Here is a 72,089-nt window from a genome sequence, read left to right on the forward strand (position 1 = left end):
CTGGAGCTCAGCTTCCCCAGAGACCCACCCTACTAGGGAAAGAGAGAGGCAGACTGGGAGTATGGACCGACCAGTCAACGCCCATGTTCAGTGGGGAAGCAATTACAGAAGCCAGACCTTCTACCTTCTGCAACCCACAATGACCCTGGGTCCATGCTCCCAGAGGGACAGAGAATGGGAAAGCTATCAGGGGCGTGGGTGGGATATGGAGATTGGGTAGTGGGAATTTTGTGGAGTTGTACCCCTCCTACCCTATGGTTTTGTTAATTAATCCTTTCTTAAATAAACAAATAAAATAAAATAAAAAAGAAAATGAGAAGTATTAATGAATTTAAGTTTAGAGATTGATATGAAAATTAAGTGAAATAATATGAATTAGACATTTAAGAAAATTCTTGCAGAGCCATCAGTGATGAATGTGACAAAACACTCTTCATTATACACAAATATTTCACATCAGAAAAATTGTATTAATATCAAGAGACTTGTTACACTGAAAAATTAAATGTATTCTACAGAGTCGTGCAGTAGTGCAGCAGGTTATGTGTACATGGGGTGAAGCGCAAGGACTGGCATAAGGATCCTGGCTCCAGCCCCTGGATCCCCACCTGCAGGGGAGTCGCTTCACAGGCAGTGAAGCAGGTCTGCAGATGTCTATCTTTTTCTCCCCCTCTGTCTTCCCCTCCTCTCTCGATTTCTCTCTGTCCTATCCAACAACAATAACATCAATAACAACAATAATAACTACAATAAAAAAACAAGGGCAACAAAAGGGAATAAATAAGTAACTATTAAAAAATATATGTATTCTATTGTTTTTAAAGTGATAGATAGTTTCTAGTTTGTATCTTTCAAGAACTGTAAATGCTCATATTTTCTTATATACAAAATATATAACAATAACAATTAAAGTAGAGTATAGTAAATACACACATAATCAAAATATGAATGACAAAATAAATTCTAGCCATTTGGGATAGGTGCTGGAATCAGAAAGCAATGAAAAATTTTAAAAGTAGCATGGGAGGAAGGGTCAGGTGGTGGAGTGCACACATTATCATGTTAGAGGGTCAAAGTTCAAGCCCCTAGAGTCCACCTGCAGGGGGAAGCTTCACAAACAGTAGAGCAGTGTCGCAGGTATCTCTAGCTCTCCCTCTCCATTTTTTCTCTCTCTTCCATTTTTTCCATATTTCTCTCTTTCTGTAAGAAAAAGAAAAAAAAATTCCTCTGAAATCAGTGGAGTCACTGTGTAGCAGCCCCTGCAATAGCCCTCCTGACAAAGATATAAAAACAATAAAATGGAAAAAATTGGATTTGGCTATTTTTCATGGTACTGTCTCTGTCTCTATCATAAAACTGTTAGATAACAATAGGTAACCAGTTTTGTCTAATTTGAAGTTCATATATTACATATATATTATTATATATTAATATAGAAACATATCATATAGTATGTATTATATATACTTATATAGCTATACATTTATATAAGTATAAAAGGCTATCATGTATATGTCATCTTATATATGCTGATTATGTATACTGATTATGTACATCAATTTTCAAGTATTTTTAATAATCATCATAGCTTAAGCACAAATAAACAGCTTACATTCAATTTGTGATAAATGTGAATTTCTTAATACCTAGTTTTTATTTCACTTCCTTGCTTGTATTTCTTCTAAACTTGGATGGATTACTTAAAAGGGGTACAGTGCTCAAGAGGCATAGAGGCATGGCACCATGAGTGACAGAAAAGAAGGAGTGAATGAAAGAAGAGAAGGAAGGAGGGAGGAATAAAATAAGGAAGTAATAATAATCCTAACTGGCAGATCAAGGGAAATTCTCTGGACCAGCAGCATCACCTCAGAGTTTACTAGAAGTATAATGCCCAGGCCCCATAATGGGTTAGTACATCAGAAGTTCCAGAGGTAGGGCTGGCAATCCATGGTTTTAAAAGTCCCCCAGGTCACCTTCATGCATGCTTAACCCTTAGACTATTTATTTTTGTTTGTTTAAAGTATTTCAAGATCATGTTTTTAAAACACATGCAATGCAATTAATCCTACATTTTATCAAGGTTCATAAATACACTATAATCTAATATAAAGCCAGAAATTGCACAGCTGTTACATATGGGGTATATGTGATACTCTAAACCCCCACATATTCTATTTCTGTCTAGGAAGTCATGATATCATTTTAGATTACAAAGAAACAGAAATCAACTGAGCTTAAAGGAATAGATGTCGTTGTGGGTAGAAGGATGTGAGATCATCTTAATAACAGTTTGAGGTACTTAATTCAATATATAGATAAAAGGTGGCAAGGAAGACAACTTATCATTGTGACTAGCTGTCTATCATATATATGGATGTATCTTAAAACTCAAAATACTCATATCTCTCTCTCTTTCTCATGTTGTTGCTGTTCTTTCATTACTTCTCAAACAGAGAGAGAGAGAGACTGAGAAAGAGAGGAAGAAATAACACTGCACCAAAGTTTTCTCCAGTGTCATGGGGGCAGGACTTGAACTTGGGTCACACACATAGCAAAGTAAGCACCTTCCCAAATGAACTGTATTCCCAGCCTGCATAGCTCTATACAGGGTCTTATTTTGATGAATATGTTCAGCATCAAACCCATTCCAGTATTTTTTAATAATTTTGGATCCAAGGCAAAGTTCATATATTTTATATCCTAACTAAATTATGAAACGGAATGTAATAACATTATGAAAGAAACAATAGTGACTAAGAGATGAATCTCTATCCATATATAGTATATTATCTAACACACACACACACACACACACACACACACACACACACACACACACACACACGAACATGCAATGAAATCACAAGAAGTAGAATGTAAGTAATGGATAGGAGACAACACCTACTTCTCCTCCTAGCTCAAATCTCATTGAAATCAGGATAAGTCATATATCATACTAACTTCATGGCATCAGTGGGTGAATTGTTCTTATCAGTAGATAAGAAATATGACAAAAGATCTCAAAATTAAAAGCATACAGAATTAACAAATAAAGGAACAGAAGAAGTAGTGAGGGAGATTTACAATAACTAATTAGTAAAAAATCTTCCCTAAAGAGACTTTTGATAGCGTTCTATGAGAAACACTTCACATTCAAAGGCAGCCAATAAACAGAGTAAAGAAGCGATAACCAGAGTAATTATGAAAAGACCATGGTGTGAACAGCTGGGGTAGTTTGCTGCCTTCTCCTTTGTCCTTGTTTTTTCTTTGACTGGCAGCCACAGCATTCATCACTAGAATAAAGTCCTGAAACCCACTTTCTAAATAAAGTTAACCATCTGCCTCTGGAAGGCTCCCAGCCAGACTATATAGAGAGGCACCATGGAGCCTAAAATATTCAGAAACTCCCCAAAGACAAGGAAAATATAAAAAATAAAATAAAAAGGCTTACCTGACAGGCATTCACAGTATAGTCCTTTGATTAAACTCACTTCTACAACAAAAATGTATTCTGCACCCACTAACTGACAAGATTCTACATGCATGGGGGATACCCTACTAAAGAAGTCTGGGGTCCTGGTGATGGGACAATCAGTATAGCAGTAGAGTGCACATGCTACCTAGTAAAGAAGAAAAGTCCTTACTCTTTCTTTATCTTCTATTCTGTTGAAGAAAAATAAACAACCCTAAACAGCTGACAGCAGGTAATGTTCTATGTTGCAGGAGGGAGGGTGGGGAAAGTAGATCAAAGGTGACAGTGGATGATAATTAGATGTGAAGTGCCTATCTTCTAAGGAGTTATATTTGGTGTGAGATCAAATTAAAGTTATACCTAAAGAGACAGGGAGAGAGCTAGCCCAGGTTTAAAAGTACATATGGGCTCATTGTTCTTAATAGCTGCATAGTATTCCATTGTGTATATGTACCACAGCTTTCTCAGCCACTCATCTGCTGTTGGGCACCTGGGTTCCTTCCAGGTTTTAGCTATTATGAATTGTGCTGCTATGAACATAGATGTACACACCCTGCTAGGGAAAGAGAGTGGCAGACTGGGAGTATGGATCGCCCAGTCAATGCCCATGTTCAGCGGGGAAGCAATTACAGAAGCCAGACCTTCCACCCTCTGCAACCCTGGATCCATACTCCTAGAGAGATAGAGAATGGGAAGGCTATCAGGGGAGGGGATGGGATATGGAGATCGGGGTATGGGAATTGTGCAGAATTGTACCCCTCTTATTCTATGGTTTTGTTAATGTCTCCTTTCTTAAATGAAAAAAAAAAAAGAAAAAGAAAAAAAAGTACATGTGTGTGGACACAGATTTGAACCCCTGGCACCATGTAGGAACATCAAGGATGGCACTAAAAGGAAGTTCCATGAATGGTGGAGAGGTACTGTGGGGTCTCTCCTCTTGCTTCCTCTTTGGTTGTATCTTAAGTTTAAAAATATATTCTTTTCTTTCCTCTTCTTAAGTTTAAAAAGAAGAGGAAAGAAAAGAAGTTCACTAGAAGCAGTGGAATTGCAGAGGCACAAAGATCCAGCAGCAATAAAATATTAAATAAATATATTTTTAAAAAATTGATACCTAGAGGAAGAGTCTGAAAGTGAAGAAAAAGAAAACACACAGATTTGTGGTGGGGACATGCTTCTCAAAAGAGCACAAGGAGGGCTGGGAGGTGTTGCTGTGAGAAAGATGCCCAACTTGGAAGCATGAAATTCCAAGTTCCATTCCAGCATTCTAAATGCTAGACTGGTGCTCTAGTTGATATTCTCTCTCTCTCTCTCTCTCTCCCTCCCTCCCTCTCACTCTCCCTCCCTCCCTCTCTCTCTCTTTCATAATAAAATATTTGAGAGAGAGAGAGAGAGAAAAGGGTGATATGACTGGAAATGGAACAATCATAGAACTAAGGGAAAATAATGTCAACAATTATAACAAGAGTTTGAAAAACTGAGGGCATTTTAAAAAATTTTTTTTATTAATTTTATTTTTGAGAGAGATGCAGAGAGAGACACAGAGAGAGAGAGAGAGAAACACCAGAGCACTGCTCAGCTCAGGCTTATGGTGGTGAGGGGGATTGAATCTGGGACTTAGAAGCCTCAGGCATGAGAGTCTGTCTGCATAACCATTATGCTGTCTCCCCCGCCCAACTGAGGGCATTCTAATCAGGTTAAACACTTTACATTTTGTTGTCAGTGTACTGGTAAGTAATTAGAAAGTTCTGAGTTTCTTTTTTTTTACTGAAGCAACATTATACTATATATTGTTAAAGTTTCAGTTATACAACATTAAAAAATCAGTAAGTTCATAAGTTTACCACTTAAAGACCTATTTTATCCTTTTAATTTATCACTATAACCAAGCAACAAAAAATAAGAAGTCTCAACCACAACTTAGTCAGCACACTCTGAAATTGGCATCTCTATACCAAACCTTCACACCTGAATAACATTGGCAAGAATGTTCATGGGACATGGAGGGCTACAGACTAGAGGTAGCCAGAACAAGCAAGCAGGAAAAAAAAGAAGGAGGGGGAGGAGGTAATAGGGACACTGGGGAGAGGGACCTTGTAAGGCAATATGGTGTTTGCCCCTCCACATGGTACTATACTTGTAAGTTTAATAAACCAGCTCTCCTTAACACAAATGAATTTTTTCCCTTTTGTTGCCCTTGTCTATTGTTGTTATTGCTGTCGTTGCTGTTTGATAGGACAGAGAAAAATCAAAAGAGGAGTGTTAGACAGAGAGGGGGAAAAAGATTGACACCGGCAGACCTGCTAGACACCTGCAGACCTGTTTCACCACTTGTGAAGTGACCGCCCTGCAGGTGGGGAGGCGGAGGCTCAAATAGGAATCCTTATGCCCTGCCCATTTTGCATTTCGCGCCTTGTGCGCTTAACCCGCTGCACTACCGCCTGGTCCCCCACAGACGAGATCTTAAACTTTTGTTAATGGCAGACAAATGAACCAGAAATACCTATTTAGTTGATATATTATTACCCCTCCCCTTCCACACAGAGAACAAGACCTTAGGGGTTCATTCACATGCAGTAGAGAAAACAAACAAAAAAAAAAAAGGAAAGAAACTTTTGAACTTATTAGTAATATAACATAATAATAATATATATAATATATAATAAAAGAGCTTTTTTCTTTACATGGGTGAGATGACTGATTTACATTCTTTTTACAAAAATTTTAGTGATTTAATATTGATTTACAAGATTGTAAGATAATAGGGATATAATTCCATACAATTCCCACCACCAGAGTGCTGTGTCTCATCCCCTCCACTTGAAACATCCCTATTGTTTATCCCTCTGGGACGATCGACCAAAATTATATATATATATATATATATATATACACAAACACACACATTCTAAAGTATTTTCCTAGTAATGACAGATCATTAGCATAGGGTACGTAATAGAAAAATGTGATTTGAAGTAGGAATATATTCTGGGAGTCCTAAGGTATGATCAGATATGGCATTTGCCTGAATGTAGAGCAGAAGCTGCAGAGCTTGCTAATGCATTGAAGGTATAATGTAAGACAAAGAAAGATGCAAGGTAAATCTGAGGTTTGATTGAGCATCAAATTGACATGGGAACACTAGCAAATCAAACTTGCCCTGTTCAGGATTATTAACTATTTTAGTTGCAACTAAGAGGCCTCTAAGACATCTGAATTGAAGTTTGGACTCTGAGATTACAGTTAAAGGCAGAAATATAGTACCAACTCCAGAAAATTACAGAAAACAATTCTATAATTACCAAGTCCAGAAGGCATGTTTTCTCTATTATTCTGCTTAATCCACTACTCTTTTTCAACTTTAAAAGGCATATTTGTTAAGTAAGAGCCTTGCTAAAATAAAAGCAAGTTGCAATTTAGAACTTGAGGACAAATACTGACAATATTATGATGTGTTTTCTATGCAAAAATGCATCATGGCTTTTTCAACAGCCCAAGATAAAGACACATATGTACACAACTAAATATCAGTAAACGCAGGAGGGATAATAACAGAATGAATATCAAGCAAGCCCATCGATCAGAACAGGCTGAATGGTGAAATACATAACATGAATCTTAATAGCTTACTGTATTTTTTCAGGTACATCCGTTCATTGTGGGTTGATACAGATGAGACAAAAAGGGAGATTTTGTCAATAGTTGACAATCCAGTTTCCTACATCTAGCAGCTCTCCCACCATCTATGATTTAGTCTTTCACTGGATTCTTAGTATCCTGCCAGACATGCATAAACATGAAGAGCACACTGATTCTTTCCTCTTTCTTGGAGAGTATTTCAGACACAAGATCTGGAAATTCAGTATAGGGATCAGTTCACTACATAGAAGGCAGAAATATAAAAATGAAATGGCTTCATGATATATGACTTGCCTCTGCCACTCCAGTTTATCCAATAGAGAAATTAGCTATAAATAATAATAACAGAAATAAACAGAAGTTCAAAGATGTAATAATAAACTATTTTAGCATATTTGGTAAGATCTCACATACAGATGGGGCCAGACAATGGTACACCCCGGAAGCAAGCACGGGTTACAATGCTCAAGGACCAAGTTCAAGGTCCTAGTCTCTTCTTGCAGTGAGAAAGCTTAAAAAGCAGTGAGGCAGTGCTACAGGTATCATCCTCCTCCTCCGCCTCCTCCTCCTCCTCCTCTTCCTCCTCCTCCTCCTCCTCCTCCTCCTCCTCCTTCCTCTTCCTCTCCCTCTCCCTCTCCCTCTCCCCCTTTCTCTTTTTCTCGGCCTTCCAACTCAGTCTATTTCTATTCAAAGTAAATAAATACATATAAAATTTTAAAAAGCTCACACAGGAAAAGTATGTATTATAATAAAAAACACTATTCTTAAAAGCATAATTTCCATACTATTAGATTATTTGTACCATACCGCCTTGTGAATGGCATTGCTCCTTAAAATTTTAACTATTTTATTATTATTATTATCCTACTTCTGTAGACATGTATTGACTTTTTTCCCCAACAAATTTATTGCTGGGTTCAGTACCTGCACTATGAATCCACCACTTCCAACCACCATTATTTCCCCCTTTTATTTCTTTCTGTTTTATTCGACAGGACAGAAAAAAATTGAGAGAGGAAGAGGAGATAGAGTGAAAGAGTGAAACAGAGACACCTGCAGACTTGCTTCACCATTCATGAAGCGTCTCCCATGCAGGTACTCCCTGCATCGAGCAGAGGTCAAACTCAGGTCCTTGCACATTGTAATATATGTGCTTTACCAGGTACACCACTGTCCATCCCTAAAATGCATTGAATTTTCATAGTAATTTTGATGACTATACATTTGTTCATTTAAAAGGTATTCATATACTATTCTAAAAATTATTACTGCACTGTGAGCTAAGAGCTAAAAGTTGATTTGAAGCTATGACAGACTATAAGACAAATGGTGGGACCATAAGGAGGTTCACCAGTTACTGCCTATCTCACACGTGTGAAGCTCTGTTTTAATTGTCTGTGCCCCACACAAGCAGTAAAAGCAACTCCAAGGATGGTGGACTTTCTTACATACACTCCTGCTCCTTCATTCTAAAAAATTACAGGGGCACTGTGCTTGGGGATTTGTTAGAGGTAATGTATTACATTAACAATAAAAGAGAAATGGCTGAAGAGATAGAGAAGAGGAAAGAAATGTTCAGATGTTGAGACTAGGGGTTGGTAACAGGAATTTCAACATTTATCCATCAATATATTAAAAAGTACAATTGGATTGGATGAGAGAAAAACAACCCAATAAGAGAACAGGAATGAGTTTACTTTCAAGTTAAGGAAAAGTCATGCATCTTTAGATTTAAATTTTCTGCTAGGTATATAAAACTAAGAAATATGTGCTGCACTTAAGTATACTTTTATTAAGTTTTAGAGCTCCAAAAGTACAGACCAAATCTCAGAATATTTTACAAAGTGAAAAATAGATATGAATTTTACTGCTATGTAAAAGAAGAGATATTTGAATATAAAAAAAGGGGAAAATGGGAGTCGGGCGGTAGGGCAGCGGGTTAAGCACACTTGGCGCAAAGCACAAGGACTGGCTTAAGGATGCTGGTTCAACCCCCCGGCTCCCCACCTGGAGGGGAGTTGCTTCACGGGCAGTGAAGCAGGTCTACAGGTGTCTATCTTTCTCTCCTCCTCTGTATTCCTCTCCTTTTTCCATTTTTCTCTGTCCTATCCAACAACGACGACATCAATAACAACAACAGTAATAACTACAACAATAAAACAACAAGGGCAACAAAAGGGAATAAATAAATATTTAAAAAAAGAAAAAATAGGGAAAAATGAGTCAAAATATTCCCTTGACCCAATTCAGTAGTGTGGAAGCTTGCCTTGACCTCTGTTGTATTGTTTATAAAATGAGTCTTAAATTCTCAGATATCCATTCAAGTTTTCATGCAAATTCTTTCTCCACTATCAGCAAGAAAAATGAGTTAATTTATCTTCAAACTGAAAAGAAGAGAACCATAACCATTTTGGGATCTTACAAATAAGAACATCAAGTGGCCAAGGAGATTATGCAATCAATGGGTATAGTACCAGACTTGCAGGCATGAGGTCCCAAATTCAATCCCTGCCATTGCATTGCCAGAATAAAGCTTTGGCTTTTGCACTCCCAATTTAAAAAATTAATTATGAATATGGAGGAATTATTTCTCTTACTCCCTCTGCTATTCTCCTTCCATCCTCCCCTTCCATAAATACTTACTGAGCACTTACTATGAACCTGGTATTGTGATAGCTTGAGAATATAAAACAATTATGGTCAAGCAGTAGATTCATCCTTCATTTAACTTTTCATATATGAAGGAGTAAAGATAAATTAAAATTAAATACAGTTTAAATTCAATAGTCATTACTACAACTGGAAAATATAACATCTATTATTCATTCATTAAATCTCAACAAATCCTCATAGCCTAAGAGTGTAACTAAGATAAGTTAACAAATTAATTCTAATTATTTGTTGTGTTGGGAGAAAATTAAGAAATACCTAATAATCCTTGCAGGGTCCCTGATCTCCAGCTTCCTTGAAGAAAACAAAGGTAATGTCACCATTCAACATCAGATTGGCATTAAGGCAAATGAACTGTGATAATAAGTAAGCTTGACAAAGTATTTCCCTTTAACTGTGGCAGTTTTCCCTTAGAAATATAAAAAATATATTGTGTTCCATAACTTCTGTAGATGGAATTTTATAAAACCATTGCCAACACTTGTATACATCTCTACAAGAGATTAAGCTGTTTTTTTGAAAAACAAAAAACTCAGTGTATATTAAGTTCTGACAGCTGTTAAATTGGATATAAAATCATTATTAAAGATTTATTTATTTTATTTGATAATACAGTGAAATCAAGAAGGAAGGTACAGATAGGAATGAAGAGCAAGAGTGAGAGAGAGAAAGACACTTGCAGCAGTGTTTCGCCTCTCATTAAGCTTCTCTCCTGAGTTGGAAGACTGGGTGCTTGAACCTAGATTTTTGTGCATAATAGTTTGTGCACTCATGCAAGTACACTTCTGCTCCTGTCAGTCATCTTTATATGTGCATTAATGGGTTTGTCTTATCAGAAAGCAAAATTACAGCTATAGTCTCCATTTTACCACTTAGTTTACTGTATTAAGTTCATATAAATCTCCTTATTAATGTGTCACCGACAATAAAGATGAGCTATTACTACATCTTAACATATGATTAATGGCCAATTTATATTTTGATTAAAATTAAAGTGGTTTAATTTCCCCAGGAATTATCAAAGATGAGAAGATACTAAATTGGGTATTTTTAAATTGATGAAATAAATGTAGATATATAAATAAATTACAGTGTCTTATTAAATGCTAGAAAATCTATATCCTCTGAAGCAGAAGTAATTGTTGAACAACTTTTGAATTTTATACTCATGAATAGATTCCATGTTGATAGCAATATGAACAGACTGTGGAACATGAATATATTTGTAGCATAATTAATTTTTAAATGATATTACAGGTAAGTATATTAACTTGTAAATGGACACTATATACCAATAATTTACTTAGATTACCAGTGGTTTTCATTTAAAACCCAATTATTCAACATTCATGTAAATCATTATCATTTGCTGTAGAAACCTTATTTATAATTAAACAACAAGCACATTAAGTATACTTTGTAATTAACAATTTTCCATTTGATAGGATATATACAAACTCTAAATGATTATCATGAATCTCTCCATTTTTAAACTACTTTAACCAAGATTTGGTAATTTACTGAACATAAATGACTTATAGTTAATAATCATATGTGATTTTTCTCCAGCTATACTTTCTAAAGTTATCTTTCATCCTCATGTATTTTTTTTAACTCTGGTAATATGGTTATATGCCTTCTTAAGAAGACACTGGGGAGTCAGGTGGTAGTGCAGCAGGTTAAGTGCACGTGGCACAAAGTGCAAGGACCTGCATAAGTATCCCGATTCAAGCCCCAGCTCCCCACCTGCAGGGGAGTTGCTTCACAGGTGGTGAAACAGGTTTGCAGTTGTCTTTCTCTCACCCTCTTTGTCTTCCCTATTTCTCTCTGTCCAATTTAACAACGACAACATCAATAACACCAACAATAATAACTACAACAATAAAAAAAAAGAAAACAAGTGCAACAAAAGACACTGAAGTCAGTGATTGGCAGACATTTTCACATGCAAAGCAAGTATATGTGTTTCATTTAATTGTTTCCAGTCAGTTTTTTTTAAGATTTTTTTTTTTTTTTAGCAATCTTGTGTAAAAATACTATTAGGAGTGGAGGGGGTCAAATGGTGGCACAACCAGAAGAGTGTACATGATACCATGTGCAAGGACAAAATTCAAACCCCTATCCCCACATTTAGGATGGGAAACTTTATAAGTGGTGAAAACAGTGTTGCAAGTTTCTCTGTCTCTCTGTTTCCCTCTGACTCTATTTCTTTTTCATTTTTATTAGTGATTTAATAAAGACTGACAAGAATGTGTAATAATAGGGGTACAATTCCCACCACCAGAGTTCCATATCCCATCCCCTCCATTGGAAGTTTCCCTATTCTTTAATCCCTCTGGGAGCATGGATCAAAGATCTTTATGGGGAGCAAAACGTGGAAAATCTGTTCTGGTTATCACATTTAGAATTTAAGTAAAATGGGATGCATTATAAGTAGCTTTGCTGTTTCGAGCTTATTGTAGAAGCCAAGTCATGGGAGAGTTCCCCTGGCTTAGCTAATAATTCTGGTATTACATACCTCCTATATGCTAAGATGACAGTATTTATGAGGACTGTAAATGATTCAGAATGATAAACTGTACTCTGACCTTTTATATAAATCTAGTTTGTATCACTATGAGAATAATGGTTCAAAAATAGAGGGTCAGAGACAGTAAACCTAGTTTTTTTCTACATGTTCAGATACTTAAAATGTTTTCACTCAGAGTGCTAGTAGGTAAAGCCTTTCCACAGATTGCTGAGATGTCATGGATAAGTAATTCATCTTAGTCACTTCTCACTTCATAGGTGAGAAAACTGAACTCGAAAGTGTAGAATGATTGCCCAAAGCGACAAAGATGGAAAACTGGAAATAGAGCCCCTAGTCTTCTCTTTCCTCAGTTCTGCTGGAAACTTTTCTTATCCTAATTTATGTAAATAAGCTTAGACATCAAATTGGGTAGCTTTTTGATTTGCCAAACCCATTTGTGTGCCACATTATTCTTGTATCAGTCCAAGTCAATGCCATGTACACTGATGACTAGAATCCTATACTATGAATACTAAAATCCTATATCATGAATACCAATTAAAATAGTCTCCTAATTAAACTCTCTGCTTCTATAATTTGCTGTTACTCATCCCATGAGCAACAGAAGAGGCAAAATGATCTTTTTAAAAAGGTACTAATCGAGTTACGGGTTCCTTCAATTTAAACTATTAAAATGACTTCCATTGCACTAGTGATCACTGTGCACTTAGCCCTTTTTCCATCTTTACCCTCCAAAGTGAAGGCAAATTTGCTCCTTAGCATATTGGCATTTGCTATTCTTCTAGCCTGAAATTCCCACTATGCACTTTCTTTAGAGAAGTTTCCCAGCCTTGCCTCCATCCTCCATAACCCTTCCATTATGCTATTTTGTTTCTCTATAGGACTACTATTAACTCATTATTAAATTGTCTTTCTCCAGCTAGATTGCAAGCTCTGTAAGAGTAGAGGTCTTTAAGTCCTATTTATAGTAAGGGCTCTGCACATACTAAGCAATTGTTGAATGAATAAAATTTCACTTCTAAGTGAAGGAACTTTTCAATGAAAACTATAAGACATTGTTAAAAAAAAATAGAGGATGACACAAAGAAATGAATGAACATCCCCTGTTCATGGGTTGGAAGAATAAATGCTATTAAAATGGCAATCCTGCCAAAATCAATCTATAGATTCAATGCAATCCCTATTAAAATTCCAATGACATATTTCAAGAACATTCATTTAAGCAACTTATCCAAAAAATTGTATGGAATTATAAAAAAAAAAAAACACAAATAGCAAAAGCCCTCCTCAGGAAAAAGAAGGAAAATGGAGGCATATTTGGAGACTCCACCCTATGGGCAAGGAAAACAAAAACAGAAATTAGTAAATTGGATTATATCAAATTAAAAATATTTTATACATCAAAAGAAAGTTCCATAAGGATAAACAGGAAAACCCAGCAAATGGGAAAAGATATATGCACACAACACTTCAGACAAGCAGTTGATATCAAACATAATAAAGAACTAATACAGCTCAACAAAAAGAAAAATAATAACCCAATTAAAAAGTGGGCAGAAGATAATGAATAGACAGCTTTCTAAAAGAAGAATACAAAGGGCCCACAGACTTATTCGGAAATGTTCTAACTCACTTACTATCAGAGAAATACGGATTAAAACAACATGGAGATTCTACTTCGCACCTGTGAGAAATGGCTCCATTAATAAAACAGGAAAAGATAAGTGTTAGAGAGGATGTGGAGAGAGAGGAACTCTACTACACTGCTGGTAGGAATATAAACCAGTACAACTACTATGGAGAACAGTGTGGAGAATCCAAAAGCATTAGTCTCAAGCATGAGGTCCTGAGGTTGATCCTCAGCAGCACATGTACCAAAGTGATGTCTGGTTCTTTCTCTCTGTCCTCATACCTTTCAAATAAATAAATAAATAATCTGAAAGAAAGAAAGAAATTATCTTAAGACCCAGCAATCCCACAACTAAGCATATACCCAAAAGATGTAATAACACTCATTCAAAGGAATATATGTACCTCCATGTTTATAGCGGCTTTAGTCACAACAGCAAAATCTTAGAAAGAACCAAAGTGCCCTTCAATAGATGACTGGATAAAAATGTTATGGGACAGATACTCAATAAAGTATTATGCAGCAATAGGAAGGAATGATATTGTGTCCTTTAGGATAAAGTGGATGAAATTGGGGAAGATTATACTCAGTGAAGAAAGTAAGAAGGTGAAGGACAACTGAATGGTTTCAGTCATATGTGAACATATTTGAGCATAAAAATGTAAAAAAAAAAGTTAACCAATTTTTAAGACTGGGAAAACTATAGTGGTTATCTATGGGTGTGGGGGTGGGGACATAGACCTTTGGTGATGGCAGTGGTGAAATAAATAAAAATTTTAAATATATTTAAAAAATAAAAAATTACAAAGAAATACCAAACCAAAAAGAAAAATGCAGGTAATTTGCCTGTATCATTATCTATAAAGACAGGCTTAGCTCAAAAATTTTTCTCAGAAAGGAAATAACATATAGTATGTAACTAAAAGCGAGAATACTATAAACATTTGGAAAATATTGAGGGACTCTAATATGCTATGTATTTGGAGAATGAATTGTTGTAGGCCTTTAGACTCTCAACAGGTTAAATAAAAATAATGGAAACTAATTAGTACAGATCATTAATTTTTATGTGAGATCCTTCCTGGAAGTTAGTTTTGTAGATAATAGATCATGGGATGGGTTCATTAGGTCAGGAGAGCCCACAGGTCTGTCAGCTGAAAGCAACATCTGTAGCTTTCCCAATAGCAAATCAAATTTGGTATGGAAGTTAAACCTCAGTACAGACAAAATGAAACTTTTAATGTGACAGTGGCAGCATTACTACATGGATTAACAATGTTAAAACAATTGACAACCTTCTTTCATCGAGTGCAAAGCATATTAGAAAATTTTTGACTGTCTCATAAATTTATTTTAGAATAGTGATTAAGATAATCTATAAAAATACTACTAAAGTTTGTGAAATACACATGAATACTCAAAGTTAAACCTGATCAAATTATTCTAGAAGTCTATTGTTTCAATTTTCTAGTCATAGAATCCTATACTATTCCCTGACAGCTTGTCAGAAAAAAAATATAATTAAATAAAAGTTTTGCATTTTAAAGTAAGGAATTAAATGTTGGATGAATTAGGAAAACAAATGACTTGATATTGCAAAGGAAAATAACAGAAATTGCTCAATATTTATTATGCGATAAAACTATGAACAGAGAGTTCACTATAAAATAGAAGAGGTAAGCAGCCTATAAACAAGAAAAATGCCAACCTCAATTAAAAAAAACTTTAAAAATCAAGCAAATTGAAGCCAGATATGTTTTTGTAAAAGAAGTTCTCTTCATAAAAATAGTTACTAAATACTCATGAGAGGGAGAGTGCAGACAATCATGCAGACATATTTAATGTTGGAAATAAACTAGGACTATCACAAATGCAAAGCTTACACTCCACCTGGTGAAACACTTGTCCAACCACAAGATATGTTATATCAAACTGGTTAAAATTATCTGAGATAACTTTTTTAACTATTTGATAAAACAATGGGTTCTAATATGCACATTATTTTCCCAGTCTTGTTAATACATAATTGAACAAAAGTTTAAATAGAAAAATGAATGAAGAAATTTAAGTCAGGCTGGGGTGACAGCATAATGGTTATGCAAAAAGACTTTCAAGCCTGAGGCTCTATGGTCCCAGGTTCAATACCCAGAAAAACCACAAATCAGAGCTAAAAAATATTCTGGTCTTTCTCTCTGTATCTCATTCATGAAAAAAAAAAGCTAACATGCAGGTGGAATAAAAATATTGTCTGGGAATATGGTGTAAGAGTTGAGAATAGGGCTAGAAAGCTGGATTAGGGCAGAGAGTAGCTCCCAAACTTGAAAAAAAAAAAATATATATATATACCACTGATTGTTTACCCTACTGATCTGACCCAGGACATATATATATTATATATATATAATATATATAATATTTAGTTATTTATTGCATAGAATCATCCAGAAATTGAGAGGGCAGGGGGTGACAGAAAGGAAGAGAGACCCCCGCAGCACTGCTTCACCACTCGCAAAGCTTTCTTCCTGCAAATGGAGATCAGGGTCCTTGCTCACTGTAACATGTGCACTCAACCAGGTGCACCACCACTAAGCCTCCCAGGGATCATATATATTCACACTTAGCACAAGATCCTGTGTAACCTCCAAGTCCCTCTCAGACTGAACTCTCAGGTCATGATTACAGCTAGGAGCCTTCTAAGCTGCACTAATTTCAGGGCCTGTCTTCCTTGAGTGGTAGAGTAGGATGACTCAGCCTCTCTTCAAAGAGTGGAGCAGTCTTACTATTGGACCTTTATAGTGAGGGCAAGGTCCTGGAGAGGCTGACAAGAGGGCTTATAATGATTTTACAAATGAAAGAGACCAATCAAAAATTACTAACGTGGGGACGGGTGGTGGTACCCCTCGTTAGCGTACATATTATCAAGCCCAAGGACCCAAATTCAAGCCCCCCTCCCCAGCTACAGGGGATCTGCTTCAGAGAAGCAGGTCTACAGGTGCCTATCAGGCTCTCCCTCTATCTCCCTGTCCTCTATCAATTTCTCTCTATCCTATCTAATAAAAATCAGAAAGAAAATAAAAGGAAAAAACTTACTAATGCCATGGGCCCCTAGAAGCATACCTAAAATAAGACTTTCTAGCTTCTTTCTGCCCTAAGATCCCTATTCCAATCTGCTCTATTCCAAGTTTTTGGTTCCTGATTATTGAACATTTTGTCCTTTATATCTTACTGCCTTTCAGACATCAAGTTGCAGATGCTACTATGATTCCATCCTGATTTCCCTGGGCAGATGACCTTACCAATGTGTCCCAGAAACTCATCTCTCCAGAGCCATGCCCCAATAGGGAAAAATAGAAACAGGCTTGGGATATAGATAGACCTGCTAATGCCCATGTCCAGTGGAGAAGCAACTACAGAAACCAGATCTCCACCTTCTGAACCCTATAAAGAATTTTGGTCCATGATCTCAGAGAGGAGTAAGTGTTAGAGGAAGATGACCAGAAGTCTCTAAAACTCCATCAAGACCTAAAGAGAAAAAAGGAAAAAAAAGGACATTAGGAAGTAGCAATAGTTGTAAGTATGATTTAGATAGAAAGAGAAATCAGGGCCATATGGACAAAAGACAAATATATATATATGAAATATAGATAGTCACAGAAATAATAGTCAACTATCTCTGTGACCTTAGGAGAACTTCTGTAGTTTCCAATGGAGAAAATGGGGACACAGAACTCCGGTGGTGAGAACAGTGTGAAATTAGACCCCCGTTATCTTATAATTTTATAAATCAATATTAAATCACTAATAACAAATTAAATAAATAAAATATTAAACAAAGAAGTTTAGGTCGAAATGTTATACCTAACTTCAATTTAATAGTGTTAATTCATTAAAGGATAGTATTTTTTATAGGTTCTCTCATTTTTCAAGGTTACCTAGAATAAGTAATTTTATAGTAACAAAAGTCATTATAAACAGATTTAATAAAAAGAAGCTATGGGTCAGAGAAATAGATTACTTGGATAGTGTGCTGCTCTGTCATGTGCACGATCTAGGTTCCAGACTGGCCCCACCACACTGAAGAAAGTTTCATTGCTATCATGGTCTCTTTCAGTCCCTTTCTCTCTGTCTCTTGTTTTAAAAATAATAAGAACAATGTAAGGCTGGGAAGTGGCTTGCCCAGTAGGGCACACACATTACCATTGTATGAGGATCCAGGTTGAAGTCCCCCATGCATGGGGGAATACTTCATGACCAGTGAAACAGTGCTGCAGCTACCCTCCCTCTCCACTCCTCTCCCTTGGTTTTCTCTGTCTCTATTAGGAAAAGAAAATGAAAAAATAAAATCAAAGCCAGCAGAAACAGTGGAGTCACTACGCAGGCACCAAGCCTCAATGATAAGATTGATGGGGGAAAAATGGCCCATTTTGCTATTTTAATTTGTCAATATTTTTAGGAGCTAGTAAGTGGCTCACCCAGTAGAACACACACTATACCACACCCAATGTCCCAGGTTCTACCCTGTGACAACATATAGGAGCACAAGAGAAGCTTCAAAAAGCATGGAGCAGTGCTCTGGCATCTCTCTTTTCTCTCCCTCTCTACTTCTACCTGTGACAGGAAGAAGAAAATGTCCAGTGAGAACAGTGCACATAGTCCAGCGAAACCCAGTAACAAAAACAATAAGTAAATAATTTAAGTGTTGCAGTGCTCCTAGACATACTTGTTTAATAGTATAAATAAAGCACGTTTAAATAAGTGAAGAGACATGACTTCCAAGCATGTAATTGCTATTTGAATCTTTATCTCACTAGGTGAAGGTCATCTAATAGAAGTCCTCTCAAATTTATAGAGAAAATTTGGTAGAAGTATTTGTTCACTAAAAGGCAAATTTTAATAATATTAAGGCATCTAAAAATAACTGCTTCAGAGGGAGTTGGGCAGTAGCGCAGCGGGTTAAGTGCAGGTGGCGCAAAGCCTAAGGATCCCAGTTCGAGCCCCCGGCTCCCCACCTGCAGGGGAATCACTTCACAAGTGGTGAAGTAGGTCTGCAGGTGTCTATCTTTCTCTCCTCCTCTCTGTCTTCCCTTCTTCTCTCCATTTCTCTCTGTCCTATCCAACAATAACTACAACAATAATAATTACAACAATAAAGCAACAAGGGCAAAAAAAGGGAACAAATAAATTAATAATAATAATAACTGCTTCAGTTCAGTATAGTTCCAAAGACAGTCAAAACTTGGGGATTTGATGATTTCATGGTATTATGTACACGGAAGAAATCATTTTTAATCATTTACTCGGGAGAAAATTATTTTTAATATTTTCCTTCTTATTTCTATATCAGCTATAATTTTTTCTGTCATTCTTATCACTTCTACATTTTAAAAAATTATATACTTACTCACCAATTTATCAATTATGAGAGAGAGATGATGATAGAGGCAGGAGAGAATGACAGAACCAGAGAACTGTTCAACCCTAGTATAAGGTACCATTAGATATACTGCTGCTAGGGAAGCAAATTGGTCCAAACACAGTGGAAAATTGGAGAAATCTCAAAATACTAGAAATGGACCTAACGCATGATCCAGAAATTAATTTCTTGAAGATATAGCCAAAGGAAGCAAAGACACTCATCAAAAAAGGCCTATGTACACCTATATTTATAGCTGCACAAGTAGTAACAGCCCAAACTCCATAATAGCAACACAGACGTCCAACAATAGGTGACTGGTTAAGAAAGTTGTGGTATATAAGCATAATGGGATACTACTCAGATGTTAAAAATGATGAATCATCTCCTTTGTTTCACCTTGGCTAGAACTTTAAAGAATCATGTTAAATGAGATAAACCAAGAGAAGAAGGGTGAATAACAGATGATCCCACTCATCCATAAAACTGAAGATACAAGGGCAGAAAGAAAAAAACACTAAATAAAACTTTGGATGTGAATCAAAGCAAAGAACTTTGGGGAAGAAGGAAAAGAAGAGGGCCTCAGTGCCCCAGTGCATGATGGGACAAAGAACCTAAATTGAATGTGAGAATATTTTGCAGAAACCAGTCACAGGAAGATAAGAAATTCCACCCATATGTCAATAGCTGTACTATAAGTCATTAACCATTTCCACCAAATAAAATTATCTGGAAAAAAGTAAAAATGCCTAGTAACACAGGTTGTGTCTCACCAGAAATCACATAATGCAAAATAAGACTATCTTAATATGTCAAGTAGAAACACAAATTATTTATAAGATTACATGATTTCTTCTTAATTAATGTGATGTGTGCTTGCTTGTCACAAACAGAATGAAACAAACCAACATGTGAACAGGTTGTGATTACAGAAATCATAGATATCCTTTTTTTATTATTTATAGGTTAACCCATGGTATATATATGTGTGTGTGTGTGTGTGTGTGTGTGTGTCTCATACTATTTATGTAACCAGAATCTTCTTTGAATTTCTGAAAATCAGTAATAGACATGTGCTAGTATATAATGCCAGCATAGTCTAATCCAGAAATAACACAAGGTTAGTAAGCATCATCTTATAAAACAAATCATCAATATATAGGCCATCTAGATTTCAGGAGACAGTTTAATAGTACAACACCCACTTTACATAAATGAAATTCTTTGTTTGATAGCCAGCATATCTCTCTCTGTCATGCACACACATCATCTTAATTCGTTTTTAAAGTGACTGAAATGTATTGAGTAACCATCTTTGGGGAACAAATGCCTGTCAGAAGTTCAAGAACAAACAAAACCATTACATAAAAACTCTCTTGAGGGGTTTGGGCAGCAGCGCAACGGGTTAAGCGCACATAGCACAAAGTGCAAGGACTGATGCAAGGACCGGTGTAAGGATCCCAGTTCGAGCCTGCGGATCCCCACCGGCAGAGGGGTCACTTCACAGGTGACGAAGCAGGTCTGCAAGTGTCTATCTTTCTCTCTTCCTCTCTGTCTTGCCCTCCCTTCTCCATTTCTCTCTGTCCTATTTGACAACAACAACATCAATAACAACAATAATTATAACCACAACAACCCTAAACAACAAGGGCAACAAAAGGGGAAAAAAATAGCCTCTGGGAGCAGTGGATTCGTCCTACACCGAATCCCAGAAATAACCCTGGAGGCAAAAAAAAAAATATCTTGAATATTTTTAGTATCTGTTATAATAAATAAGATACTTATATATAAATCATACATACAAATGATCTCCATAAGAACTAAGCTTACAGAATGTGATAATACACATATTTCAAAAAATAAATTCGGCATTTTTTGGAAATTCATTTATTTGAAGAACTTGACAAAGCCATACTCATTTTTATTAATCTTTATTTCCATAAAAAATCAAAATATCACATGTTTCTTCAATTAATATTTTATGTAGTATGACATGGCAATTTTTGTATGAAGTAAAAGAATATTAAACTAAGCAGCAAAAGAGTGATTAAAAATACTCATTAATGTGTCTGGCAGTAGCACATCTAGTAGAGTAAACATGGTGTCATGCCCAAGGACCCAAGTTTCAATCTCTGGTCCTCACATTTGACGAATAAGGGGGAGTTTCAGGAGCAATGAAGTTCTGTTGCAGGTGTCTCACTTCTCTCTCCCTATCTCTTAGTTCCCTGTCAATTATCTGTCATATGAAATAAAAGAAACAAAAATAAAGAAAAGAAAAAAAACAGGTCACTAGGAGTAGCAGATTCATTGTGCAGACACTGAGTACCAGAAACAACCCTGTTGGTAACTGAACAAAAGAAGGAGGAGAAGGAGAAGGAGGATAGAGGAAGTGGGGTGAGGAAAGAGGAGAGAAGATAGAGGAGAAGGGATAGGAAAAGGAGGAAAAGGATAAGAGGAGGAGGAGGAGGAGAAAGAGAAGGGGTTGGGGAAGGGGAAGAAGAAAGAAAGTTACTCAGTATCAAGGAATAGTTCATCCAGTAGGGTGTGTGCCTTGCCAAGAATAGTAGTTGCAGCCTGGTACCACACAGAGGTGCCAGGGCACTGAAGGAAGCTTAGGAGTTGTGGTGTTTCTCTCTCTCATGTACATACTACATTAAGTTTACCTCTCAGAGCTCAATGCAGTACTTCTTTGTACATTTATTCCCTTTGTCCCAATTTATCTACTCTTTTCTTTCTAGTAACCACTAAATGGAGTTACAGTCCAAAGGCTTATTTTTGTTTAATTTAGTTTATCTGCTTGCTTGTTTTTGCCCACATAATACATATGAGTGAAATCATAGTGTTTGTCTTTCTCAATCTCAGATAGATATTTTATATTCTAGTCAGGTTTTCACTGTCTCCAACATTTACAAAGAAAAATGTTGCATTCACACCAGGTTAGGAACAGAAGGTCTATCTTTACAAACCCCATATAATCACTGATCTTGAGAATACTAGGAACACTGTTGATTCTGTAGCTGTTACATGAATTTACTCACTGATTAGGTCAAGGTTGTCACTTCAAATCACACTTACTGGAAGAAATCTACATTTTTATGGAGGTGACGACTAATTTTTTTTTGCCAGATTCTTATAAATAGGCATTATGAGAAAAAAAAAAAAGTTGTTACCACCGATCAAAGACCTTTTATTTTTCTTTCTCTCTCTCTCTCTCTTTAATAAATGGGCATAAGCAGGTGGTGATAAGTGTATCTGAGTACAAAACAGACTAGCTTGGACAGAATGAAAGATAGATAAGATAAAATATGACTATGAAGTTCTGGCTCAGAAGCTTCTGTTTCCTATCATCCTAGTTTTCTAGTGTGACTTTAACACACACACACACACGCACGCACGCACACACACACGCATGCACGCACGCACAAATAAATTTCCCAGAAATGCATACAGTACAACCTTAAGACTAAATGTATATTTAATCTAGAATACTTATAATAGCCTTGTTATCATATAGAGGTTTTTTTTTTTAACCAAAACTTTTATCTCTAGACTGAAAAGAGATAGATTCCTATAATAAACAGTTCCCGACTATGCAATAATACATTTGATCTTTCATTAAATAAAAATTCTTGAGTATCTATATCTACCTGTGGGCTATCCAATATAGTGTAAACAATCAGTCACTGAATCAGAAACCAGGTTATTCAAACAGCACCTGAAAATTTGAAAGCCTAATTTACCTTGGTGAAAAAATAAGTTTTTTTTAACCCAAAACCACCAAAAGAACAATAGTTAGTATTCATAATAATGCATCTGAGTAAGATCTTTTAAAATAACTCACTGAAATGAATAAAACATATTACCAACCCAGGCATATGTTTCAGCAGGTAGAGTTCATATGCTCCTACGTGAAGGCCTAGGTTTGATGTCTGAGACCACATGAGAGCAATAAAGACTGAAGTGAGTAAAGTTCCATGAACTATGGTGCAATTATTTAATGACTGTCCTTTCCCTTCTCGTTTTTCTTCTTCTTTAACCCCTCTCCTATTTTTTTCTCAAAAAATAGAAAATATATAGTACTCCCATTTTAAGAAAGGTATTATATATACAGCTATCAAGAACATTGAACACACCTTCTCTGACCCATCTTGGACAGAGCTAGAAGGAATTATGTTAAGTGAGCTAAGTCAGAAAGATAAAGATGAGTATGGGATGATCCCACTCATCAACAGAAGTTGAGAAAGAAGATCTGAAAGGGAAACTAAAAGCAGGATCTGACTAAATTGAAAGTAGGGCACCAAAGTAAAAACCAACCCTGTGGTGAGGGGGAGGGTGGACATGCAGCTTCCTGGGCCGGTGGGGGGTGGGGGTGCATGGGTGGGATGGGACAGTGTCTTTTGGTGGTGGGAATGGTGTTTATGTACACTCCTACTAAAATATAGTCATATAAATCACTAGTTAATTAATATGAGAGTGTAAAATTAATTGTATGTCTCAAAATTTTTTAAAACACAGAGTCTTTTTAATATATAGGCTGTGTATTTGATATGCAGACTCTAAAAAAAACCTAGACCAAGTAGATGAGAAACAACCAGTGCACCGTTATATAAGATACTGGGTACTGTACAGCAAACCCTAACAAAAGGACTTTTCAGAGCTAACCCAATTACCAAATAATGTGATGATAACATTAACTATCCATTGTATTTTTGAACCCTAAGACAGCAGGAACCTCACATCTCCTCTATAGAGCCTATAATTCCCCCAGTCCTGGAACCTTAGGATAGGGCCCACTTTCCCACATGCCTCTCCCAACCCATATCAAATAATATTGCATCTGCCAATTGCAACCTAATCAACACGATTGGCACTTCAACATGCTACAGCTCAGACTGTGTCCAGAGACTTCACATGTGGAATGACAACCCTTCAGTTTCATTACTCAGGTGAGACCTTTCCTTTCATAGTATTCTCTAATTCCATCCCAGGGACTTTCTAACAAAGTCCCAAATCCTAGATATAGACCAGGTTCTGTGAGAGACAGCATATGTTCACACATATCCATAAACTAGTGCAAAATATACATCTGAAAGCAGAAGTACATTAGAGTTTGCAGTGAGTACCCCCCCAACACTTCCTCTCCACTATTCCAAGTTTTGGGTCCATGATTGCTCAACAATTTGTTTGGCTTTGTATGTTAACTCTCTTTTCAGCCACCAGGTTCCAGATGCCATCAGAATGCCAGCCATGCTTCCCTGGACTGAAGACCCCATCAATGTATCCTGGAGCTCTGCTTCCCCAGAGACCCACCCTACTAGGGAAAAGAGAGAGGCAGACTGGGAGTATGGACCGACCAGTTAACGCCCATGTTCAGCGGGGAAGCAATCACAGAAGCCAGACCTTCCACCTTCTGCAACCCACAAGGACCCTGGGTCCATGCTCCCAGAGGGATAGAGAATGGGAAAGCTATCAGGGGAGGGGATGGGATATGGAGATTCAGTGGTGGGAATTGTGTGGAGTTGTACCCCTCCTACCCTATGGTTTTGTTAATTTATCCTTTCTTAAATAAAAAATAAATTTAAAAAAGAAAGGTATTATAGAACCATGTTACCTCCAATAAACATTTACATAAGTGAAACAACCTACATGAGTGTGACTACAAATAAATAATAAAGAAGATGGGGCTGTGGAACACCGGGGTTAAGCACACATAGTATAAATCACAAGGAACCTCACAAAGAACCTGGTTGGAGCCCCTGGCTCACCTTCAGGGGTGTTGCATTACAAGTGGTGAAGCAGATCTGTAGGTATCTATCTTATTCTCCTTTTTTCTTCCTCTCTATCTTCCCCTCCCCTTTCACCTTTTCTCTGTCTTTTCAAAAAAAGAAAAGGAACAAACAAAGAAAAGAAAAAATAAATGGCCACAGGAGCAATGGATTCATAGTGCAGCAGGGACCAAGCCCCATTGATAAGCCTGGAGGCAAAATGATATTAATAATGTAACAAGATTACCAAAATAAAAAGGTAGTATGTTGTCTAAAACCTACAGACCAGGGGTAAACCACCTAGTTAAGTGCTCACATTATAGCATAAAAGGATCCACATTCAAGCCCCTGGTCCCCACCTGCAGAGGAGAAGCTTCATTAGTGGTGAAGTAGGACTACAGGTGTCTCTCTGTCTGTCTCCTGCTCTCAATTTCTCTCTGTCTCTATCCAATAATAAGTAAATGAAAATATATTTTTAAAAAACTACAAAGCTAAAATAAAGTGGGTCCATGCTCCCAGAGGGATAGAGAATGGGAAAGCTATCAGGGGAGGGGGTGGGTTATGGGGATTGGGTGTTGGGAATTGTGTGGAGTTGTACCCCTCCTACCTTATGCTTTTGTTCACTAATCCTTTCTTAAATAAAAAATAATAATAATAAAAAAATAAAGTGCTAAAACTATAATTAAATATATTCATGTCTACTATTCTATTTATTTTGTTTGCTTACCAAACTTCTAAATTTGTATTTCTATACTACAGCATTAATCTTAGGGTTGCACATCTTTTTGCATAGTTTACCCATACCAGATTCCAAATTTCTTGACAGGAGAGAGTTTTCATTAATTATTTTTCCACTATTTACAATAGCCAACAGTATTCTGGACATAGTGAGTGTCCAATAATTGTGCACTGAATTCAGCTGAATTGAAGTAGTTCATCTCTGGTTTATGAAATTTCTGCTCTCAGAGCAGTATGAATGGAGTCTATTCTGGTACATAATCATGTTACGGTACAGGAAAAAAGGAAACGTTGCTGTTTTTGATAGCAAACCTAGATTTAGAACATTTCAAAATATTTACCCCATAAAGAAAATAACAGAAAAAAAATAATACAAACTGCACCTCTCTGATGCTAAATCACAGATTCTCTCTGTATTTTATTTTTAAATCTCCAAAAACTGTCTAATGAGTATTCAGGGAAATATAAAAAATAATGACTGAAAGGTCAAAACCAGAGATTTCCTTTGAAAAAAAGAAAAAAGGCAGGGACAAAAAATAAAGAGAGAAAGATGGAGAGGGATGGCGTGAAGACAAATAAATGAACAAAGAAAGAAGATACTATAAAAAGGTAATTGTGGAGAATAATAAAATGTATATACTATTAAATAAAATTTAAAAGCAGCATTGTACAAAAATCATACCAATAGATAATAAATGTACTCCTTTTAAAATTTCTTTTTAAAAGTATTTTATTTATTTATTTATTTTGGTAGAGTGAAAGAAATTTGAGAAGGAAGTGGGGAAACAGAGGGAGAGAGATAGAGAAACACCTGCAGCCCTGCTTCACCACTTGTGAAGCTTTCTCCCTGCAAGTGGAGGCTGGGGGGTTTGAATCAAATCCATGTGCACTGTAGCACATATGTTCAACCAGGTGCACCACCACCTGGCCCCAATAAATGTACTCTTATCTACCCATGGAATGTATTACACAGAAAAGAAGTATAAATTTGTCTTCATAGATTAATTATTGGGTAAATGTTTTCATGAGATGCTTTGATAGTTTACTTAGACTACTAACAATATATTTTCAACTTAATCTCAACAATTGCTAAAGTTTTACAAGGAAAATTAATATTATTAGTTTTACCAAATTCACAAGTGCTGTTAATTATACTCTTAATAATCTTTATTTTAGATGGAAATTATGCAAGTTTTAAAACAGTTATTAAGCATCTGGGGTACTCATTTTAGAAAATTATTAGAATTAGGCCCACTTTTCAATTCAGCAGTTTCCTGTTTCACTGAGAATCAATTCCATCTGATGCTTCTATCCATTAATTTAAAAAGTCATCCCACAAGACCTGCAATCTTATTTAAGTACTAAAACTGTATGGTAGACAAATATCCATAAAAGTGACTGCTAGTGAATTCACTTAATTTCTCTTTCACCTGCAAAGAAAAGTTTTTGTTTTACTTTTCTACTTCAGGGACACCTAATCCTTATGTTTTAAAACAAAAAGGAGTTGGGTAATTTTGTTGCCAAAAAACTCAGTACAGTTGTAAAATTCCCCCTGTGAATACTAGTTACTGCTTTTGCTTGTTAACACATGGTTTTCTTACTTGAATATGATCATAATATATTCACTGAATATTTAAATCTAAGATATGTTATTGCTTAACTACTTGGGAACAGAATCTTGTATGTTAGAGGAGGTATGAGAATCTTAAGTATTAGCAGAACTGTTTACAGATACAATTTTATTACTTTACATTAAGCATCATTCTTGACTTGTAACACCTGTTTCCTGTGCACTAAAAATTAGTGTGAAGGTGGTTTCCAAGTCTAGGTTTTAGTGTGGTTTGGAAACTGTAGCATCATCACCGGGAATACTAGGAATATTCCAAACTTGCTTATGAAGATAACCCAGAAACTGAAATGGTTCTGGAGAAAGTTGAATCTTCAAAGTAAAGAGATAAATGCAGAAACTTTGTTAAAACACTAATAATTAACAGATATTTAAAAATTAGAATCTAGAATATTACTGGCGCACTAAACTGAAAAATGATCATCAATATTAAGCTGTTATTAACATATGGCTTTTTTTATATTTGGAATTCACTCCTCAAAGCTGAATTTTTCAGATAGAGTGAAGACAGACATGTCATAACATAACACCAAAGTTTCCATTTAGTGGCATAATTCTCCCATTGGTCAGATACATGGAAAAGTTGGTTATCCTTTTAGGTAAGTTATTTTATCAATCTTCAACCCACTGAAAAATCCAAACAAATAAAAAACCCTAAGTAATCACTTCAAAATCTAACTCATTAGCCAGTGATGTTGGTATGACATGAGAAAAAAAATGCATTAAGTCAAAAAGCTTGGATATTCTGTACTCATTTTCCAATTCTGTTTAATTTAATACATACTATCCAAAAAATCACAAATATCCAAGATATTAGGATTTATTTTTCTCATGGAAAACTAAAGACTGTTGGCTATAAAATTATTAAACTTGGGATTTAGGCGGTAGCACAGCGGATTAAGCGCACATGGCGCAAAGCACAAGGACCAGTTTAAGGATTCCCCACCTGCAGGGGAGTCTCTTCACAGGCTGTGAAGCAGGTCTACAGGTGTCTATCTTTCTGTCCTAACAACGACGAAATCAATAACAACAACAAAACTACAACAATAAAAACAAGGGCAACAAAAGGGAAAATAAATAATATATATATAATTATTAAACTTACTTCCAGAGAAAATATTTTCATGTTAATTAAAATCTGATGTATATCTGAGCAGTTATAAAAAGGGAAAGATTTTGTATATTTAATAAAGTTGTTCTACTTATCAGCATTTATATTCTTGTATATTTTATTTTACTTCTTGTCATCTCTGGGGCTTCACTACTTTTTCAGATAGAGAGGAAAACAGTGACAGAGACACAAAGATGTAAAGACACCACAGCACCAAAGCTTCCTCCAACATGGTGTATAGACTGGGAGAGAACCTGGATCATGTACATTGCAAAGCAAGCATACCATCCAGATGAATTATTTGCTGGCCCTAAATTTGACTTCATTATGAAATAAACACTTTTTTTTCAAAACTATTCCAGATTGCCGGGCTGAGCTTCACTGATGGGAGACAGACAACCAGGGACTCATGGTTGAGCTGTACGCAGTATCTCTTTATTCATGCAGGACGCAGCGCAATCTATACCAAGCTAGACTAAACTAACAACTCACTAAAACGAACAATGTTGTCTTTATATATACTTCCCAAGTAGGGTGTGAACAGGATGTGACGCAGAGAGGGTGGAGAGAAAAGTGACTGGTGAAAATCAGGGTGTGACAAGGAGAGGATCAGGGTGTGACAAGGAGAGGGGGTGGAGCAGGTGAGAATTCTACCACTAAACCACCAATGCTCTGGAGGGAAGGTGGTGCTTTATGTAAATGTAAAAGTGATTTATGTAAATAGATGGCAGTGGTTATGTAAATAGAATACACTGGTTATGTAAATAGAATGCAGTGTTAAGCAGGGGGGATTTAAACCAAATGAAACAGAAGGGGTTTTTAAAAGCAGAATTAGAAGATACCAACACAGATAATTGGTATAGTCCAAACTTGGAAGCAATCCAGATGCCCAATGAGATAAATGGCTAAGAAAGTTGTAGTTGGGAGTCAGGCGGTAGCGCAGCGGGTTAAGCGCACATGGCGCAAAGCGCAAGGACCGGCGTAAAGATCCCGGTTCGAGCCCCCGGCTCCCCACCTGCAGGGGAGTCTCTTCATAGGCGGTGAAGCAGGTCTGCAGGTGTCTGTCTTTCTCTCCCCCCTCTGTCTTCCCCTTCTCCCTCCATTTCTCTCTGTCCTATCCAACAACGACAACAATAAAACAACAAGGGCAACAAAAGGGAATAAATAAATAAAATCTTTTAAAAAAAGAAAGTTGTAGTATATATACACAATAAAGTCCTGTGTAGCTTTACAAATAATGAGAACAGCTCCTTTGCAATATCCTGGGAACCTAAAGGCATCAGATTGAGTGAAAGAAGCCAAAAAGAGAAAGGCCAATATTGATTGATCTCACTTATATCTGAAACTTAAGAATACAGAACAGTAAGGTGGACACAAGGTGAAACCTGGGTTGGGTGTGAAGTATTGCACAAAAGCAAAGAACTCTGGGGAAAGAGGGAAAGAGACAGGACAAAGGGATATTGAGATCCTGGTGTATCTTCTAAACATCAACCAAAGGGAGATGAGAGGCTGTGCCTATGTGTTAAAAACAATACTGGAAACTAATTGTCCCATAACAAAATTAAAAATAAAATAAAATAAATTGGAATGAGAACAAAAAATCCAAATATTTACCAAAGGGATCACCAATTTTCTTCTAAATCCTACCAAGTTGTAGGAAGTAGAGGGTAAGTATCAATATGGCTGCTTCAATCTTGAGTCCACCTTTTTCACTATTCCTTTGAGTATAACTGGGAGTTAGAAAATGCCAGAGTGGGAGAAAAACTTTCTACAACAACACATATGATAAACTCCATTAAAAAAGGTATGAACTTTAAGTTGTGAGGACATATTTCCTAGTGACAAAACCTAAGTTTTGTCCATAAGATGTATTGCTTCTTCTCTTAAAATAGAATATCTTAGACAACATTAAGCAACAAGAGTGATAGCAAATACAAGCAAAGTCAAAGAAATACTGAAATTTTAGGCTCCAGGAACATGTATAAATATTAACTTCTGAATAAAATTTGTGTGTGTGAGGGGGGAATATCCATGTGAAACAATGAAAACAATGAAAAATATATATGCAATTCTTTCATGTTCACACAGCAGATAACACTAATAATATTTTTTCTTTAGTAATTAGGTTCCAGTTCTATGGTATTTATCAACAAGTAAGCCCTTCCAGGTGACTTAAGTGAATGCGTGAGAACATCAACCTATTTTATTTTTTTTCCTTTTTTAATTTTATTTTATTTTTATTTATTTATTCCCTTTTGTTGCCCTTGTTGTTTTATTGTTGTAGTTATTATTGTTGTTGTCGTTGTTGGATAGGACAGAGAGAAATGGAGAGAGGAGGGGAAGACAGAGAGGGGGAGAGAAAGATAGACACCTGCAGACCTGCTTCACTGCCTGTGAAGTGACTCCCCTACAGGTGGGGAGCCGGGGTTCGAACCGGGATCCTTATGCCAATCCTTGTGCTTTGCGCCACCTGCGCTTAACCCGCTGTGCTACAGCCTGACTCCCGAACATCAACCTATTGTTCCTACAAGAAAAAGAATACTGGAATGACAATTAACTTACTTTTGCTTCTCCTTTCGGTTCTACCATTAACCGGTTAGGCAAGTTGCTTTATTTTTATATATCTCCTCACTCTATAGATAGCACTTTGAAATGCAGGTGGATTATCTCTATATTTTATTTGTGTGTGCTAGCATTGGATATTTATAATCCTTTTAAAAAATACAACAAAGAATGGGGGGGTGGAGAAAGAGAGAAAGTGGAGCGGGTGGAGGGAGGGAGAGAGAGATCCCACAGCACCAAAGCTCCCTTCAGTGTGGGGGAAGTCAGGCTCTGACCTGGATCTGGGTTTCATACATGATAAAGCACCATACTATCCAAGTGGGCTACTTCATTGTCCCAAGATATTTATAGCTTGAGCAATAGAGTATATCACATAATTTTAATGAGGTTACTCACTGATGCTCTAAAACATCACTATATTTTTTTCTCCAGACAGAACTACTGGGGTTAATTATATCTGTCCAAAATGACTATTATATCACAGAACATATTCTAGTTCAAATCCTAGATATTCAGAGGGGTTAACTGCTTTGCATAAAATCAAATCCAGATAAAAGTTTGCATAAAATCAAATCCAGATAAAAGTTTGCATAAAATCAAATCCAGATAAAAGTTCAAATCCAGATATTCAGAGGGGTTAACTGCTTTGCATAAAATCACATAGTTAAATATGTATTTCCAGATTATAATTATCAACACCTTTTATTAATCCAGCTGTTACTTTTAACAGAGTTTAGAGAATAATTTCCAAGATGTCAACCCAAATCTACTAATCACTCAGTATCTTTATTCTATCATTATTAGACTTCATACTTTCTTGTTTGTGATAATTCCTTAACACTTGAATACTTCTGGGACTCCTATGTTCTTTCAATTCCTGGAAGTATCCTTATCATTGAAACATAATTATTTTGCTCATCTTTTCATACGTACAAGTTTGAAAAGTTTTACAAGTTTCTCAAATTAGAAACATAAAAATGTAACAGTGGGCAGTGTACTTCCTTTACCACATCATAACTTCGCTAGGACATACTTTACCTAACATAAACCCTTACTTAACAAAGAAGAGAGACTTTTACTGCTACTTTTTTTATATACTCTTTTTGTATCTATGTGGTTCTTATATATGCATCCTTGAGCAGCAATTACTTAACTACCTTAAAATTATCAAAATACATTACATAAAATAATCTTAATACATTAGTTCTTGTCTAGTCTTGAGCCTAATTCCCAAGTGCTTTATGTTGGTTGACTTGATAATAAAGGTTATGTACATCATGGTATGAAAATACAGCTACTAAATGACCATATTATTTTATTAAAGTCCAAAACTATCATCACAATAGAAACTAATAGTTTCTAAAGTATAAATAAATATTAGCAGTCAAGAGATCAAAATGCCACACTCAACTTCCACACAAAGCCACAGCCTTACACAAGTATAGAGAAAGAAAGTCCAATATGCTTCCTAATATACCATTCCTTGTCATTATTTTATTAATACTATCTTGAGAAACCCTTGATAGCACTGCCCATGTCAAACTGTCTTCCTGGCAGCTGCATGATGTTTAATGTGGCAGCATAAAACAGTCCTTCATCCTGTGCTTGCCCAGGATGTCCGTCTTTCACCAGTCAGGCATGCTGAGCTTCCTGCTCAATGACTAAACCACAATGTCCTCTGATAGCAATCAGGAATAGACCACTTCAACAAAAGTCAGAAAGTAAAACTGGTTTCCACCAACATTTATATCACTCTACAAATTTAAGACCCTACTTATTGCTTTATGTACAATGGAAATAGCCAGTTCAACAGACTAAAATTACAAGCTACCTGACAAAGTCCCACAACTCCAGAAAGCATATCTTTGATTAAGAAGGAACTGTGGAAATTTTCATGCTTCCTAACTCAATCATCGCATATAATATTGAATACTTGAGACCCAAAAGGGGTCTTGACCAATTATTCTAGGATTTGAATCAAGCATCCTTGATGTCAGATCACTATGCTCATATTCAGAAACTATAAAACATAAGGAAAATCTTAAATTATGTATCAGTGGGGCTTGCTAGATAATTGTTCTATAAAACATCACAAAATACCCTGTTTCCTTTACATCTAAGCTGAAAAATTCTTAAATCTCCATATATGTACTACTATAACTACACGTTGTTGTAAGAAGGGGAAAAAATGTGATAAAACTAAAATCCTCCATCACCCACTAATTCTTGGTCAGATTTACATTTGATTTGAACTACATTTTCTATTTTTATTTCATTTGATTTTATTTTTGCCTCCAGGGTTATTGCTGAAGCTTGGTGCCTACACTTTGAATCCACTGCTCCTGGAGGCCATTTTTTCCCTTTTGTTGCCCTTGTATTGTTGTTATTGCTGTCGTTGGGTAGGACAGAGAGAATCGAGAGAGGTGCTGGGAATACTGTGAGAACCAGGTTGAATGTGGTGAGGTTTTTCCCACTGAAAAATGGGGAACTGAGGAAACTAATCTCCCTGTCAGACTCTCTCTGAGCTTGAGCTTGGGAGAAGAATGGACCTCAGTTTTCTGCTTCCCTGTTATTTTACTCCCTGTCTCCAAAGACCCTGCATTTTTCTGCCTCCAGGGACTTGGCATTCCTTAAAACATTAAGCCACTCCCCTGCCTCACCCTGCATTCCTTGACACAATAGCCCCTCTCTCTCATTATCTACATATGAATGTTCTGCTTTGTCTAAAAAATGACTTAAAATCTCCTCTCTATTTCCCCACCCATTCTGCTCACTTGATATATTCTTTTTCTACCCTCAAGACCCTCCCTACCTTCAGGGTATTATTAATCCTACCAGTTAAACCCCTTGCAACAGTTGCTAAGGAAGTTCCTACCTTTCCCAGTCCCTTTTACCTTTCTCCACCCCTTTCCTAACCATGTATGGTATTGTCAAGCCACTTCCGTTTCTGACTTGCCACTTCCATTTTCCAGCCTTTAAGAGCTTAGGCACTGGGATGAATAAAGAATTTGAACTGCCTCATCACCAACAGCTTGATTCCTGGGTCATCTCTCTCGCGTCGCTGAGTGAGTAGCAGCCCCGGCTATCTCTGATTGTGTTCTCGCCAACCCAGAGAGTACACACCCAAGAAGAGGCACCCCCACACTAGCCCAGCAGAGAGGAAGGGAAGACAGAGAGGGAGAGAGAATGACACCTGCAGATCTGCTTGACTGCTCATGAAGTGATCCCCCCCTGGAGGTGGGGAGATAGGGGCTCAAATCAGGATCCTTATGCAGACAATGCAACAATGCGCTTTGCACCATGTACACATAAACTGCTTCACTACTGCTCGGCCCCCTGCACTACATTTTTTACATGTAAATAGGATTAAGGATGATTTTATCAAGTTATTTTTAAAGTGAAATAACTAATGTAACATTGCTATTTCTGTGTCTTTTCTAATTACTTAGAAATTCAAAAGGTACATATTGTCTGATGACCACACACACAAAAATCTTACAAATTAAGGTACCTCTTCATTGTGGTATAATTCCATGAAGCATCCTTATAGTAACTTGTTAAAATATGCTATACACCTTGAGGACTCTCTAAAAATGACATCGTTTTACAAGGGTCTTGAGGACAGCATCCTTTACTTCCTACATGGAAACATAGCTATGAACTTGGAAGGATGAAAGGTATAAAATTAATAAAATAAATATTCTTTGATTAGCTCAAAAAAAGCATGATATATTTCAAATTTATCACTCCCTGATGGTAATGTAAAAACGATTTCTAATTAAAATAATACATATAAACATACCCGTATAAAAGAACACAATGTGAGTACATGCATAATAAAATAATTATATGTTAGACATAATTTTGGATAACTATTTTACCAAAGTAGCTTGGAAAAGTTTCAAGGTGTTAATGTATTTTAATATTCCCAACTTTGAGTTTACCACTGGGAACTGACTGTATAATACACTGGAAAAGAAATTTCCAATTGCAAATTACATCTCAAAGGCTGACAGAAGCCGTTAAGACCACGTTGTATAAACCCATCATGTTATAAATTAAAAAATCAGAGCCTGAGAGGTTTTTATTTCTTGCTTTTCTCAGAAGTTAAAAAAATGAAAAGGTCTAAGACTTGGCTGGAAAGTATGCACAGAAGTAGGCTCCCAGCTTAGTCCTCTTCCCTGCATTTATGGGGACTGACTATAGAGTTGACAAGAAGCAAAGTTAACAAGACTCAGGAAGTCACTATATCTTTAAATATGCCTATTGTAAAACAATTTTACAATATTGCTCAAATTTTACCTTTTGGGGTAGTTAGAATAGTGTTTTCATTTATTCACTTATTTGTTAAAGAGGGAAAGATGGGCAGAGAGAGAGCTCTCTGGCATATGGGATAAGATGCTAATTGAGACCTCATGCTTATAGGTCAGGAACTCTACATATTGTGTCATGTCCCAGAGTGCTCAAACAGAATTTTTGATAGTTTTCTTCTTTAATAGTTTTTGCTTTTGAAATATCATTTAATTATTCTCTCTTCCAGGTTTGGTAAGTACTAACAAGTAACATTTTTTAGCAAGTTATGTATTGTTTTTCTCTTCTCCATTACCAAACATATTCATAATTCTATGAACACTTACCCCGACAGCTTGGGCTCTCATTCAACATGTAGTATATCTATTAAAGAGCCACTAAAAGAAAATAAAATATATGGAATCTTTATTTCTCTTGAATAAAATATCTCTCTCTGTGTCTCTCTCTCTTTCTCTCTCTCTCTCTCTCTTTCTGTGTGTGTGTGTGTGTGTGTACTATATATCATTAAAAATGTTCTCAAAAAGAAATTCTCCAACAGCCCAACTAATGACAAGAAAAAACTAAGGATACTGAAGTCAGTCAAATAAGGAGGCAATTTGTGTCAAACCATAGACACAATATTCTTATTTCAGATTAATATAGATCTAATCTTAGAATCAAATTCTAAATTCAGTGGACTCTTTGAAATATATGGAATTATCCTTAAAATTCCCTGTAAGCTTAAAATTATTAAAACTCATAAAGTAATTCCAAGTAATAGGATATATATATATATATATATATGTGCATATAGCACTGAGACTTAGAAGAGCTCAGAGACTATGTATGATTTCTCTTATAAAATCCTAGTAAGAAATCTTTTTTTTTTTTAAGAGGAAGAGAGAAAGGAAGAGATTTAGGCAGAAAGGCAAAAAGAGAAGGTGAGAGGAAACAGCACAAAATCTTACTTCAATGAGTGGGGGCCAAGCTCAAATCTGGGTCAGATACATGGCAAAGTAGCACACTATCTAAGTGAGCTGTTTTGCTGGCCAATAAGAATGACATTTTCATAGATAAGAAAATGAGTATCAAGTGGTCCAGGAAGTGGCGCAATGGATAAAGCACTGGACTCTCAAGCATGAGGTTCTGATCCCCAGATGCAGATATACCAGAGTGATGTTTGGTTCTTTCTCTCTCTCCTCCTTTCTAATTAATAAGTAAATAAAATCTATTTAAAAAAAATAAAATGAGGTTCAAGAAAATAACTTGTGGGACTGGATGGTTGCATAGTTGACTGAGTGCACATGAATCCCTGGTCCCCATTTGCAGGGAGGAAGCTTCAAGAGGGATGAAGCAGGCTACCGGTGTCTCTGTCTCTCTCTTTGTCTTCCTCTCCCTCCTGAATTCTGAATGCCTTTATCCAACAAATAAAGATAATAGAAAAATTTTTAAATAAGATAACTTGTTCAAATTTACATAAGTAGAAAATTCAAGTTGTAATTTCAGGTTCATGTGATGCCTAAGTACATTCTTAAGTACTCTATATTCCACACAATTTAATATGATATTAGCTTTCATTAAATTATTAGTGTAATTCATCACTAACAACAGTCATCATTATAAAGATACTATGGGACTACTAGAGGTTGACTAATAAAGAGTCCAAGTTTCAGAGTATCAGTCTTTTATAAAAATATATCCTTTTGAAATTGTACAGTATTTATAACAATTGTATGTTGTAATAAAAACACATTAAATCTGAAGTCTTAACATGAAGTACATTTTTCTACATTACTATATATATTAAATGATGAGTCCTTTTGACATCATCTAAGCAACCTGAGCCATTTACAATGGAGAATCATCCATTAATTCTGACTCAGAAAGAATGAATGCAACTTCAGACTGAAAATCTCCTTTTTCTTGTAAACTTTCTCAAATCTGACATAGTTTTAGAACACACACAAATAAATATGGCTAAAGTAAGTGAACAAATAAATCTAAAAGAAAATATAAATTACAATTACTTTTATGTTATGTTTACTAAATTACACATGATCAATACTAATGTTCACTGTTTTTACATTTCTACTAAAAAATAATTTTCAAAAACCAAGAGATAGGATGTAACCTAAATACTCAACAATAAGGAGTACATAAAATGTACTGAAATAAAAGAAGGTTGAATAGCCAATGACCTCACACAAAAGCAAAACTTAAACAAAGACAGAAAGAGAAAATACAAATGAAAAGCATAGACTAGATTTAGTGTGTTGCATCAAAGCAAATGACTTTGGGAAGGAGGACACGGAAGAAGGCTTTGGAGTCCTGGTGCATTATGATGGCAGAAGACCCAAGTGGGAGGGGTGAGACTATTTTACAAACACCTATCATGGGAGAGATGAGAAATTGTACCTGTGTGTCTATAACTATACTGTAAATCATTACATGAATTCCCAGAATAAAATGTAAAACTTTAAATTAAGAAGAATGGAGCATTATATATTAATAAATTCAATGAAAATAATGCTATAGGAAATTGTTCAAAATATATCAATTGAACAAAACTGTTAAAAATAATACCATAGGAAATTGTTCAAAATATATCAACTGGACAAAACTCTTAAAAATAATACTTTGGGGGGGATGTCGCTTCACAAGTGATAAGGCAGGTCTGCAGGTATCTTTCTCGCCTTTTTTCTGTCCTTCCCTCCTCTCTCCATTTCTCTCTGTCCTATCCAACAACAACAACAGCAATGGCAACAACAAGAGCAACAACAATAACAGAAACAATAAAGACAACAAAATAGGAAAAAAAAATAGCCTCAGGAGCATGGAATCATAGTGCAGGCACTGAGCCCCAGAAATTACCCTGGAGGCAAAATAAACAAATAGACAAGTAAATAAATAAATGTTTTTTTTAAAAAAAAAAGTTCCTACAAGAACTACATATTTTATACGGTATATCTGCCAAGCATGCAATGACTGTATGCTCAAGAATATTTTCTAATTATGCAAATTAATTTATGACAATCTTAATAATGATAGAACTGTTACTTTACAAAAACATTAAACTTTATGTCTTATTCTTATCCTATCATATATCCACAGATGGTACTTCATATACTTCTCTGGATTTACCATGCTCATTTGTTTCTTAGACAAAAGACAAGGACTTTTAAATTAGTTAGAGGCTTATTTATAGGAGGGGTTTTGTTTTGTTTTGTATTAACAAATGTATTGCTCAGCTGTCATGTGGTAGCCCAGAGGGAATTGAACCTGGAACTTTGCAGCCTCAGGGATAAAAGTCGATTTGCATAACCATTGTGCTATCTCCCCCACCTTGATAGAGGCATATTTAAAAAGAGAAATCTGACATTTCAAATGTAAATAAGTAAATTTGATCCAGTAAGCCACAGAAGCAGAGGGATAAGTATCTCACTAGGACAAATAAGTATTTGGGAGTCCACTGTTACCACGAGAGAAAATCTACATCTTGGTATTAAAAATTGTGAACAAATTCATCTTAGAAAACTTACATACATAAGGAGTTTCTTTGGTTGTGGGAGGTTTTTTTCACGTATTTTATTTATTTATTTATTTATTTTTAATTTATTTATTTATTTATTCCCTTTTGTTGCCCTTGTTTTATTGTTGTAGTTATTATTGTTGTTGTCGTTGTTGGATAGGACAGAGAGAAATGGAGAGAGGAGGGGAAGACAGAGAGGGGGAGAGAAAGATAGATACCTGCAGACCTGCTTCACCGCCTGTGAAACAACTCCCCTGCAGGTGGGGAGCCGGGGTTCGAACCGGGATCCTTATGCCAGTCCTTGTGCTTTGCGCCACCTGCGCTTAACCCGCTGCGCTACAGCCCCACTCCCTTTATTTATTTACTTTTAGTGGAAGAGAGAAAAATATAGAGACCAGAGCACTGATCAGCTCTGATTTATGGTGGTGCTGGGGAGTGAGCCTGGGACCATAGAGTATTAGACTTGAAAGTCTTTTGCATAATTCTGGGTCTCCCTAGCACCCTCATTTTTGGGGGGGGGAGGAGGTGAACTTTTACTACTAAATAGAAACCTTCATCCTCAAATATATCAAACCTCTTCATCAAGCAACTATTAAGTAGTGTGGTATATAAACTTTGCTTTGTTTATGTCTCTTAAGTAAAAATAAAGTTCAGTTACAATTAGAAAATGAGGTTCACGCAAGGACCTGTGTAAGGATCCTGGTTTGAGCACCCCCTCCCACAGGGGAGTTCACTTCACAAGAGTTGAAGCAAGTGTTCATGTGTCTTATCTTTCTCTCCCCATCTCAGTCTTCCCCTCTTCTCTGATTTCTCTGTCCTAACAGCAACAACAATAACAATAACAGCAACAACAGTGGCAACAAAATGGGGGGGGAGGGGGAATGGCCTCCAGGAACAGTGAAATAGTATTATAATGCAGGCATAGAGTCCCAGAGATAACCCCAAAAGAAAGGAAAAAGAAAAGAAAAGAAAAGAAAAGAAGAGAAAAGAAAGGAAGGAAGGAAGGTACATCCTTACTCAGCTTGCTTCCCTCCTACTTCAGCCACATACCTCCATACAACAAAAAATAGTCTTTGGCTTTTTAAATTAATATTTTCTAAACGAAAAGGCTCATTTCTCACATTATACAGAAATACAAAGGAAACTGCAAATATGTTTCATAGTAAAACAACAACAAAAATTGTGAAGTTATCTTTTCTGAACTGAAACACTAGTTTCATATCTATTTCCAAAGCATGGTCTGAATAAGAAATGCATTGATTTAAATGTCTCAATTGCCAAGCAATAGACTATATATTCATCTATACTTTGTATTCCATGAAAGTCTTTTTCCAAAAATGGAATAATTAGGATCATTTCCTCAAGTGCTGGCTACATATAAGCTATTTAAAATTCGGTTGTCAGATGACTTAAATAACCCCAAATTCTTTTAAGTTCACATAGAAAAACAGTTTTTAATTAAAGTACCTGACTCAAATTAAGAGCAAGTGGAGAAACAGGAATGTGAAGGCATTTCAAAATTACAAGACACACCTCAAGTATTATTTGTTGGTCTGCTTCTAAATTCTGCTTCTAAGACCCCTTCTGTTTCATTGGTTTAATCCCTCCTGCTTAACACTGTATTCTATTTACGTAACCACTGTTAACTAAGCACTACCCTGCCTCCAGGGCATTGGTTTAATCCTCACAGTTTTGCACGCTTTTTCCTTCTCCCCACCCCTATCCTATGTGCATCCTCTTCGGACCTGACTCTTCCGCCTCAGGATATATAAGGACAGGATTGTGATTAGAGATAACTTAGATTGCACTGCGTTCCACATGAATAAAGACTGAACTGCATACGACTCAGCCATGAGTCCCTGGTCCTCTCTCTCCCGCCCACGAAGCTAGCCTGGCAGTTATTGATCTCTTTCATATCCTATTTCACATTAGAAAACTATATGTTAAAGGAAAATCAATCAAGGCAGTCAATTCCAATGTACTCCCTTAATCCCCACAACAATAAAAAAAGGACATAGCTGTTGTCTGAACTTACTGTCTGTTGTCTTCATAGTTTCATCTTCCCTTTATGTGGATTTGGGAACAGGATAGGCTTTCTCTATGGCTCTATCTCCTTCAGTCTCTACCACACTGGTTAATATCTCTCTTTTTAATATTTAATTTATTTTTATTTATTATTGGGTAGAGACAGAGAGAGATTGAGAAGGGAAGGGAAAAGAGAGAGAGACACCTGCAGCCCTGTGAAGGAAAAGCGAGGGTGAAGCTTTTCCCCTTGAACTCGGGTCCTGTGCACTATAATGTGTGCATTTAACCAGGTATACCACCACCTGCCCCCCTGGTTAATAATATCTCTTGTTCAAACGATACATAAATTCTCTGGCCAATGTCTCAACTGGGAATCTTTGGAATGCAATTCCAAAACTCAAACCTGAAGCCCTATGTGTATTTTTCTAAACAGCACTTAAATCTACTGCATGTTCAATATTCTACCATCTGTCTCAAGTTAAAACTGCTTAGCACCTATAAGTGAGATCATCAGGTATTCATTCATCTCTTTTTGGCTTATTTTTTAAGCTTTATCCAAGATGAAGTGATGAGAAATTATACCCATATGTCAACAACTATACTATAAATCATTAATCCTCTTAATGAAACAAAAGGGAAAAATATTTAGCATCAGATTTACCTCATTACCTTTGATGTCTTTTTATATGTGATGCCAGCTATCAAACATGGTGTCTCATGCTGCTAAAGCATGTACTCTATCACTGAGCTACATCCCTGGACCTAGATTACACCTTTTTAACCATTGTTAAAAATCTCTCTTGTTCTATCAGGGCACCCCATCAGCTGGGGCCCTAACAGGGGAGTCCTGAGATTCCCAAACAGACATGATGGGCCTAGATCTCAAATAAATCCCTCTCTCCATTGTTACCGGTCACTTCTATCAGGAAGAACACAATAGACCCCTTTGTGGACCCTCATAGGACCTTGCCCTCAAGTTAGATCAACAATGGTAGAGAATGTTCCATCCTCTGAAGGGAGGCTGGACAATATACTCTATGCTACACCTGAGGAAGATGGATCCTGATACTGGGACAGCTTGGAACATTCCTATTCATTACCACAGAATGTGAGCTCAGATCTACAGGGATGCAGAGGTCACATAGGCTCCTAATGTGAAAATGGGCCCCAGATGACATCAAATCGATGGGGTTTACAATCAACAATACTCATACACCTTTCCCATATTTGGGAGCTACTCTCTTCTCTGATCCAGCTTTCTGGTCCTTCTGCCAGCCATGACATCATCTCTCCAGACAATAATTAGGATCCACCTGCATATCAGATTTCAGGTTTAAGCAAAAAAAAAAAACAAAAAAAAAACCAAACTACTAGCATAGCCACAGGCTCTTTGGAATATAACTAAAATATGCCTACTAGCTATCTACAAAACAGAGACACCCCCCCAATTCTTCATCTGCACTATTCCAGCCCTTAGGTCCATGACTGGTCAACAATTTGTTTGGCTTTGTATGTTAATTCTCTTTTCAACCACCAGGTTCCAGATGCTAGCATGATGCCAACCGAACTTCCCTGGACAGACAACCCCACCAATATGTCCTGGAACTCCTCTTCCCCAGAGCCCTGCCCCACTAGGGAAAGAGAAAGACAGGCTGAGAGTATGGATCGACCTGTTAATGCCCATGTTCAGAGGGGAAGCAATTACAGAAGCCAGACCTTCCACCTTCTGCATCCCACAATGACCTTGGGTCCATACTCCCAGAGGGATAAAGAACAGGAAAGCTATCAGGGGAGGGAATGGGATACAGAGTTCTGGTGGTAGGAATTGTGTGAAGTTGTACCCCTCTTATTCTATGGTTTTTTCAATGTTTCCTTTTTATAAATAAAAAAAATTTAAAAATCTCTCCTATTCTTAACATGTTTTGGGAACTGAATGAGTAGAGAGTCCAAGCTTTCTGTAGGGATTAGGGAGAAATAGGAAATAAAAATGAGGACCAAGTGCAATAAAGAGAAAAGAAATCAAACTGGTGAAATAGCTCACTTGGACAGGGTGCCTATTCGTCATGTACACAACCCAAGTTTGAGTGCAGCCCTTGTAGCTCTGGAGAAAGCTCTAGTGATGTGGTTAACTTTCCCTGTTTCTGTCTCTCTGTCTTCTTCTTTCTACTGGCTTGAAGCAGTGAATCCACAGGAATTACAAATTAAATTAAATTAAAAAGATAAAAGATATTTTAAATTTGTAAGGCACACAATGTTAGAGATTTTTCTCATGGTGATCACCCAACACCTTTCAACATCTTCTTACATTGGGGACTTTCTCACTTTGTGAAACCAGATTTTGTATACAGAAAATTCAAAGACTACATTACATTTAAGAAACCAAGAACTAGTTTTTAACAGCAGTAGTTGGGAAACATTTAGTTCCTTAGCTTTGGGAGGCAAATCCTTTGCATTTCAGGTGCTAAAAAGCTTTGTGGTCACAGAAAATTCCTAGGATATCGGTGTAACCTCAAATCAAGTTCTCTCATGCTCTCCCAGAGATTCTGTATGCATACTAAGATAACTTTATACTATATCTAATTAAACTAGCCTATGGATGATATTATTATTGACAACTACTGTACAATATGCCCATGAAAGTACGAAAGCCCTGGCAATTCTCAGAAGTACAAACCGAGTACTGAGAAGAAGGGTCTATTACAGGAACAATCACATTTATCTTCATGCTAGGCCATTTGGCACATCAAAAAAAAATTTACCATGCTACAGAGACTCACAAAACCCACATTTCCACAAGATATGATTGCTGAAGGTCTTAGCTCATATGAATAAAATTTTCACCATGGCTTCCAAACAAAAAAGCATGTAGAGTGTCTTCTGAAAATAATGTGGGATAGTTAATTTGCTGAAAATAAGTTTATAAAAATGATGTCGATTTTTCCAACCCACAAGGGTTAATTAAACCAAGAAACTTTTAGATACAAATAGATGCCCCAAATCACCAGTAAGCAGTGTTATGTGGCTGAGTACAGCATATCGAGAGGCATTAACTATGCAACTAAAATCTCTGAATGTGAATCCCAGTTCTAACACTTATTTTATCACCATGAAAAATAAAATACATATCTACATATCAATTTCTTATCTGTGAACCAAAATATAATACCAATCTTAAATGAGCTTTGTGAGCACTGTATACGAACATAATATAGGTATTAAATACACTGTCTAGCATATACCAAGCACTGTGTAAATGTTAATCACTATGATTAAAATTAATATCAGTGATGCCACATCAATACAAGGGAGTCTAGAATTTAACATATTAACTAAGTCCTGCACTATATCTCAGTTTAATAGAGTCAGTGCATATTAAACATCTCATTTCTTCCAGATATTTTCTTTTTTTTTCAGGAAATTACTACTTTTGAAATTAAAATTACCCACACTCCTTGGCTGTGAAAAATGCACTTGGGGGTAAGTTGCCTGACTGAAAGCTATGCAGTTCTTGATGGGCTGTTTGCTTTGTGCTTGAAAAAGGCTTTTCTGCACCAGTACCCCTTGGAGGGTACTTTGGCCTTGGATTAGAAGGACAGTGAACTACTGCAATGGCATTTATAGAGGGCCTCAGAATTTCCAAATATTCTTTTCTAGCCAATGTTTCCAGCTGGGTCTGTTTTCAGTGGCACGGGGAAAAACTAATATGTCTTGGGATTGTTGGGTTCCAGGCATTTTGCAAATATTTTCACCTAATAATTCCCTGGGAAAAATAGCATCTCTGCTAAATGTTAACTTAAAAAAGTTAGTTGTTTAGTAAAAAACTGTTGCAGCAAAAACATAATCTTGCAAAGTATTTGCAAATATATGTCTTGGTTTTGTCACCATCCTAACAATGTGGTTTTGATGTATTTTGGTTTGATACCTGAGGTAGCCTTTCTTTTTTTTTTAAATATCATAGTCCCTAAACAGTGGGGTTGATACAACTGCTTAAATTTATCATCCATTTGAGAATCTGAGGAATTATCTCTGATATTTCCTTCCTTAAAAATAAGAACTATTCATGATTAATAAAGTTCTACAAATAGAAGATTGGGAAGTAGCTTGGCTGGTAAAACACAAAACTTACAAGCACAGAGCTCCCAGGCATGTACCAGAGTGGTGCTCCAGCTCGATTCTCTTACTGTTTTTCACATGTAAGTCTATCGTAAGTGAGATAAAAAATAGACCTTTGAAAATACAGTTCTATAAGTACATACCTAATAAGTCATCTTTTTATTTGACAATCTATTAATCACAAACTTCAAAAAATATATAGCCAGTAAATCACCTGGTTATTTGGCAGTCTATTAAACAGAAATCTCAAGAAATTAGCACTTCAGGTTTTTTTGTCAACACAATGATAATTGGTTTCTGAAGAATAACCTTAGCTTGTCTATTGATTTATATCCTCACTATACAAATCATAACTGCTGGGCCAGTGACATAAGCATTACATTGTGTCTGTAGATATAGAGAACCCTCATGCTAACCCAAATCTTTTGAATCATATATATATTGCCACTAGCGTTATTGCTGGGGCTCTGTCCCAGCACTATGAATCCATTGCTCATGGTGACCATTTTTCTTTTTTTTCTTTCTAGATTTTGTTATTATTATTATTATTTATGACAGAAAGAGCAGACGGGAGAGAGAGGAAGAGAAAGACACCTACAGATATCCTGTGGGTGGGGAGTGGGGGCTTGAAGTGGGTCCTTATGCTTATTAATATGTGCACTTAAACAGGTGTGCTACCACCTGACCTCCCATTTTACTTTTTTTTTAAATTTATTTTCCCTTTTGTTGCCCTTGTTGTATTTTTGTTGTTGTTGTAGTTATTATTGTTGTTGTTATTGATGACATCATTGTTGGATAGGACAAAAAGAAATGGAGAGAGGAGGAGAAGACAGGGGGAGAGAAAGATAGACACCAGCAGACCTGCTTCACCGCCTGTAAAGTGACTCCCCTGCAGGTGGGGAGCCGGGGGCTCGAACTGAGATCCTTACTCCAGTCCTCATGCTTGGCAGCACATACACTTAACCTGCTACACTACTGCCTGACTCCCTACCATTTTACTTATTTTAATGAGATATTCAGTTGAACAATAGACATTAATTTTGTGAGACACTCATTTGAGTCCGTGAGCTGTTAAGAATATCTGGTTTCTAACATTCATTCAATGATTGAGTCATAAATTAAGTGAAATTTTAACAATGTCTTCGAGAAGTACCCCACCCCCTTCATATCAAGTACTAACTACCATTTGTTTATTCACTGTTTTTTGTCTTTTTAGGTAATATCCATTGAAAATTTATTATGTGTACTATTTACAAAGCCTCTACCCTCACACTAGCATGGAGGGTATAGATAATAACATCCAAATAAATATATGTACTGTTAGATGTTAGTCAGTGCTAAGAGATAAAAACAAAGCAGGATGAGGATGACAGGAAATGGTAATAGGATACTATGTTTTTCAATGGAGTGATCAACTAAATTTACTTGATAAGATGATATCTGGGCAAAAGCCTAAGGAAGTGAAGGGATAAGATTCTCATATTAGCAGGAAGAGTTTTCCAGAAGAAAGTAAGTTATGGATGCTGAGAGAGAAAAATATTTAGTGCATCTTAAGGATGCAAGTTACAACACAGAAGAGAAAGAACAGGTGAGACTGGAGTGGGATGTGAATGGACTAATAATATGTGTATTAATTGTTGTAAAAACAATAAAAACAGAATTGGTTATGTGAAGGGGACAATTGCTGCTTCTCATACTTTGACAATGTCTCTCAAGAAAGTGAAGTTTCAGGTCTACTTGAAATACAACTTATTCCTATAATAAAATGATTTATCGTTCTTTTTCTTAGGGTTTAGACATAAAATATAGTTGCTAAGTATCTCTGGCAAAAGCCAGATTTTATTTCAGAGGGTCTGGCACATATTTGGCAGGAAACATACTAAACTAGAATTAAATAATAATTCCATGACTGGCTATAATTCAGAACCACATTTTGGCTACTTTTTTAGGCTTATGTTCATAATTATTCTAGACCACATTTCAACAGCATTATGGCCATCTTGCCTGAACATCTGTTTCAGGAATACTTTTGCATTGGCCAATGTGTGTTCTCATTGTAGACAGCATGTCAGATGACCAGTGCCATCTACTTAATACTATACATGCACATCTTGAGTTTTGAGTCTGTGCCAGGCTCCCATTCGGGACATGAGGTTTTGGTAACAAGGAATATATGTTCTTCTAATTGCCTCATGTAAACCACATGCAAGAAATCATGACTTTATTGCTTAAGAATTCATGCCAGTAACTGTAAAGATCAACCTAGACTACAAATAATAGCTATCAATTTGTTCGACCCTTGTATAAGGGATAATTTAATCCACGCTAATCTCTCTCTGTTATAGCAATAAAGATGCTACAGTCACTCCTTACACAGAAATACTTCAATCAAATTAATGTCCTATGTCAGCTCTATCTTAAAATATTTCCTCTTCTCTATCCCGAATAAAGAGTGAATAAATTTGTTATTTATGAATGAGTCTCCCAAGAATTCTCAATTTAATCCAGTCAAAATGAGATTTTCTAGTCAAAATGAAGCTAAATAAAAACATGGAAAATAAACACAGACTATTATTCAATTAAAGAAAGGTAAGATCCACATGAAACATGACTTATATGAAGAAAATATGATAATTCATAGAAATTTTCTTTTCTACAACAATCTTTAATACTGAAGTCAGTTAGAACCAATGGAGTTCATCATTTACAGATGATTAAATGATGACAGAAGGAAGCAAAAAAAAAAGGAAGAAAGGAAGGGAAAGGGCTTGCTCAAAAATGTAGACTTCCGAGGGGATTCTGGAAGACGGTGGAATGAGAAGCTGCTAGTGGCTTGAGCTCTGACCACATCTACTGGAAACAAGGAAGAAAGAGAGGAAGGGGAAGCAAACATTCTAGAGAAAATAATAGAAGAAAACTCCCCAGACCTGAATAACAGAAAGGACATCAAGATTCAAGAGGCCCAGAGAATTCCAAACAGAATCAACCCAGACCTGAAGATACCAAGACACATCATAGTCACAATGAGAAGAAGTTAGGATAAAGAAAGGATCCTAAAAGCTGCAAGAGAGAAACAAAAAGTCATATACAAAGGAAAACCCATAAGACTATCAGCAGACTTTTCCACTCATACTCTAAAAGCCAGAAGATAATGGCAAGATATCAAGCCCTGAATGAAAAAGGGTTTCAACCAAGAATAATATATCCTACTAGACTTTCATTCAAAGTAGATGGAGGGATCAAAACATTCTTAGACAAACAATAGTTAAAGGAGGCAACCATCACCCAACCCGCCCTGAAAGAGGGTCTAAAAGACCTCTTATAAACAAGAACATCACTATAATACTTGCAATATATCAGAGCAAATAAAAATTTGTTGAACAATGGCACTACAATACATTAAATCCATAATATCAATGTCAATGGCTTAAACTCACCCATCAAAAGGCACAGAGTGGGGGCATGGATCAGAAAACATAATCCAACCATATGCTGCTTGCAAGAAACCCATCTAACACAACAAGATAAACACAGACTTAAAGTGAAAGGATGGAAAACTATCATGCAGGCTAACAGACCACAAAAAAGGGCAGGAACAGCCATTCTCATCTCAGACACAATAGATTTTAAATTAAATAAAGTAATAAAAGATAGGCAAGGACATTACATAATTATTAGAGGATCAATCAGCCAAGAAGACTTAACAATTATTAACATCTGTGCACCCAATGAGGGACCATCTAAATACATCAAGCACCTACTGAAAGAATTTCAAAAATACATAAATAGTAATACAATAATACTGGGAGACTTTAATACCCCACTCTAAGACTTAGACAGATCAACAAAGCAGAGAATCAACAAAGATACAAGAGAATTAACTGAAGAAATGGAGAGACTAGACCTCTTGGACATTTTCAGAGCCCTTCACCCCCAAAAACGGGAATACATCTTCTTTTCAAATCGACACAACAAATACTCAAGGATAGACCACATGTTAGGCCACAAAGACAGCATGAATAAATTCAAGAGCATTGAAATCATCCCATGTATCTTCTCAGACCACTGCAGGGTAAAAGTAACATTTAACAACAAACAGAAAATTATTAAAAGTCACAGAATTTGGAAAGTAAACAACATATTCCTTAAGAACCACTGGGACAAAGAGTCACTCAAGCAGGAAATTCAAATGTTCCTGGAAACAAATGAAAATGAAGACACAACCTATCAAAATACTTGGGACACAGCTAAAGCAGTAATGAGAGGAAAACTTATAGCCATACAATCACATATTAAACAACAAGAAAAAGCTCAAATGAACGACCTTACTGCACACCTCAAGGACTTAGAGGAACAAAGGAACCCTAAAGCAACCAGAAGGACAGAAATCACTAAAATTAAAGCAGAAATAAACAACATCAAAAATAAGAGAACCATACAAAAGATCAATGAAGCCAAATGTTGGTTCTTTGAAAGATTAAACAAAATTGACAAACCCCTAGCCAGACTCACCGAAAAAAAAAAAAAAAGAGAGAGAAGACTCAAATTAATAGAATTGTAAACGATGGAGGAGATATCACAACTGACACCACAGAAATCCAGAGAATCCTGCGAAACTTCTATGAAGAACTATATGCCGCCAAGCTAGAGAATCTAGAAGAAATGGAACAATTCCTAGAAACATATGCCCTTCCAAAACTGAACCAAGAAGAACTACAAAACCTAAATGCACCAATCACAGACAAAGAAATTGAAACCATTATTAAGAATCTCCCCAACAACAAAAGTCCTGGACCACATGGCTTCACAAATGAATTCTACAAAACTTTCAGGAAATAGTACCCATACTTCTTAAGCTTTTCCATAAGATTGAAGAAACCGGAATACTCCCTTCCACTTTCTAGGAAGCCAACATCACCCTGATACCAAAAGCAGACAGTGACACAACAAAAAATGAAAACTACAGACCAATATCTCTGATGAACATAGATGCCAAAATATTAAACAAGGTCATGGCCAACTGGATACAACAGCACATCAAAAATACTGTTCATCACAACCAAGTGGGATTCATCCAAGGAATGCAAGGCTGGATCAACATCCGTAAGTCAATCAATGTCATTCACCACATCAATAAATGCAAAGCCAAAAACCACATGATTATCTCAATAGATGAAGAGAAAGCCTTTGACAAAATCCAACACCCATTCATGCTCAAAACTCTACAAAAAATGGGAATAGATGGGAAATTCCTCAAGATAGTGGAATCTAGATATAGCAAACCTACAGCCAACATCATACTCAATGGACAGAAGCTGAAAGCATTCTCCCTCAGATCAGGGACTAGACAGGGCTGTCCATTGTCACCATTACTCTTCAATATAGTACTGGAAGTTGTTGCCATAGCAATCAGGTAAGAGAAAGGAATCAAAGGAATACAGATTAGAAGGGAACATGTCCAGCTCTCACTATTTGCAGATGATATGATAGTATACATAGAAAAAACTAATGAATCCAGCAGAAAACTACTGGAAGTTATTAGGCAATATATCAAGGTGTCAGGCTAAAAAAATCAATGTACAAAAATCAGTGGCATTTCACTAAATCTGAAGAAGAAGACATCCAGAAATCACTGTCATTCACTGTTGCAGCAAAATCAATCAAATACCTAGGAATAAAGTTGACCAAAGAAGTGAAAGATTTGCATGCTGAAAACTATGAGACACTACTCAAGGAAATAGAAACTGATACCAAGAAATGGAAAGATATCCCATGCTCATGGATTGGAAGAATAAATATCATCAAAATGAATATTCTCCCCAGAGCCATATACAAATTAATGCAATACCCATCAAAATTCCACCAAGCTTCTTTAAGAGAATAGAACAAACACTACAATCATTTGTCTAGAACCTGAAAAGACCTAGAGTAGCCAAAACCATCTTGAGGAAAAGAAACAGAAATGGAGGCATCACACTCCCAGACCTTAAACAATATTATAAAGCCATCATCATCAAAACAGCATGGTACTGGAACAAAAATAGGCACACAGACCAGTGGAAAGATTGAAAGCCCAGAAATAAATCCCCACACCTATGGATATCTGATCTTTGATAAGGGGGCCCAAAGCATTAAATGGAAGAAGGAGGCTCTCTTCAATAAATGGTGCTGGGAAAACTGGGTTGTAACATGCAGAAGAATGAAACTGAACCACTTTATCTCACCGGAAACAAAAATCAACTCCAAATGGATCAAAGACCTAGATGTCAGATCAGAAACAATCAAATACTTAGAGGAAAACATTGGTAAAACACTTTCCCACATACACCTCAAGGACATTTTTGATGAAATAAACCCAACTGCAAGAAAGACTAAAGCATAAACAAACCAATGGGACTACATCAAATTGAAAAGCTTCTGCACATCCAAAGAAACTATTAAACAAACAAAGAGACCCCTCACAGAATGGGAGAAGATCTTCACATATCATACTTAAGAAAAGAAATTAATCACCAAAATATATTAAAGAGCTCAGCAAACTTAGCACCAAAAAAGCAAATGACCCCATCCAAAAATGGGCAGAGGGTATGAACAAAATATTCACCTCAGAGGAGAGCCAAAAGGCTAACAAACATATGAAAAACTGATCTAGGTCACTGATTGTCAGAGAAATGCAAAATAAGACAACATTGAGATACCACCTCATTCCTGTAAGAATGACATACATAAAAAAGGACAGCAGCAACAAATGCTGGAGAGGCTGTGGGGACAGAGGAACCCTTTTGCATTGCTGGTGGGAATGTAAATTGGTCCAGTCTTTGTGGAGAGCAGTCTGGAAAACTCTCAGAAGGCTAGACATGGACCTTCCATATGATCCAGTAATTCCTCTCCTGGGGTTATACCCCAAGGACTCCATAACCCCCAACCAAAAAGATGTGTGTACTCCTATGTTCATAGCAGCACAATTCACAATAGCTAAAACCTGGAAGCAACCCAGGTGCCCAACAACAGATGAGTGGCTGAGAAAGCCGTGGTATATATACACAATGGAATACTATACAGCTATCTAGAACAATGAACCCACCTTCTCTGACCCATCTTGGACAGAGCTAGAAGGAATTATGTTAAGTGAGCTAAGTCAGAAATATATAGATGAGTATGGGATGATCTCACTCATCAACAAAAGTTCAGAAAGAACATCTGAAAGGGAAACTAAAAGCAGGATCTGACTAAATTGAAAGTAGGGCACCAAAGTAAAAAACCTGTGGTGAGGAGGAGGGTGGACATGTGGCTTCCTGGGCTGGTGGGGGGTGTGGGTGGATGGGTGGGATGGGACACAGTCTTTTGGTGGTGGGAATGGTGTTTATGTACACTCCTAGTAAAGTGTAGTCATATAAATCACTAGTTAATTAATATGAGAGGGGGAAAATTAATTGTATGTCTCAAAGTTTTTAAAACACAGATTGAGTCTTTTTAATATGTAGGCTGTGTATTTGATATGTGGACTCTCTCAAAAGCCTAGACCAAGTAGATCAAAAGCAACCAATGGCACAGCTACATACAAGATACTAGGTACTATACAGCAAACCCTAACAAAAGGACTTTTCAAAGTTAACCCATTTACCAAATAATGTGATGATAACATTAACTATCGATTGTCTTTTGGAACCCTAAGACAGCAGGAACCTCACATCTCCACTATAGAGCCTCTACTTCCCCCAGTTCTGGAACCTTAGGATAAGGCTCACTTTCCCACATGCCCCTCCCAATCCATATCAAATAACATTGCATCTGCCAATCACAACCTAATCAACACAACGATTGCCACCTCAACATGCTTCACTTCAGACTGTGTCCAGAGACTTCACGTGTGGAATGACAACCCTTCAACTTCATTACTCGGGTGAGACCTTTCCTTTCATAGTATTCTCTAATTACATCCCAGGTGGTTCACTTTCTAACAAAGTCCCAAAACCTAGATATAGACCAGGTTCTGTGAGAGACAGCATATGTTCACACATATCCATAAACTAGTGCAAAATATACACCTGAAAAGCAGAAGTACACTAGAATTTGCAGTGAGTACCCCCCTAACACTTCCTCTCCACTATTCCAAGCTTTGGGTCCATGATTGCTCAACAATTTGTTTGGCTTTGTATGTTAACTCTCTTTTCAGCCACCAGGTTCCAGATGCCATCAGGATGCTGGCCAGGCTTCCCTGGACTGAAGATCCCACCAATGTGTGCTGGAGCTCCGCTTCCCCAGAGACCCACCCTACTAGGGAAAGAGAGAGGCAGACTGGGAGTATGGACTGACCAGTCAACGCCCATGTTCAGCGGGGAAGCAATTACAGAAGCCAGACCTTCTACCTTCTGCAACCCACAATGACCCTGGGTCCATGCTCCCAGAGGCATAGAGAATGGGACAGGGGAGGGGGTGGAAATAGTGATTGGGTGGTGGGAATTGTGTGGAATTGCACCCCTCCTACCCTATGGTTTTGTTAATTCTTTCTTAAATTAAAAAAAAATTTTTTTAAAAACAGTTAACAAATTTAAAAAAGTAAATAAATAAATAATATTACATGCATGGAAAAAACTAGCATAGGGAAAGGTAACCATCATCTCCCTACACGGCTCCACACCTACCCAGCCAAACTCTGACAAATGCACTCATCTACCCTACTTGGATCTCAGTATTGCTACCCAGGAGGTTCAAACAGCTCAATGGCCCAGCCAACTTGGCTAGGCCCTTTTTACTACTGTTGCTGCATATAGTGTAGTCCCTACAGCCTTTCTGTTCCATCTCCTCCTCTACAATACCCCACCTCTATTACAACTGTGTCCACAACTTTACAACAGTTGAGGGGGGAGAAAGAAAGAGTAAGAAACAAGTTATGTACCCTGTATAACTGCAGTCACTTTATTCATTCTTAATTCCTGTCTAGTTTTTAATTTCTTCATTTGCTGAAGATACAGAGCTAGATGGTATATGGGCTAGCTACAGTGTGTGTGTGTGTGTGTGTGTGTGTGTGTGTGTGTGTGTGTGTGTGTGTGTGTGTGTGTGTGTGTTATTATCTTAAAAATACCCTGGAATTTTATGAATTTCTCACTATTCACATGTATATTATGATGTCCACGCAGCAGCAGCAGACCACTGTGGTCCACATGGTTTCTCAGCATTTTGTGGAATATTCCAAGGACAGGTTTTTTCTGTTGGTATGCATGAGACCCCTTCTGTTTCATTTGGTTTAAATCCCCCCTGCTTAACACTATTCTATTTACATAACCACTTCATTCTATTTACATAACCACTGTTAACAAGTTCCACCCTCCCTCCATGGCATTTGTGGTTCAGTGATAGGATTCTCGCCTAATCTGCCCCCTCTTTGTCATACTCTGATTTTCACCAGTCACTTTTCTCTCCACCCTCTCTATGTCACATCCTGTTTGCACCCTACTTCGCAAGTATATATAAAGACAGCATTGTGAGTTTTACAGTACCTTGAGTTTAGCTTAGCTCGGCTTAGATTATACTGTGTCTCTGCATGAATAAAGAGATACTGCCTACAGCTCAACCATGAGTTAATTAATGAGAGGGGGAAATCAATTGTATGTCTCAAAGTTTCTCAAAAGACAAACTGAATCTTTTCAATATATAGGCTGTGTAATTGATATGCAGACTCTCTCAAAAGCCTAGACCAAGTAGATTAGAAGCAACCAACAGCACAGCTATATACAAGATACTGGGTACTGTACAGCAAACCCTAACAAAAAGACTTTTCAAAGTTAACCCAATTACCAAATAATGTGATGATAACATTAACTATCGATTGTCTTTTGGAACCCTAAGACAGCAGGAACCTCACATCTCCACTATAGAGCCTCTACTTCCCCCAGTCCTGGAACCCTTGGATAGGGCCCACTTTCCCGTATGCCTCTCCCAATCCATAACAAATAATATTGCATCTGCCGATCACAACCTAACCAACACAACGATTGCCACCTCAACATGCTTCACCTCAGACTGTGTCCAGAGACTTCACGTGTGGAATGACAACCCTTCAACTTCATTACTCGGGTGAGACCTTTCCTTTCATAGTATACTCTAATTCCATCTCAGGTGGTTCACTTTCTAACAAAGTCCCAAAACCTAGATATACACCAGTCTCTGTGAGAGAGAGCATATGTTCACACATATCCATAAACTAGTGCAAAATATATACCTGAAAGCAGAAGTACACTAGAGTTTGCAATGAGTACTCCCCTAACACTTCCTCTCCACTATTCCAAGCTTTGGGTCCATGATTGCTCAACAATTTGTTTGGCTTTGTATGTTAACTCTCTTTTCAGTCACCAGGTTCCAGATGTCATCAGGATGCTGGCCACGCTTCCCTGGACTGAAGATCCCACCAATGTATCCTGGAGCTCTGCTTCCCCAAAGACCCACCCTACTATGGAAAGAGAGAGGCAGACTGGGAGTATGGACCGACCAGTCAACGTCCATGTTCAGCAGGGAAGGAATTACAGAAGCCAGACCATCCACCCTCTGCAACCCACAATGACCCTGGGTCCATGCTCCCAGAGGGATAGAGAATGGGAAAGCTAACAGGGGAGGGGATGGGATATGGAGATTGGGTGGTGGGAATTGTTTGGAGTTGTACCCCTCCTACCCTATGGTTTTGTTAATTTATCCTTTCTTAAATAAAAAATAAATTTAAAAAAACAAAAAAAAATAATTTTAAAAAATGTAGAATTCCTTGGTAGTAGAAAAAGTACAAGAACAAAGCTGCTTTGTTTTCAAAAACTTCATTGTGCCACCACACATCAGAACAGTCCATAGGTCTATAGTACAGAGAGCTTCTTCAATTTTCTTGAATGTTTGTTTATATGTAAGTAACTACTCGAGAAGGCAGGGAACTATAAAATTTTGAGTTAAAATGGCAAGAGCCATTGTTACCTGGAAAATCAATCAGAAATGAAGATAATACAAGTCTAATGGAAGTTGATGAGAAAATTGGATTCATTTTTACAAATTCAAGTTTCACAATTCTCAGGAATGTGTGTATAGTACAATCTTTTTTTCCTTTTCTTCTTTTCATATATTTATTTATTTTTACCACAGCACTGCTAAACTGGCTTATGGTGGTGCAGGGGAATGAATCTTGGACTTCCAGAGCCTCAGGTATGAACATCTCTTTGCATTATCATTATGTCATTATGCTATTTACTGCCCACCCCCCCGTGCCACCTGCCAGGAGTTACTTAAAAAAAAAAACTTCTTTATTGGGGGATTAATGGTTTTCAACAATAAAACACAGTAGTCTGTATATGTGTAATATTTCTCACTTTTCCACATAATAATTCAACCCCCACTACATCCTCTTTTGCCATCATGTTCCAGGAGAACTAGAACCCCCCCAACTCCCATTCCAAAGTATTACTTTGGTACAATACAGCAAACTGAGTCTAAGTTCTGCTTTGTGTTTTCCGTTCTTTTCTTGTTTTTCAACTTCTGTCTATGAGTGAGATCATTCCATATTCATCCTTCTCTTTCTGACTGATTTCCCTTAACATGATTCCTTCAAGCTCCATCCATGTTGAGGTGAAGAAGGTGAAATCACTATTTTTAATAGTTGAGTAGTATTCCATTGTGTATATATACCACAACTTTCTCAACCACTCATATGCTGTCAAACACCTAGGTTGTTTCCAGGTTTTGGCTACTACAATGTGTGCTACTATGAACATAGGTATACAAAGATTTTTTTTTTGGATGGGAATGTTTGGTTTGTTGGGATATATTCCCAGGAGAAGAATTGCAGGGTTATAAGGTAGGTCCACTTCTAATCTTCTGAGAGTTCTCCAGACTGCTCTCCACAGGGGTCAGACTAATTTACATTCCCATCAGCAGTGCAGAGGGTCAGGAGTCACTTTTTAATGTTAGTAAATTACTCCAATTCATCTGTTCCAAACTTGACCTATCTTTATTTTATAAGTGGTTGGTGGCACAGAAAGTTGAAACCAGTCAAAATATGAACCTTAAGATGTTAAACCTCACAGAAAAATAATCTATGTGAAATGTAGTTTGACACGTGCAACAGAGACAATGTAAAGAAACCAATAACGATAAAAAGTAAACAAATATCTAAATTTTTGTTTTATCTTTGCAAATTTGTATTGAAAAAGGTTTGTCAGTCTATGTTATTTAAGATGTTGAAATGCAATAGTTACAAGTACAGTACATTCATAAAAGGGAAACCATTTAAAAATCTCTAAATGGATCCCCAAAATACCTTTGCTTATAATGACTCATCTTCAGAAAACTTTTATAACTAGCCATGTTTTCCTCCAAGACAAATCAATAATCCTAGGATATTATAAAATACGTAGGTATAAAATCTACATCACTCTAGTGCTGATAAATTGTCTTGAATCTGGTCACTCAAATTTGTAGGTATTTCTTTTTTTTGTATTATATTTATTTTATTTTTGAGAGAGATGCAGAAAGAGAAAGACATGGTGAGAAACACCAGAGCACTGCTCAGCTCTGGTTTATGGTGGTGTGGGGGATTGAACCTGGGACTTCACAGCCTCAGGCATGAGTTTCTTTGCATAACCATTATGCTATCTACCCCCACCTTGTAGGTTTTTCTATAAAGAGGATATTGTACTATCAAGAACATTGTACTCTCAAATAACTATAGATAATGTATTTCATTCTCAGTGATCTTTTTGGTAGAATCTTATGTATAGTGATTAATCTATTTATGTATGCAGCCATCACATTTTACAGACTAGAAAAAAAAAGGATGTTGAATGATTTGCTCTAAGGTTTATTCATGCACATTCAGGCCAGGAACTCAAGTCTTCTGGCTCCTTATTAGTTCTTTCTACTATGTGAATCCACCTCCTCTGTGAGTCATTCCCACTGTAGGACAGAATCTTACTTTAGCCTCCAAATCCAATTCAAATACGCTACATTTAAACTCAATAAAAATTAGTAAATTGGACAAAAAGTTTAAAAGCAACTGCTTTCAGTATTAAAGTGGAAATTTTGGCTCAATAATTATATATGTCTTACATACAAAACTGTGCAAGTTAACTAAATTCTGAGATTTTTTTTTTCAGGGCTTGTTTCTAAACAAGCATTCCCAACTGTGTAATACATAAGGAAAGCTTATAATTTGTAGGAGGATGTTCTGCTAACAAAATGCTTCTGACTCCCATCCCCTAACCAATGGCTTATTAAGGATTTAAAAGTCAGAACTTGCAAAAGTCTAATGATCAAGTGAGCACCCCAATCCATTATCAACACTGGTTTCTTTACCATAATTAAAAGTAGAAACTATGTATATGGCAAATACCACTTTATAGATGAGGAAACTTAAATGCAGAGAATCCTTCACAATCTGCCAATATCCACAGGAATGATCTCTCATTTTATAGCAAAGGATACATTCTTTAGGACCCTTTGTCTATGGTATGGAAAATTAGTGAAATATACTTATGGAACAATAAAAATGAATACTCCATCTAATTTCCCATCTACAATGATGCAACCTTATTGACTCAATCATAGCCACATGGTCATTCTAAAGCTCAACAATGAAATTTTGCCTGCATATTACTTATTTTTGCATCTGGTTATCTGATCCTCCCTCAATTAAAAAAAAACACAATAATTTCCCCTATGTGCAAAATTAAGTTGATAGCAGAAGGGGGCCAGGTGGTAGCGCAGCAGGTTAAGCACACATAGTGCAAAGCACAAGGACCAGAGTAAGGATCCCGGTTTGAGCATAGGCTCCCCACCTGCAGGGGGTTGCTTCACAGGCGGTGAAACAGGTCTGCAGGTATCTATCTTTCTCTCCCGCCTCTGTCTTCCCCTTCTCTCTCTCGATTTCTCTCTGTCCTATCCAACCACATCAACAATAATCAACAAGGGCAACAAAAGGGAAAAATAGCCTCCAGGAGCAATGGATTCCTAGTGCAGGCACCGAGCCCCAGCAATAACCCTAGAGGCAAATAAAAAAAAATGTTGATAGCAGGAATACTCAGAATTATTGAGAAAGGATTAAGTGGTTTTTACATATAGAACCCTTGAATTTTAGTATGTTATACACTAAATTCTCAGCAAATATTAGCTACTATTATTTATCTATCTTGGGTTGTCCATTCCAAGGAATAGCATTTAGTAATGAGTAGAGAAAGAGTTCTACAACAGGACCTGAGGAAGGACCCAAGGAAAATCAAGATACATTTGGGGACACAAAGGTTGGTGCAATCCACTTCTACCATACAATAAAAAATAGGGCAGTGATTGAGACTACCTGAGCTTTGAGCTCTGCTCTACAATGGCCCAACTGTGATCTGAACATTTGGTGCCTCATGGCTACATCATCTGTAAGATGGAAAATGATGAAAGCTATTTCTCTAAAAGAGTCACTGTGAAAACTAAAAGAATAAATGATTAAAAGTTTTTTAATAGTTATTTTCACCTCATAAGTTTTATCTAAGTATATTATCTTATCATTGTTCTATCTTGTTCAAGCCCTCATTCCTTTTTCTGAGGTCAGACATCCAGTTGATAAACACCATTGCATTCACTTAACATGGCCCTAGAAATTGTAGAAGTGTTTTCATCAATGAAATGAAATAGGGAATTCTTTGAATTTGAAATAATGATATGATAATAATAAAAACAAAAGTGAGAGAGGTTTTTGCTTTTTTCTCCCAGTTTTCCTATGTTGTACTGCTAACCATAACAGGGAAGTCAGTATTTTTCCATATCCTTCCCAGAAAAATGTACCATGCATCTAATTGCAAGCAGGGTCTACTTGGTGCCCTCTGCAATATACACACAAACCCACAGGAGTCTTCTCAGACTGCAGACAAGATCCCCAGCTGGGGATTCAAAGGCACAAGAACATCTGTTTTTCCATTTATCTATTTTTCATTTTGTGTGGACATAGTTCAGTGGTTCTCAAACTCATGGACTACAAGCCTCTGAGGGCTTCCAACAGATCCACAAGCACCACATCATTCTGTCACAGTAAGAAAAAGCCTGACTGCCAAGTGTATAGGCAAAGAGCACAATCAGCTACACAGAATCTGGAAGAAAATTTAGGAATCATTCACTTTACAGCAGGCCCTTTACCCATTACTTCATTAACACCAGGCACGTTTTATCATTAATGTTTTAATTGGCTTTCCAGAAGCTGAGGCTTGTGTAAGTGCTGTTTTACCCACTCTGGGTTGTTTTGTTCATTCTGGGGAAATGTGAATACCACAAATAATAGCTCATCAAGCTATGGCAGTTCCCACATAGTGTCTGGGATCAAACCAGAACTTAAGATGTGTGTATGGCATAGAAAGGAGCCTACCCAGTTACCTATCTCTCCGTGTTGTATTTACTTAACACAGAGGGAAAAAAAGAGACTAGAGAATCTTTATATCATATATGGTATCAGAGAGAAAACTTGTAGTCATGTATACAGGTATGCACTCTATGGGCTGAGCCGCCTCTCCAGAACCAGACATGATTTAAAACATTAAATGAAAGCTTGGCATGGTGAAGGAAAATAGTTTGTGTCAAAATCTGGCAAGTAATAATGAGTAAATTTCAGATCAAGTGAATATGACCATGAAATAAATATACTTCTTTCCTGAGCCCATTCAGTCCTCAAATATCAAAAGCCTACTCTATGTTAGATATCGTTCTAGATATGTAGATACAATAAGAAAAGACAATGTCTTGATCAATTGGGTTTTGTTTGTTTGTTGTTTAATAAGCACCAAGGCTTTCCCGCTCCAGGATGACTTTTTCAGAGAGCTAGTATGAGGCAAAGAGAGAGTAAAAGAAATCAAAGTATGGAAGATTCCTACAATGTTATAAGGGCAAAGCTCTAGCCTGGGTAGCATACATGGCAAAGCAGCACCCTATCCAAGTGAGTTATTATGCCAGCCCAATATATCTTATTTTAAGGAGTTTACATTCTAGAAATAATATATAAGGTACAGTAAGAAATATAACATGATATCATAAATTATGTAGTTGATGGTAGTGGTTGCTAAGAAGCTGGAGGCTAGAAAATGTCTCTCTAGGGAGGTAGGATTAGAGAGAACAGTGTTTCCATCAGGGAAAGATTTAGGACAGAGAAGCACTGGGCAGAGATGACAGCAAGTACAAAGGCCCTACCCAAAGAAAATCAAGAAAACTAGTGTGATTAGAGCAAAACACACAAAAATAAGCACCAATAGCATACAAAGTAAAAGCACTGCCTCCAATCAAAGCATACTACTTTTGGTATGACAAGGTAACACAACTGTCTTAAATTCAACTGCAACAAAACATTACTGAAATGTTTTGCACTAGGAATTATAATCTTAAAAGAATTTTATATTTAGATCAAGCTGGACAATACTTCTTAAGAAATCATTTGAAGAACACTCTTTTAAAGTACAGTGTGAAAAATGTTGGAGTCAACACTAACAAGGCACCTTCAGTTTCTCACAGCCATGACTTTAACAAGATATTATCACTCCAGTGACAGTGCATCAAGCATGTAATCTAGAGGTAGAAGGACAGTAAACACTGAGCCACACTGACAATGTCACTTTAACCATTTTAAAAGGTGAAAGAATGATCTTTTTACCCATCCATCATTCAACTCCAAAGCAATTGTACCTTGATATAAAATAGGTTCTAAAATTTGAGAATTTAAAAGAATTGAAGATGTTCCACACTTCTGCATTATATTTTTCACCATCAGCTTACATTGAACCGTCTTTCAAAGACAAATACATGTAACAAATCTGTTCTTTCTTACAAAAACAAGCAAAAAATCCTTTTGAAGTTCCCAAATGCTATTGGTACTCCCTTTTGAATATGAGATTAACTTTTAGAGGGATTAAAATACTTACTTAAACATAGCATCACACGTGCAATTTTTGTGCTATAAATCAAGAGTGACTGTTTGGTATATCTCAAACAGAAAATGATGCAACCACCACATCCAGTCTACAATACTCTACATTAACTCAGTTGTTACCGTAACGGTCTAGTTAGAGATACAGACTTATATGATGAGGAAGCAGAAATCATCCTCATGAATAAGAAGGCAATTAAGAGGCCAAAGCAACCACAAATCCCAGTTCATTTCACTTCTAAAACCAGCCCACACCGTTTCCTAGAGGACCAGACTATTCTCCACAGGAATTGAACCAAATGACATCATATCAAGTGTAGCAAGGCTTCTTTTCTCCCACATCCTTATCATTACTAGTTGTTTCTGACATTTAGGATGTGTGACCTTCTCACAGGTATGTAATGGTTTTTCATTGTTGTATTTATTTGCATTTCTCTGAAAATCGTTGATTGTTATCATTTTTACATATGTCTGCTTGACTAACTGGATCTTATTTGGTGAAGATTCTTCCCATTTTTTGGTAGGTTTTTTTTTTTTTCTTTCTGAATATTGTGAGCGCTTTGTATATTTTGGTAATTAACCCTTATCTGATGTTTGATGTGTAAATATTCTCTTCCATTAAGTTTCTCTGTTTTGGTGGTGGTTTCATTTGCTATGTAGAAGCCTCTCAGTTTTATGTGATTGCATTGGCTCATTTTTGCATTTGTGCTCTTGAAGACATTTCTGAAGCAAAAATCAGGAATCAGGGAATATTCTGTCTTTTTTATTTTTTCTTTTTTTCTTCTTGCCATCACGATTACCTCTGGGACATGGTGCCTGAATGGCTCTACCACTTACAGCAATCATATTTGTTTGTTCATTCTTCTTTCTTTCCTTCCTTCCTCCCTTCCTTTCTCTCTCTTTCTTTCTTTACTTCTTAATAGAGGTGAGAGGCAGAGATGGAGGATAGATATACTTGCAATACTATGTGACCACTTCTTCAGAAACTTTCCTCTTCAGGTGAGAACTGAGGACTTGAACTTTGGTTCTTGTGCGTGGTAATGTGTATACTGTACTCAAGTCTCCAATGTTTTCTTCTATCTATTCAATGCCTTCTGATACAATGTCCAACTCTTTCACCCATTTAGTTAGCCTTTGTGAAAGATTTTTGTGTGGTGGTTCTGCTTCACTTATCTGCACATTGAAGGTAAATTTCCCAGCACCATTTATTTAAAAGACTAGCCTCCCTTTCAATACTGTGAGCCTCCTTATCATAAACTAGTCATCCATTTCTGGGTTTTTAATGCTATCTTGGATTTTCATTTGATCCATTCATATACTCTGTTTTTGTACTGGGGAATTCAGTGCATTCACATTTTATAGAGACTTTTGATATATGTGACTTTCTGTTATCCAACTTTGGTTTTGTTTTTCTGGTATTATAATATTTTTGGTTTTCTTTCCCATTTATTTCCACCTACTTTTCAATATGGAAGTTTTTTCATATTTGTAATCAATTTTCTTCATCCTTTTCTTCTATCTCTATACTTTGTTGTTACCATGAGGATTGTATCCACCTTACTATATTTGAAACAGTTTTCATTTTATTCTTGTCTCACTGCTTGCATGTTTTACTTCTGTCCAATTATTTATCTCCTTTTATGTTTTACAGCTGTTTAGTAGCACATTTGCTTTGTTTCTCATTCAATTTTAATGTTAATCACTATGCCCAGTGATTTGTTTTTCTTAGTTTCTCCATTAGCTTTTGTATTTATAAGCCCTTAATTTTTCCATCATATTTGAATGATATGCTTGTAAAGTCTTGCTGACTTGCAATTCCTGTCTATTATCAGTTTGAAAATGTCATTTCATTCCTAGCCTGCAGAACCTCTGCTGAGAAGTTTGATGAGATATGTCATCCAGATCAACCTACATATGGTCTGATAAGGATTATTTGTGTCATATTGTTCTCTGTATAGTTGTTGGAATAGCATGGAGCATGGTCCTATCTTAGTAAAACTGGCTTTTTTTTCTTTTTATTTTTTTCCCACAGGTTGGGGAAAAAGAGAGAGAGAAGAAACTGGCGTTTTTACTAAACCTTTAATCACAGTTTCAAATTAAGAATCATTGTAACTAAAAATATTTTGTTTTGTTTAGTTTTCATTGAAAATATTTTGTATCTAATTCAAGGAACACAAATGCATAGTGCCAAAATAGGCAACAAAATGTCCCTTTGGAGAGTCAGATAATTTAGCTAGGTAGTGCCAACATATCTTCCCAGAATCAAGGCTATTCTCTATTTCCAAAATGATTTCTTCTTTTTTATTTTATCATTCTTCTTAAAAGTCTTGAATAAAGTCAGTCTGATTTTTACTCCCTTAAACAGATATCTACATCAATTTCCTGGGAATTCTCTCTCCATGTTACTTATGTATATACATTTTAATATTTTTATGTCTTATTAGTGACTAAATATAAATTTACAAAATTATAAGAAAACAGGCGTTTAATTTCACACCATTCTCACCACCAGAGTTCTATGTCCCATTCCCTCCACCCCCAAGGTCACAGATACAGGTTGACTATTATTTCTGTAACAATATATACTTACATGTATTTGCACACATTTTTCTATGGTCCTGCCTTCTCTATCTTTCTAAGTCAAACCTACACTTATTGCTTCTTTTGAATGTCTTTTCTTTTTCTCTGGGTCTTGACGGAATTGGAGTTCAGAGCCCTATGGTCATCATCCCCTAACATTTCTCCTCCTCTCAGATTATGGACCCAAACTCTTTTTGAAGTACAGAAGGTGGGAGCTTTGGCATCTGTAATTTCTTTTCTGCTGGATATGAGCATTAACAAGTTATTCCATACCCCCAGACTGTTTCTATCTTACCCTAGTGGGGTAGAGTTCTGGAGAAGTGAGGGTCTAGGACACATTGGTGAGGTCATCTGCCCAGGGAAGTCAGAATGGAATCATGATAGCATCTGCAACTTGGTGGCTAAAAGGCAGTAAGATATAAAGCAGGACAAAATGTTTAATAAACAGGAATTAAAAAGTAAGAATAAAGCAGATGAGAATAGAGATCTTAGGTTAGAAAGAAGTGTAGAGGTCTATTTCAGATATGTTTCTAGGGATCCAAGACTTCATTTTTTCTTGACATGTTGGTAGATCAAAAATATTTTCTGGGAAGATGTATTTGTTCAGAATTGAGAATAGGGCTAGGAAGCTCAATTAGGGCAGAGAGTGGCTCCCAAACTTGAAGAAATTATATAAATACACTTAACTGTTTACCCCCATCGATCTGATCCAAGGCCCATATATACATTCACTATTAGCACAGGAGTCTGTGTAACCACTGAGTCCCTGAGCTTGCAGTTCATGGTCACAGCTGGGAACATTCTGGAATACACTCATTTCAGAATGGGATTTTACATGTATTTCTTTTTGTCTCTTTTCTTGATCTCTTACTCTGTGATACTGCCTTTTCTGATCTCAACTAAATCAAAGCAACCAGTGCCACCACATGATGCTGCCACTGCCTTTTTGCTTCTGTTGTATCCAGAGATGCCAAGCCTGAGATGTTAACCCTTCAAAGCTAATAATATGGCAAGACCTTTCCCAAGACATGTGACTGCCTAGTTCCATTTCAAATGGCAGTCTCTAACAAAGTTACAGACCGGGAGTCGGGCTGTAGCACAGCGGGTTAAGCGCAGGTGGCGCAAAGCACAAGGACCGGCATAAGGATCCCGGTTCGAGCCCCGGCTCCCCACCTGCAGGGGAGTAGCTTCACAGGCGGTGAAGCAGGTCTGCAGGTGTCTATCTTTCTCTCCTCCTCTCTGTCTTCCCCTCCTCTCTCCATTTCTCTCTGTCCTATCCAACAATGACAACAACAATAATAACTACAACAATAAAACAACAAGGACAACAAAGGGAATAAATAGATAAAATAAATAAAAAAAAACAAAGTTACAGACCCTAGATATAGGCTATGGCATAGGAGAGGGACTGGGTACATGTATACATGTATCCATAAATTAGGGATACGTAACTATATAACCTCAAAGTAAAAGTGATTAATAGTCCTATGTTATTAGATATAGACCTAAGAAGCTCAGCAAGCAAGTAGAAAGGCCTAAAGAAGGCACTATAAATTGTCTAATCAAATTATTTATTGCTTAGGCCTAGACACTTTCCTATTATAGTCCCTGCTCTACTTCCATCAAACACACTATCTACTCAACTAACTACACAAAAGAAAGTAAGATATATCTCCTAATCTCTTCTGACAGCATCAGCATTATTGTCACCCCTTATTATTTTTAGAGTAAACACTGTATACAATTGATCAAGATATATACAAGATATATATACACATATATATGTGTGTGTATATATATATACACATATATATATATATTACAACTAAAGGACAATTATTGTCCCCTATATTAGAATCCTCAAACAAGTAAATGCAATAAAGCTTAAGTTTTAACTTAGACCACACTAAAGCCCTTGGTGTATTTTTACCATAATTTGAGGTCAGACCCATAAACCTAACACAGATTTGGATACAATAAATGATAGTCAACACTTTAACAACTGAGAAAAATTCCAAGTTTGTGAGATAAAGCAAGGACAACAAAATGTGTAAGGGAAAGAGACTGGCTCACTAATGGTGGTCTTTTGGGTCACTACCAGGCTACTCCATCATCTAGGGCCCTAGTCAGGGAATCAATCCTTGGATTTCCACAGATAATACGGGCCTAGACCTCTAATAGATCCGTCCCTCCACCATCACTGGTCACTTCCATCAAGAAAATCATCATAAGCCCTCTTGTGGGCCTCTGCAGGACTTTGTCCTCACTGGAGAACAGCAATGGTAAGGACTACCCCACTCTCCAAATGGAGGGTGGGTCATCCTACTCTGCCACTCAAGGAAGAACGGTCCTAAAATGTATATACTATTTTTTTTCCTCCATGGTTATTGCTGGGACCCAGTATCTGCACTACAAATTTACTGCTCCTGGAGGCCATTTTTCCCATTTTTGTTGCTTTTGCTGTTGTTATTGTTGTTATTGGATAGGACAGAGAGAAATCAAGAGAGATAGGGAATACAGAGAGTGGGAGAGAAAGATAGACATCAGCAGACCTGCTTCACCACTTGTGAAACAACCCCCCCCCTGCAGGCAGGGAGCTGGAGTCTCAAACTGTGATCCTTATGCAGGTTCTTGAGTTTTGTGCCATGTGCGCTTAAACCGCTGCGTTACTGCCTGAATTCCTATACCATTTTTTAAAGATAAAGACAGAGAGACAGAAAAGTCAAGAGAGGGCATGTGAGAGCAAGCAAGAGAGAGAGAAAGAAAATAAAAGAGACCCTGGAACCAGTATTTCCTCCAATGTAGTGGAGGGTGAGCTCAAATCTAAGCTGTACACATGGGAAAGTAGCACACTATACAAGTGAGCTATTTTGCATGCCCATCTGAATATGTCTTTATAAACCACATCTCTAGAGCTTTGGTGTGTTAGCAATAAGTATACCAGATATTTTTTTTCTTAGGTCTAGGTATTTCTCTTTAAAGTGAAGTTACAACATTACCAAGCACTTACTTTTTATGTAGTTGTCTATAGTTTGTCTACCTTTCTAAATATTCATAAAGTGTTCATGCCTCTGAACTTCATTTTTAATGAGAAGCCCAACCTCCAGCCTTCTCAGTCATAGGGGAAACCTATTATAAGTATGTACACTCTTGCTAACTTAGTAATTTATAAAGAATATTTCTACCTCTATACACTCCAAGTTTGACATGTTCTTATCCTCAAGATAGGCACCAATGCCTATTACACTTAAACATTAATTTTCAGGGTAAATAAACTATTTGTATTATAATTACATCAGCAATAACTTTATGTATATATACAAATAAAATATACTGTGTACATTGATACATATTTAAATATTTAATATAATTATAGATTTAAGTGCATATATATACATATAATTATATTCACTAATATACTTCAATAGTGAATATAATTACAAAAATTTATTTTAATTTAAATATCCATGACTATTTCTGATGTATAATATATAAACTCTTATGTATTCTGACTTCTTTATAAAAATACATGACTGATTTATACCACATATATAATATATACATATATGTTTATATATCTATAAAATATTAGGGCTCACACTATCTGAATTCCCTGAATATACACAAACCAAATTCACAAAATGTGCAAGGGACAAAAAATTGAAAATATTTTTGAACTTTATGAATTTTCTAATTTAACTGGTTTGTTGAATTCAAATGCTTCCATTCAAAAATGGTTATTGTCTGGTCCTCATCTAATTAAAGGAAGATATTGGTTCTGTGGTCTCTGTCTCTCTCTGCCTGTCTCTCTGACTCTAAATAAATAAGTAAATGAATAAAAGTTACTGGATTAGTCTGTAACTCACCCAGTAGACTACACAGCTTGCTATATACAATGCTCTGGATTGGAGTCCTAGATTATGTGGGAACATCCAGGAGGAAACTGGAGGAAGGGGAAATCTTCAAGGATGGTGAAGAAGCAATGTGATCTCTTCTCTCTATCTCAGCCGTCTTTATTAATTCCTACATTTCTCAGAAAATAAAAAATAAAAAAATAGTTTCTCAGAACTTTTTTTTTAAAAAGTATTTATTTATTCCTTTTTGTTGCCCTTGTTGTTTTATTGTTGTCGTCATTGTTGGATAGGACAGACAGAAATGGAGAGAGGAGGGGAAGACAGAGAGAGGGAGAGAAAGATAGACACCTGCAGACCTGCTTCACCGCCTGACCTGTGAAGTGACTCCCTGCAGATGGGGAGCCAGAGCTAGAATCTGGTCTTTATTGCTTTGTGCCATGTGCGCTTAACCTGCTGTGCTACTGCCTGACTCCCTCTCAGAACTTTCTAACATGCTGCACCAAAGTAATTTTAATAAAGTGTCCAGGCAGTAACATGCCCAGAAGAACAAATACATTTTTTATTTCTTTATTGGGGGATTAATAGTTAACAGTCAGTAGTGCAAAAAAAAAAAAGTGCTTCACATCCTGGGAATTCCAAATGGGAGAAGAATTTCCAGGCCAGTAGAAGATAAGCTATGGAGGAGGGGACAAAGAGGAACCATGGTGAATATTATAACTCATCTATAAACTGGCAAGAGAGAGCTGAAAGGGACAAAGGAAAACCAAGTGTCACCAAGTTGCAGATCCTACCATGACATCAACCTGACTTTCCTGGGCATATGACCTCACCAATATGTCCTGGAACTCCACCTCCCAAGAGTCCTACCCCAGTAGGGAAAGATAGACACAGGCTGGGGGTATGAGTTCATCTATTACCACCCATGTCCAGCAGAGAAGCAATTACAGAAGCCAGACCTCTCCCATAAATATCTTTGTTGTATACTCCCAGAAGGATAAAGAATAGGGAACCTTCCATTGGAGGGGAATGGATACAGAACTCTGGGTAGCAGGAATTGTTTGGAATTGTACTCCTTCTATCCCACAATCTTGTCAATCATTATTAAATCACTAATAAAAAAAAGATTCAAATGTTCATACATTTGCATCTGTCCTCTCCCAATCCAAACATAATTTAGTCCTTAGTTAGACAGTAGACCAAGTACTCTATTTGTAATTACCAAAGGTGGCCAGTGCACAATGTAGAAAAAATGGAGTGTCAATAGATAAATATGTGGAGACAAAATTATTCCATATATGTTAAGTCTTCTCATCATGGAACCGTTCTTTTGACTAAAATACTACCTGTGCTCATAAAGGAAGCCAAATATGCTGAAAAACTCACAATTACTGTCATTTAGGACTAGCCAGGAACATCAAGGCTCTATGTGTGAAGGGGAATTTCACTTAGGTTTAAAAATGCAATAAACTGAATCATAAGACTAACTCTACAGGAATTCTGTCAGAAAAGATAACCTGAGAAGCTATGGCTAATATATTTTGGGTCAAGCTTTTCAAAAGCAAAACAACAACAGCAAATTCTCTCTGAGAACTTAGTACTAAAGAATCACTTATCCATACTTATTAATCATTTGAACAGTATTTACCAAATCACAACTGTGTTAGGCTAACATACCATGTTATTAATGGATGATCTTCTAATCACCTAACAAGAAGCTTAAACAGCAAAATAATTCAGCTGATCACCATAGCAACTTAAGAAACAGTGAATATTTTTCGATTCATCTGCATAGTTTAGTAAACAAACTAATTCTGAGCTGTTATATAAGCTAGAGTTCTGTTTCATCTAGTATCAGATATAGATCCTTCCAAGGCTATACAAATAAGCTATGTATTGTCTCCTATACGCATAAAGAGCAATTCACCAAAAGTGATTATTAAATTGAATATTTTTCAAGGTACATAATTTAAAGCACAGAAATTCCAGGTAATTTATTGGAATAAAGGCAATACATGGAATAAAATAGCATAGCTTCTCCTTTCTCCTCTTCCACTGCTCTGAATTTCTGATTTGATGCAATGGGTTATCTAACCAAATGAAAACATATTCCAAGAAGATACACTCAGTTCTGCCATATATTAAATATGATAGGGGATAAGTGTGGGTTTCTGTTTTGTGTCTATTGTGTTACCATTTTGAATAAAACTGGAAAATTTAGACTTTATCACACAAATATAGAATATTGATAAACATAATTTGTATTTAAACATATCATTTGCTTATAAAAGTTACTTAAGGCTTTCTGAAATTGTCAGTATTATTTTCTACATTTTCATTTGCCATGATAAAATTGCACAAAAAATGCATAAAAATTATATATAGAACAATATGTCCAAAACGGGTGAACAGTCAATGTTTTATGTTAAACAATGTAAGTGAACAGAGATGATGTTTAAAAACTCACAGAAAATCTGAACTTTTTTTAGTACAGGACCAACTCTGAAAAATTCAAAATCTGAAATGTTTACAGTATAGTTGTACTTAAATGAGAATAGGCTCTTTATGACTAAGTATTCTGTCACATTTTTAACAAATCAATCAACAAGTAAAGTCTTTACAATCTATCCTATTAAAAAAGAACTCAACTGACTGACTGGTAGCTCAATTTTAGCCTCTTTAAACTAAGAGCACAAAGTATGATAAAGGGTTATAAAAGCAACTGAGAATTGACTCTCACTTCATTGTAAAAGTAAATTCATCTAATAGAAAGTCATTGCATAAAAAATGACCTGTTACTTTTCTCACTATATAACATATCTAGTAAGTGTTTGAAAGCTTATAGGATCATCCTTCTTGACCCTTGTAAACAAGAAATAAGATTTTCTGGAAGGATAGAAGGTTCCACTTAGTGTCAGAGAGCCACTTAATGTCAGATGGTCACTTAGGGAAAAGTAAAATACTTTTATTAAAGGAGGTAGGCATATATACCAGAGTTGGTATGTTTTATTCCAAGTACAAGATGAAAAATAACAATTGACAGTCTAGTAACCTATGATCCTCCCTTGAAATTAGAGTTTATTTGAATTATTTAACAGGAAAAAAATCACCTAGAGTATTGTTCAAAGTAGAAAATCACTTATTTTAAACACAGTATAGTGTTCTATTTTCTTAATAAGAAATTAATATAACACTGAGTTTGACTATTTTCCAATTCCAATGTCACTTTATTAATAACATGTTGATGTATAGGATTTTTATTGTCACAAGAATCTATTTACACAGTTCCTGAAAGAATTGGACTATTTCAATTCAAAAATAATATCCAGAAAAATCTAAGGTGTCCCACCATCATCCTTTGATATCATTCCCAAAGTGTTTATCCCTTTATCATACACATAATAGGAATATCTTGGGACTTCACTGAGACTTGTTCCTCCTAACTATTTAACAGGAGAAATTAAAACATAGAGAAACATTAACACACACACACACACACAAAAAAAAAACTATCTATGATCATTCATAACATGTTTACTCAAAATGTTCTGAAACTGGAAACAATCCAGTACCAAATGCATGATACATCCTTATATTACACACACACACACCAAAAAACTGAG

This window comes from Erinaceus europaeus, chromosome 2 (genome assembly GCF_950295315.1).
Source record: "Erinaceus europaeus chromosome 2, mEriEur2.1, whole genome shotgun sequence".
Classification (NCBI taxonomy): Eukaryota; Metazoa; Chordata; class Mammalia; order Eulipotyphla; family Erinaceidae; genus Erinaceus; species Erinaceus europaeus.